Source organism: Scleropages formosus, chromosome 21 (assembly GCF_900964775.1).
Source record: "Scleropages formosus chromosome 21, fSclFor1.1, whole genome shotgun sequence".
Lineage (NCBI taxonomy): Eukaryota > Metazoa > Chordata > Actinopteri > Osteoglossiformes > Osteoglossidae > Scleropages > Scleropages formosus.
The window spans coordinates 18,496,876-18,568,964 of NC_041826.1; the positions used below are offsets into that span (position 1 = coordinate 18,496,876).

The 72,089-nt window shown below is 44.7% G+C and overlaps 1 protein-coding gene across 1 annotated transcript; it reads right to left on the reverse strand.

The window, feature by feature from the left end:
* Positions 1 to 20,013: 20,013 nt before the first annotated feature.
* mtpn (myotrophin) lies at positions 20,014 to 34,739 on the reverse strand. Its single transcript, XM_018730203.2, has 4 exons — positions 34,288 to 34,739; positions 28,143 to 28,256; positions 26,968 to 27,051; positions 20,014 to 21,331 (listed from the first exon to the last, which is right to left on the reverse strand). Exons 1-4 carry the CDS (start codon positions 34,357 to 34,359, stop codon positions 21,245 to 21,247), a joined length of 357 nt encoding a protein of 118 aa, XP_018585719.1. The 5' UTR covers positions 34,360 to 34,739; the 3' UTR covers positions 20,014 to 21,244.
* Between the last annotated feature and the right edge of the window lie 37,350 nt (positions 34,740 to 72,089).

The window sequence follows — 72,089 nt, forward strand, 5'->3', positions numbered from 1 at the left end:
AGAGAGAGGGAGCAACAGAATCCCATGTCCCACAGCAACATAATGAGGGTAAACACGGGTTACTTTGTGGTAAGAAAGCTGAGAGTACCGTACATGTGGAAATAGGTTATCCAGAAGGACACTGGCTGCTTTACCCTGAATTCTGCAAAAATACCAGCAGTACAAGGGCTTCAGCAGGAAACGGTGAACTTAGCTGAGCTGTACAAGTTACTTTTGTGTAAAAGGTCTCACTAGGGATCTAAACTCTTTAGCCAAGGGTTCTAGTTTGGGTATCAAACATATATAATGTAACGACCCATGTTACCTGGAGTTTGAGCGGGAAAATAGTTTTATTGTAAACAGCTGGATTGTGGGTAAAATGTGAATGAAGAGTTCAACCGTTGTGGGGATTTATGGGGAATATAAGGGGGTCACTGTGCTGGCCAGTGAGAAAGGGAGAAAAACCAAAGGAGCCTTAAGCAGGCTGGAAAAGCTGGCTTGAGTCGCAGGTCCTCGAACCGAGAGTGTTGTTTCCCCGTGTTCCAATAAACATATGTAATGAATGGTCTCCATGCACCCTTCTTTGCCCCATCTGACCCCAACGCGCTACCATATAAAAAATATTAATTAAATCTATTAACGGAGGGCACAGGTTCACCGGTGGTGGCTGAGGGGCTGCGCTGAAGAGCGGAGCCCCTGCAGGCTCGGAGACTGCGCGGAGCCCCCTCCGCCTCGGTGCGAGCGACGCGCCGGCGACGCACGGCGCACGCCTCCCATCTCCGCGTGCTGTGACCGCTTGGCCGTGTCACGCGTTGTAGAGAACACGGCAGGGCGACTCCAGCTGCGTTCTTTTCGTGATCGACCCTTTCAGCCAAACTAAATGTTTTTCAATCTAGGACAGCCCGCTGCTCGTAAAATAGGGACTTGGAGAACATTAATATTTCATTATGTTCTAAGTAAACAGTAGATGCTGTAACTGTTTTTATGTCTCCATTTTATTTCACTCTGAGTGTTTGCTTTCAAAAGCAGGAAAGGCAAGCTGTCAGCTCTCTTTGCACTCCTTTACTGCTCGCGTCTGGTATGTCTCGGGGACGTCTGTCGAAGCTGCCTTTACAATCCGGATCATTAGAATTACCGTTGTGATACAATCTCGAGATTCTTTAAATGAAGATGGAAATGCTTGAGGTCTCATTGAGAGCCTCTGTTTGATACAATGAAAGGGCCATCGTATCGTGAAAGACACCTCAACGGCTTCGTGCAAAAGGCCTTGAGATAAAGAGGAGCACGTGTGGGATGGGGGAGGGGTGCGTGCATTGGGCAGGGAGGTTAAAACCGAAAGGGCTCCAACTATAATTCTCAGGAAGCCCAACCACAGCAGCACACGGCTTTTGTCCCGCTGCCACGTGGAGAGCGCCCGTCAAAGCAGAGTGGCCAGGTGGCTAATAGCGGACGTGTCTCAGGGTTCGAGCTTCACGCGGAGGAACGGGGACGGGGAGCAGGGTGTCCATCACTTGTGTGGAGAGGAGGACAAAGAGCAGAGTGCAACGGAGAGCAGGGCTGCGGAAACGATCCGAGCACAGCGTCTATGCCAAGGACTCTGAACAGCCAGACAGGCCCCTCCTTCAGAAGTACTTAGTATAGCTTTGAGTTCAGTAACATATCGGTACAAAGCATGAGTGTTTTCATTACCCTTATGTCGCACGAAGGGTAATTCCACATGACTTCCAAAGAATGAGGTTTCGAGAAAGGGATGAAAAAATGTGAAAAAAAATACTGCACATCACGACCGCAATAAATCGGGTTCATTTCCCGGCTTGGCGTCCAACCGAGTACGAAATGTTGAGTTTGGCCATATGTCTAGTTGCATGCTGAACATGTCTCCCCTGTTAGGCAATGCTTTTTTGTGGAGATGAGGAGCTGGTTTTTCTCCCTTGAGCCCTATTTTGAAAGATCACAAATCGTCGGTCACCTTGTGAACCTGGCCTTGCCAGTCAGCCGGCAGAGGTTCTTGCCCTGGCAACTGTCAGCCTGTGTGCCACTGCTCCGTGCGGAATAGGATATTAATTATTTTCTCAGGTCTTGGGGACAGATGCTCGCTTTTTCTAGAACAGTCTGTTCAGCCCAGGATAAACCACTGATCTAAATATCTAATCCGCTGCATTCAGTGAAATGGGTGAAATTTTCAGAAGCGCTCAACAGCTGCTCAGGGCTCGGATTTTATTTTCAGCTTTTACGCGGACATCATTCCGAGTGACGATCCGGAGGGAGGGAAAAAAAAGTAAGAGAAAACCCGTTTTTGTTCCCGCATTTCTCCCCCGTCCTCAGTTGAGAAATCGGTAACACTCGATCTCCCTCTCATTCCCATTCACTCGTATCGCTTGCTCTCAATCCCCTCGGCGCTGTCTACCGCAAAGCGAAGAGGCTCATTTGATCTGAGTCGTTGCATGGTTTACTAAGCGGGATGAGACACTCTCCAGTAACAAAGGGGAGCTTTGGATTAGACGCGCACCCTAGGATCCACGTTGTTTACTTCGCAGAATAGCACCAAACAAGAGTCGCAGAGTTCTCAAAGACACACAGTACATCCAAGGTGCAGAGGGAATTTACGAGGAGAGGCACACGGTATAACGCGACTATGTGTACGGCACCTTGTGTAACGCCGGCATAAGGCTGTCCAGCAGCACAATGAATCTGAGCTCTTTCATTTATTACGGTCATTAAATAACTAATTACTCATCTCACATCCGAGGGCCTCTTATGGTGCAAATTCCCTTGGGCAACAGTGCCTTCTTCATTATATACGCATTGAATTGACAAAAAAAAAAAAACACTGTTGTTATGGGTGCAAATTAATGGAACCCTACAGCACAAAGACGACAGTCTGAGATTTATTCTAGTACCCACCTGCAAAGTCCCACCGCTGAGGGCATTTTCAGTCCTCTAAACTATACCATGATCACATGTTTTTGGGAACAGAGATTTTCTTCTTTTTTGGGAAATCTTTAAAATTACCTCCCCAGATGCCCTGTTGAAAATGGGATTGTCTCAGATTATACAGTGTGTTCAGGGTTAACGCTGGTGAGAAAGTCGAGCCGGCAAAAGAAAGTAGGTGTGTGTGTGTGTGTGTGTGTGTGGGGGGGGGGGGGGGGTTGGGGTGAGCTGTCCCTCTTTTTCTCATATCTCCTGGTGTTTGTTGACCATCCAACAACCAAGAAAGAGCAAAAGAATGGGAGCCGTCGCTGATTCAAAAGATATTTGTCTGCGATAAGGGATCAAATTACAGAATCCTGAGTATAAAACCTCGTGATTTAATTTAGTGGAAGCACAAGGAAAGCACATCACGAGCAAAGTCCCAAATAAAGCTCCTTGCGACATGGGGCTTTGTTAATTCCAGTGCCAGGCAGTGATTTTTTTTCTGCCCTCATGGTAAACAACCCAGGTGAGGGGGTCTGACCGTGCGAGCACCCTGCTTGTGGTGTCGGACCGGAGGGAGTGCACGGCTTTCTATCTGAGCAAGCCGTGTTTTGTGCAAGAAAAAAAGGAAGTGTCATCATCATGCTGCAAATGTGTGACTCGAATTCAATGATGTGAAACAGGAACACGAACAACCAGAAGCGCGAGGAGTACATGTCAAATTAGGGGTGCGTGTAAAGCAAATGACCCCCTCCTCCCTTCGTGGTTAGGGTTAATGCTTTGGAGGTTGCCGTTGCGTTTTACGGAGCTTTATTTAACCCTGCAGCTATTCTTAAAAGCCCAAAGAACACGTTTATCTTACACAGCACATAAGATAACCCTATATCTGGTGGTGCCGCCAGATTTTCTTTTCTTCAACTGAATCGGTTCGCACGCAGCGAAGAGATCGGGTCCTTAAACACGACCCCTGCTGCTGCTTTTGAAAGTACTTTTGAATGCAATAAGGGAAAATAAAGAACAGCAACAACGAGTACCACTAAACTAGGACTTGTAGCCCTGCTGGGAAAGGGGACTGTCGAACCTCCAACAGACATCACAGAGCTTTGTCTCACTGGTTTCCTACACCAGTGAATGTGTCATTGTTTTAACACTCCTTTTCACACTTTAAAAAGGCTCTTCTAACTCCTACTTAATTATAACGATTTAGTAAAGACTAAAATTAATCATAATTTGAGTTTAATAGTATTTTTTCTGATATTTTGTACCGCCTCAATTATTTTGTCACCACCACGTGTAATGTAGTATTTAACAAAAATCCATGAATATTAGTCAGACTGAGGCTTTGGAAAAGGCGAACAAAGAAGCTTGGAATTAACACTGAAAGGACGGGGGAGAGAGACTGGAGACGGAAGCTGAGAGAGCAGCGCGGGGTTTGGTTCCCGTCAGTCCTGAACGTGTCCACAGGACTGTGGAGACGGGAGTGTTTACCGGCATCGTAACTAACGGCAACAACATATGCCTGGGGCCCCGGGCTTCGTGTTGCAGGGAGCAGGCAGGTTTCTCTCTCCACCCCCCCATACGATCAACCTTGTTTATTTCACCCCTCCGCAGCAAGGTCAGCGGCTGACACAGTTTCGTGCGGTGGGCCGTGCCGGTCGTCTCCAGGGGGACTCGGCGGGGCCGCGCCGTGTGCCGCGCGGCGTATCTTTATACGCATGAGGCATGCCACTCCAGCTGTTGCGTTTCTGGCTATCCATCATTCGGCATTCAGTCCAGAAAGTGCCCAAAGATCTTGTACTTTCACTCAAGAGCCAAGTGGCTTTGTTTGCAGCTATCGTTCGGCACACTTCGTTCACCCGTTTCATGTTTTGTATATTTGCTCCGCGCAAGACTCTCTGTCAAAACTAAACTGAAACAAAGTAAGAACTCAAAAGTCCTCTATGGAAAGCAACATGATGTACGGTTGTGCCAGTTCTCCCCACCCGCCACCCCGGACCACTCGCAGTTATCGCTTTGTTCAGCCTCGGTTACAACACATCTACTCATTTTTTTTTTTACAACGCAAGATCAGGTCTGCGTTTAATCCGGTGTCCTTTGCTGTCAAATCTAATGCGGGCCTGCGGGACGCCGGTGCCCCCCGTACCCCGACGAGCCCTAACCGCACCGACACGCTGCGGCAGGTGCTCTGTCAGAACTCAGCCGCTGGCTGTTAGCAGATATGAGCAAAAAAGAAAAAAAACGGGAAACTAGCAGGCGGATTTCTCTGCTTGTCCTCAGCTTCCCGTGAGCGCTCGCCGGGGCTGGAGGCCAAAGAGGCAAAGGCTGTATTACTTCCCGTGGAGGGAAGCACGTCCCCGTCCCCTGCCGAGAGATGCCTTTGAAGAGCGAGCGTGGGGGTGGGCACCGTGGGTGGCCGGCAGACAAGAGACGACACGCCTCACCTCGCATCGGCCTCCGCCGGAGAGCATCGCGAGGGCCGTGTCATCCTTCAAATACGTCAAGTCATGCGCGAGACACCAATTATACAACGCACTGTAATCTGACGCAATGTAAATGTCACCCGATGTCAGCGCAGGGAAACAGGCAGGGCGCAACAACATCATGCTCGCGTGACCTTGGCAGCATTCAGTATTTACACGATGTCTGTACGGTTCCCTCTGGGATTGTTATGGGTTCGTAGCGGAAGAGGACCGTCGGTGGACTCGGTGAGGTGAGTCACTTCACTTCCCACATTGTGCTCAGATGTGCAACATTTTGCAAGAGGTTACAGCAGCGAGCTGTAGACCTCAGGACCGAATGGGGCTCAATAGAGAGATCCCTGCAGGGTTTCCTGCGTCTCTGGGAGCTGCTGCAGAAGAGCTGGGAACACACGTCGGCTCATGTCCTCCTCACACCCGTTAACCAAATGGCTCACGATAAACACCATTTCCCAGCAAGAGTACTCAAACTTCTGACCCATATGTACTTACTGGCTGAAAGCCGATACAAGACAGAACGCATCGGTTCAAAGGGAGATTTTTCAGCTGCTCTGCATCAAAGAGCTGCAATGCAAGATTCAGGTAGAACATGAACAAAAAAAAAAGAATTATTTATGTAGACAACAGTCTGAAAAGCAGCACTTAATTTGGGAGTCTATTATTTCAGTGTTCAACCAGTGATGGAAGCTGGCATGAGGTTTGCTTTCCCATTAAGCCAGCTTTAGGTTTACCTTCCAATTATGTTCAGATCCCGGAAAAATAATGATGTTCTTGTATGCTCAATTGGTTTTGCGTGTTTGTTTTCACGCTCACACAATTGTCAGCTCCTAATCAAGATGAATCTGCAGCCGAAAATGTTTGCGTCGTCCTGTCTCCTTCCCCTTTGTGGCTGACAATTTAATTGTCTGTCCAGAGCCCGTGCAATTAAAAGGCTGGCTGATGCTGACACTACGCAAAACATCTGGGGTGCGAGCGAGTAACCATGGCGACGATGCCCGTCGAGAGACTGGTGGCATTCTTCGCCATGCTGACAGGAGAGCTGGGAGACAGCAAGAGAGTGTTCACGGAATGGAGAAAAGTTCGAGAGAAATGCTCTAACCTACCTGCCTGAACATGAACCTCCAAGGGGCTGGAAGGGTCAAAAGTCACGCCAAATACTTCCCGGAAGCAAGCGCTACCAAAGTGCATGCATAACCTCCGCAGGATCCATCCTTACCTCACAACAGACTCTGCCAAACTACTTGTCCAGGTCCTGGTGACATCCAGTCTGGATACTGCAACTCTCTCCTGTGTGGCCATCCCGCTACTGCCATCAAACCTCTGCAGCTGATACAGAACGCTGCTGCACGAGTTGACTTGCTAAGCGTTCCCACGTATCTCCTCTACTTGTTTCTCTGCGTTGGCTTCCTATAGCTGCCCGGATCAAATTTAAGACCCTGGTTATAGCCTATAGACGCATCAGTAGAACTGCTCCCAGCTATTTACAACACTTGATCATTCGCTACACCCCAACCAGACTGCTATACTATCTACTTGCTTGGTGGTCCCACGCATGAAGCGTAAAGCACGGAGGTTCTCGGTTCTGGCTCTGTTGTGGTGGAACGACCTCCCCCTTCAGAACTGTTGGATCTTTGTCCGCATTTAAAAAGGGTCTTAAAACTCATTTCTTCCGGAAACACTTCGCCCGTCATCTCTTATGTTCATGTAAGGTATAAATGTTCACGATTGTGCTTGGATCAATCCGGTAATGTAACGTAAATGTTTATATGTATCTCAAAAAAAAAAAAAAAAAAACTAATAGGAAGGTGTTTAGGAATTGATGATATTCTGATGAAGTTTTATGCAGCTACTTGTGTTGACGAATGTCGCTGCAGATGGCGAAGGAAACTAACTGTACTTAAGAGTCACGCGTCTGCAATTATGTCTCTTTCTCCTAATGCAATGTACACAGTGTATTTTCTATGAGATGGACGTCGCTTTGGAGAAAAGCGTCTGCTAAATTAATAAATGTAAAGTTTTGAAAACTGCGGGCGACAGGAAGTCCGACTCTATGATGGGGCACCAGGACTCCAGGGTTTAAGGGTCAAAGCTCCTGGGGGAGCCCAAAACACAATCCTTTGACGGGTGGGTTAAAGACCGTGAGGGAAACAGATATTTTTTTTCTATTCTGATCTACCCAGTAATGATACATTATCCACTTTCCTAGGCTGCATAATTCTAGTTTGGTTTCATTTCAGTGTTTCTGAGAAAAATTATACTCCTTTTAAAAGCAAGTGACCTCCTGTGTCTTCTTTCGCAGGAACGGTCCAGCAGGGGAGCGTTGGACCACCAAAACAATCCATAAAACAAACAAAGCATGCAGAGTTTTTCGCTTCTTGTTTACATCCATGCTAAATATATTCCGCTTTCAATATTGTTATCCTGCATTACTTTTAATGTCACTTTAGGCACACGGTGACAAAGAAGTCTTGGCGAACTTGTGGGATTGTTCTCTTGCTCTTGCTGCTGCCAAGACAGCCGGCTGCTGGATACTAATTGAGAGTAATGCTGTGACGGGTAGGAAAGAGTCGAACCCCTGCATTCTCTGTCGCCGTCTATTGCTCCTCGCCAACGGCTCGCACTCGTTCGTCAACACCGAGTGTGGTGCTCTGTCGTCGTGCCGCCGCCCCCTTGTGTAAACCTCCACTTTTGCAACTTCTGGAATGGATATTTGTGATACGGGGGCGTGTGGCGACGCAGCGGGTTTGGCCGGGTCCTGCTTTCTGGTGGGTCTGGGGTTTGAGTCTCGCTTGGGGTGCCTTGTGACGGACTGGCATCCTGCCCTTGTGTGTCCCCTCCCCCCTCGCACCCTGTGTTGCCGGGTTAGGCTCCGGTTCGCCGCGATCCCACCTGGGACAAGCGGCTTCAGACAGCGTGTGTGTGTCTTTTGTGATAGGGGTCGCGACCCAAACCGAAGGGCCTTTTTCCGGTTGTCCATGAATCCGAAACAGAAAGTCTCTGGCAAAGACAGGGAAAGTCAAAAGAAATCCCACGCAGATACTGACACGTAAAAAGAGGGAGACGGTTTCACCTGCGAGTCACGGAGCTTTTTAATTCGGCGACAGATCTGCAGATCCGGCACATCGGTTTCACAGGAGCCCAGGCAGGTGACGTGCAAACAGACGGCGCGATAATCAGAGGGACGCTTTGCAGCCAGCTGCTTCGGGAGCGCCGCGACGCAGAGATCAGAAAACAGACACGGCTCACAGACTCATCGAGTCCAGGTGCTCTTCTCCTTCACCCGAAGTGCTATTTCACGGCCTGGGAGAGCTCGTCGTTTTCTTTCTCGTTGTCATTTCTCTCGGTTACGTACGGACTCATTTCGTTAGACTGACAAGGAGACGGGAGGTGTGGAAAGTAGGGTGTAAACAAGAAAACACATTAAAGGGAACATCTAAGGCAATAAACAGTGGCACGCTCCTTATAATTACTACAAAACAGACTAGAGAAGAATATTAAAACACAAACTAATCACAACTTTTGTGTTCGGAAGAAAGTTAGATTTTTAAACAACCTTCAAAAGAACAAAGCTGTCGGCACATAATAAATAATTGTTATTTCTCTATACATACATCCCAACAGCAACCCGACTTTGCACATAAGTAAACAATTGATGAGGCCAAAGTCATAAAAGCACTGTTTGTGGACTTTTTTTTTTTTTTTAAAAAAGAAAAAAAAAAAAAGACAGAAAAAGGAAATATCTCTGTGGATCAGTCTCACATGTTCATCAGAAAGCCTGAGATGGAGGTCCCAACCTGATGATGGGGTGGGTGGGGTGATTCCATCTTTGGTCCACCTGTTAAGTGTAGACAGAAATTCCCACATCCAGACCAGCTCTCACACACATTGCCCCAGAACGTGCTTCATCTTCCCGATGTGGCCTTCGGAGTGCCCCGCACGACTCTCGAGATGCATTAATGCACTGGCCTTTACTCTACAAAACTGATGATCAGCTCAACAATGACCCCTAATCTCTTCCCATCCTCTAGTTCTAGGGCAGCTTTAATGCAAGAAATATCTCTGTAGGTATCCTTGGTTTCTTGGTGCCCCTACCTTGAGCCCCCAGTTTGTAACAGCGGAATGTAACCAGATCACTGAAGTAGAAAAACTATTCTGCTGCAAAGGTTTTAAAAAAAAAAAAAAAAAAGAAAAGAAAAAACACAAAATGTGTTCTTGTGATTGAAAATAGTAGCAGCCCATCAAAAATGGTTTATAACAAATTTCAGCATATGTCATCGAGTTTCCAAGGTTATTAAAATCTCTAGCACATGGAAGTTCCCAAGCCTCAAACAATGTTTCAACAATCATATTATATTCCTCAGGTCTTGCAGATCCCCGTGAATGGAATTGTGTCCCAGAAACCAGTTTGCGAGAGCGTGGACCAGAGTCACACCACCACAGGTACAAACCATATGGCTGAAATTGCTTGTCAACATGCATCTTTCACAGGACCTTCAGCAGTAGTGATACAAGCGAAAAAGTATCTCCCCTTCACTGCCAAAGAGAAACTATCTATAACCAGCATGCTTGGGGGGGAGAAAAAAAAACACTTTAAAAATAACAAATGACCAAAGTTAATCCAACATAATGACTTATTGATTGGGAAATTAAAATGAATGGCTCTCATTTTAAGATAAAGATGCAGGGGTGAATGAAAAATGGATGCACTTTCACTCAAATCAGATATCTGTAATCATTTCCAAAGCCTTGAGCTTCTGCCTGCTTGTTTTCTGAAGCTCGTGGGAGCGACTACCTGAATGTTTGCCTTTCATCTCTGTCTATTTCTGTCCCGCCGTTCATTCCTCACTGTAACTTATTATCCCAGGGTGAAAGGAGGGGATCCACACACTATCTTGCTTATAACACTCGATGGCGGGGTTTATTTTTTCCCTCCCCCTACTCATCGCAACGCGGATAGCTCAGCCGCTATCGGCTTCTCCCGACGTCCTGCCATTTCCCTCATGTCCTTCTTAACCAAACTCTCTGTGTCACCTGCATGTTTGCCTCCTTTTCTGCAAGGTAATACCAGAGAAGATTGGTGATCTGTTCTCATATTGTCAGAGGGAATGGTGGAGATCTGTAGCTTTGACTTGTAATAAACCCACAATAACTCCCCTCTTGGAATCCCAGCAGGTTGGCTTTTGCTCTTCGGCCTTATCGTTGAAAAGTATGACAGAAGCACGTTCACTTTTTTCCCCCCTACATTGAGATATTGCCGCCAAAGGCAGAACAATGTGACGCCCAGCGGTAAGAACCATGGGAGAGATGAAAGGTCATTGTGATGCCCAGCACCCAACATGACCCAACAAGAAGCTACGCACTACTTTTCACGACGCCTGTAAAGCCGAGTTCCACAGGCACCTGCTTGTGCAATCAACGTACAGGTGGTCCCCGATTTACGATGGTTCGACTTCCGATTTTTTTGACTTTATGATGGTGAGCTGGCGATAGACTTTCAGTAGAAACCGTACTTGGAATTCAGAATTTCGATTTTTTTCCCAGGCAAGCAATATGCGGTGCGATACTGTCTCGCGATCCCGGGCAGTGGCAGCGATCTGCATCTCCAGCCTGTCACGTGGTCACTATACAGATACCCTCCTGTATCTACGTTGGGTTTTGCGCATCCATAATGTCACAGAAACACCCATCTGTGTCTCCTGCTACTGGTGGGAAGAAGAGGAGAAGGGCGATTACTGTTGAGGAGAAACTTGAGATAATTGCCTGGCATGAAGGTGGCAAGCCCGTAATGGCTATCGCACGTACGCAAGGATATGATGTTTGGTAAGGTAGGTGTATTAAATGCATTTTCGACTTCTGAAATTTTCCAATATTTTCTACTTATGATGGGTTTTGTGGAACGTAACCCCATCGTAAATCGGGGACCACTTATATATGGGATGTATGGACATACCGTATGTTGATGGATTATTAAATGACATCAAAGAGTCTGGGTGATCAAAAATAACTTTGGAGTCAATAATAGCAGATGCAGGGTTACTAAGATATAAGAGAGCTGAAATATTTAGTTGTTTTCTTCTTGTATCTGTCTTCTGTTTGATGAGGGACTCTTCTTCAAAGTACACGCTCTTCTGTGAAGCTCTCAAAGTACATGGTGAACAAGTTCAACTGGAAGAAAGTTTCATAGGTCAGATGGATAAGGGACAAATGTAGAGTGTTTTATAAATTATGCATTTATGGATCGTTATAAAACTAGTTTCAAAAGAAAAAAAGGACTGAGGAAGAATACTTATTCTACAGACACCTTTGTCCCTAAACGCGACTGCTAATTTTAAACTCACAGCTGCGACGCAATTATTCGTCTATCGACAATTCGGCAATTATTCGTTGCCAGGTGCAACTTATTTAAACAGGATGCTGCAAGTATTCAGCTGAACAGCCCAATCAGGAGATGCGATGTCCTCAGCTGAACTCTAAAATAAACTCTGACCTTTGGAAAAAAAAATAACTATATGAAATAAGCTTAAAAAAAAAGCTCAACTAAAAATGGTGCAAATCAAAGTGGAAAGTAGTGTACTGAGCTTTGGCAAGTACCTTATTTTCTTAAATTTCAAAGACGAAAGACGCCACGCAGCCCAGCTCCTCGAGAAACGGGTCGAATCGAGGAGTCTTCTCACGATGCCGGCAGACAAGGAATTGCAGTCAGACAAGACTGCAATATTTGATAAGATTTGTGAAGTTCGAGATCATTTACTTTTGGACTGACAGTGAACGCTTCAGAAGACGTGTTGAGATAAAGCTTTGGCATCCACATTGAGGGCACCTGCACTACATTTGTGCTTTGAAACCACACATTTTGAGAGTGCACTCCATCATGAATATTATATCATCAGTCTGGAAGAACCTCAATAATTACACTAATGGAGTTTTAAAGATATGCAATAATGTGAACATATTGTCCAGCATTCCTTTACACCTCACTGCTTTGTCACGTTAGATAGCAGACATATACCAGCAAACGTAAGTCCGAAAGGGCCTTTGTAAGTCACACCGGATGAAAGACATCAGCTATGCAACGCAATAACTGAAAACGAAGCCCCACTTTTTTCGTTGAGATCTCACACAGGGTGCTTCCACATATTGCCCCCCCCCCAATCTGTAAGGGAAAAAAAATGGCTGAATGCATAGCTTCCTCCCCAGACATATCCACATCATCAACTAGACTATCCCAGTGACCGTACCATAGGCCAGCATATCTAAGAGTTTTGGATGTAGTTAGCAGTCCTCAGCAAAGGCCCTGAATGCACGAGTGATGAAGCCCAAAATCTGGACAAGGGGTGACCGGCTTCGCACGTCCGTCCCTTCCGCCTTGAATAATTTGCTGAAGACTGTGCCATCATTTCTCCTGCAGGCTTGAGGTCTTTGCTATGATTTCTGCTGATGCTTCTATAGCAAGCTAAGTTTTCACGAGGTGAAAGCGACAGCCCTGCACTCAGGTCTCCTCCTTTTATATCGAGGCTTGCGTTTGGCATCGGTGTTGTTCCATTACCGAGGGTGAACACGACTTATTGGCCCAGCCGGAACAACTTCTCAAGAAAAAAATAAGAGCTAGGGATTATGTTTACAGTTAGCATTTTTTAATATAATCGTGGCTCAGGAGGGACTTAAAAGATAGACTTTACAAAGGCTTTTATTATTGAGCAAAGAGCCTAAGTTCAATAACTGTAAATATAGTGGAGGATAATGTGACAGCTGCTGCAGCTGTGGGTCCCAGCCATTAAAACACTGCCCTTTGTTAACAAGACACATGGATGCCAAGATGACCCCCCAATGACCACTTATTAGGATGATCAATGAGGAAAGTGATGCCCAGCTCTTCTTCGCCCTTCATCCTCACAGCAAACAAGCGCTGTCGCCTGCAGCCGCGATTCACCATCCCGCACAGCGCAGCATTGCCACCCTGCAAATCAATGGCCAAGAGGGCACAGAATGGCAGAGTGATATGCCGTCCCCACCAGCTTGGCAGCGCTTTAACGATCCATCACAATTTCCATAACGGCCTTGTTTTGTGTCCATGCGACTTGCCATCAGAAACGCTATTGACAGTCTGTCAGGACAAAAAGGAAACTTCAAGGACATCCAGCTTACTTAATTGACTCTCTGCTCAAAATGTGGACACAAGGCAATACGGTTGAGAGGTTTGCTTTCTCTTTCAGTGAGAGCAGGAGCCTCGAATCATTCTCCACAACGGTGTCAGTCCTGAGAAAGTCTGATTCCCTACAAGAGCAAAGTCTCACAAGGTTCCTGGTCCACCGGGAGTCCGAATCCCCACAAGATCCTGGGTCCCATGAGGTCCCTGGGTCTTCGTGCTGCTTCTACAGCTCGCTAGTTGTGCCTCACATACATGACTAGAATAGGGTCCTCCAGTGATCCATTAGTCCATAGGACGTGCAAGGATTTGCTGAAGCACTCTGGGGTAAATCTACTTGGCCACCACCCTTATCATTGTGACATCACCATACCTCATTCGGAAAGACGGCTCAGAGCCAATACCGGCCTACCGCCTGACAGTTGATAGCTGGAGGTCCTCCCATATGTCACACAGTCAGAAGCTGTGAGACATCAATACCATCAGAATGAAGTCCACCACGTTTGAGCAGAACCCATTCTGCTACTTACCTGCGGCCAGTTGTCTCGGGAACGAAAAAGAGAAAAAGTCAGAAAGAATAAGATAAAATCTCACCACCATCCTTGATTATCATTTCCGAACTGCAGAGGTACCTGTGAAGGAGAACTCGGTGGTTATTTACAGAACGCCTGCAGCAAAGCTCTTATAAAACTGAAATCTGCAATCAGTAGCAACCCTGGTACCCACTGAGTGACCCTAACCCTAAACCACAGCTGTCACCCACATCAGTTCTCCCTCCCACAATAGGCAGCAAGTAGGGTACTGTTTAGAGTTGCTATCTTCCCACTGAAGGACCTTTGTTTGAATTCCGCTCTCACTTTAGTACCCCGACCAAGGGACTTAACCTGAATTATTCAGGTAAAATGGTAAAAAGGGTTAAGGTTTAATTATTCGGGTAAAATGGTAAAAGGTAGGTACTCCTGTGAGGAACACTGGTTCCTATAGTGGAAAGAAACTAACTGTACTTAAGAATCACATGTCTGCAACTATGTCTCTTTCTCCGAATGTAATGAACACTCTGTATTTTCTATGAGATGTATGTCGCTTTGGAGAAAAGCATCTGCTAAATGAATAATGTAATGTAAAAATTACTCAGGTGTGTAGCTGTAAATCTAAGTAGCTTGTTATACATACCAAACACCGTGAGTCACTTCAGAAAAAAATTTCAGCTAAATTAAAAAATAATGTATGTAAAAGAGGCAGACATTTTTAAAGGATGTCCAATGACAAGTTTAGAGTGAGTCAGTGACGCTTGTTCCAGAACCAACGCAGAGCCAATTTCAGACGCTAGAGAAGTGAAACATGAGATTTAAATATGAGAAACAGCATCTCAAATCACAGTTGCATAATCAGATTTTTTAGACACATTTTACTGCTGTCTCATAGTGCCTGGGTGATCATGGGATAGGATGTGGGTTCAATCCCTGCTCAGTCTGTGTGGAGTTTGCATGTTCTTTCTGTGTCTGTGTAGGTTTACTTTGGGTGCTCTGGTTTCCTCCCACACTCCAAAGACATGCTATTCAGGTTCACCCATAGTGTGTGAGTGACAGAGGGAGTGTGTGTTTCACTGATGTATGGATGAGTGACCCAGTGTAAGTAGTGTATCTAGCAGTGAAAGTCACCTTGGTGAATAAAGTGTGTGGGCTGATAACACTACGTAGAGTTCGTTGGAAGTCGCTTTGGAGAAAAGAGTCTGTTAAATAAAAAATGTGAATGCACACAGACGGCAAACGACGACAGACAGATAATAAACCAAGAGGCCGCAGCTCCAGACGGCAACACGTTAAAGATCCTATTGACCTCCGCTGAGGGAGTAACTTTAATGGAACACGACACTGCATCGGGGCAAGAGGATCCTTAACGGAGCCCAAAAAAAACATCCAGGTGTGCTGCAGAATGAATAAAAGAGACCGCAAACCATTAATAGGTTCTCTCTGGTGGGTGTGGGTGTGAGATGTGAAAACACATCTTTTCTGCATCACAGTGCTTTTGATATCCCACATCTCATTCTCTATTCTGTTTGGTCTCACACGGAGACTGGTTTACCACGTGTCGTGAATTTCTGAGCCAAAACATTGACTCTACATCTGTAGTCCGCAAATACAAGCGCGAAATAAAATGCCAGCGGTTGGTTTAAATGCCAAAGAGACATGTGCAGAGAAGTAAGTGAAAGCTTCAGGGTTCGTATTTGGTTAAAACTACTCCTAAATATCTCCAGCAAACACAGATTCGTAGGCGTACCGAACCCAGATTCGTGTGTCTTCCCAGCTCTTTGCGGAGGAAAAAAAGTCGAAGACAGCCCCAGATACAACGACCCAGCCTGCCACTGTGCCCTGGTGTTTGATACTGTGCATTTTGAACATCTCAGAGTAGGGCGGCCTGCTGGAGCAGCATTAATAAATTCAGTTTAATATGCAATTGAGATGTTCCTAATGGCACTCCACCAGCCTCGATCCCTCTACAAATTAGCGCGCAGCTGAGAACGTTTGCACCGGGGCATTTGGCGACTCTGGCCGAGGCATTAGGCGCAAGAGGGAGTGCCAATGGACCGGACTCATAAATAAATATTCCAGAGCGGATCCATGAAGCCACTCCGCCTCGCCACCCGTTTCCCAGCATCCCCTGGGGTCCGGGTAGAAACGGAGTTTCTCGACACACATGGGAGGGGGGGGTGGGCACAGCACTGCTGCGAACTTTAATTAAAGTTTGCTATTGAAAACCCTCACCTTTTGCAAATAGGAGAGATATGACAGCATTGACTACTTTTTCCCTTTCTTTCACCTGACCTTTTTTTAAATAGATTTGACCAAAGAGGAGCTGTGAAAATTAAACATACTACCAGACCTGACGTATATTTGATGTCAGGTCAAGTGGTTTTTTTTTTTTTTTTTTTATTTTGGACCTCTGTAAAACCAACAGTTAAAATTCTAGGGGGGAAAGTTCAACTACAGCAAGGTTAAAGAAAAAAATGGGCTCAGGTGCAAAGTATGCGGTAAATATGAGCTATGTTCTCGACATACCGCAGGAAGTAATTTTGAAACCAAAATGAGTTTTAAAAAGAAGTGGCTTGAAAAGAGTTTGATTTAATAGATGATTTTATGGGTGACAGACTCATGGTCTTGGCAGTTAATTGCACTAGAACCGAAGTAATAGGCTATTGACTGCCTGCAAATCCTCCACAAAAATATTAAAGAAAAAAGGGGATATAAATTCCTCAAACCTAATCACATAGACAAATAATTATGATAATCATTTGCATTTGATACTTCATTAGCTACTATTTCCGCTTGGTTGATCACGCATTTTTGGCAATATTGGTGTTACCGTAGCAACGGTTCAAAACAGAAGAACAAGAGGGGGGAGGAAAGGTGGACTGAGTGTTGGTATTAATGACTGCGGTGTGCAATTATCTTGGTAATATTGCGCACTTAGCAATCAGTCTGCGGTGTTGTTCTTTTACCCTCACAGTGCATTTGAGAAATCACAGGTCTTGTACAATTACCATAATTTATAACAATTACGATATTACTGAATGCACTTTATTAATGACATTCATATCTGATGCCATGCTGCTGTAAACAGAATCATACTATGGGAAAACAAAACAATATTTACGCACAAAACCCTCCCACCAGGTGGAGCTACGAGCTGGAACCCGCACACCCTCCCTCCAACGAGCCTTTATCCGACATGACTCATAACTTTTCTTGCACATATTTTAAACCAATGTTCTTAAAAACATCATTTTGCAAACAAAATGACTTTAGAACTTTAAAATACCAGCAGGGGAATATCCAAACAATTTAAGAAGCCGATAAAAACGCAATAAGACGCTGAGATGATATCATCGAGCCGCATGCTTTGGAGTTCTGAAGGGAAGCAAAGGCTGTGAATGAATGGATGAAGACTCAGGAAGGGGCCCTGCTGTTGGACCTTATAGCCAGGCTGAGAAACTGAACGGCTTTAGCCAAACATCCAGCTGTGAACACAAGCAAATATATCTCTATTCTGCATGCAAGCTGCTTCAGATAAAAGGTAACCAAAGCATTGTAAAGATGTTTACAGAGTTGAACACCAAAACATGAAAGAGGGTGGAACTAATTTTTCCGGGACAATGACGAGGTATGTGGTTCACCCACACGATGAGTCTTTTGCGCATTAATCAGCAGCATTAATCACATGTATTTCCCTTCTCGCAGGCATCCCGGGGGCCCGTTTCATAAACGCAGATGAAAGAAAACCTGGATGATTTGCATTCAGAGGCGACGGCAGCCAATCAAGAGTGGACCCCCCGCCTTCTCAATACCGAGTTTTAATCGGATCCCTCCAATGCATGGATGAGGAACTAAAAACATAAGCCTTCCCAGTTTATCTCAGCGTTCCACAGGTCTTGAATAATTGATTTCCCTTTATTCTCAAGCACAACGGAAACAAGCTCGGGACCTTGGAGGCAATAAATGAGGGATGAGTCAGTGCAATTTATAAAAGCAGAGTACTGTTTTACAGAGAGAGGCACGGGAAATGCTCACCCACAGCTTCATTTAACACCAGCTCCTCCATGCGTTCTTTCGAATTTCTTAATATGTTAATTACGATCTCGCTTTTCGTTAACTGTGACAGCGCTACAAAAATGGTGTCGGAATTGTCGTCGGAAGGCGCGTATGTGTTGGAGGGCTCCTCATCTCAGTCAACAGTGTCAGAGTGGAGCCTTGGCTTTTCCTGAGGCCTAAGGCTGGGGACTTGGTCAGAGATCCAGGAAGATCTCGCCATGTAGGAAACACCCCTAGTAGGTCGAACTTGCATGAGGCTCTTAGAGCAGCAGCAGAATTAACTGAACATGGTGGGTATGGACAGACAGGCTGCAACACTGTGATTCTGGGGAGCATTTTGTGTTCATACCTCCACCTTTCAACGAGCCTTGAGGCAGCCCACAATGACAGGAATCAGGTCTGACAGATTGACAGAGCAGGAACAATCTGGCGCCATCCGCCCATCGGGAGACCAATTCAGAGGGGACAGGCGGTCGAATTCAGAATCTGAGGATCATGAGCAACAACAACACTGCATGCAAGTCCCCACCCTGAGAGCCAGGCTCCTCCTGTTGCTATCTATGAGAATAGCAGATTTATTACCTAGCATGTGGGACATGTAAATGGTTGTGTACAACTGAACGACTAGCAGTGGGAACATGCAATCACATCTGCTTAGGAGACACTACTCTCCAAAGCAATTTACATAACCTTGAAAATGAAATCAATTACATAGTCCCTCATTCATACAGCGAGACGTGTAATCACCTAAGCCATTCGGGTTAAGTGCCTTCCTCCTGGAATTTAAAATGGTCACAAGTTCAGATCGGTATTTAGTGCACCACCTGTTACCCTGCTTCACCACGCAGGAAGACATCATGAACAGAGTGTGTCACAGAGGAGCGTAGTTGAACGCTTTGGAAACCACTCTGGCACACAGCTACAAAAAATAAATTTGGTCCCAGTGCTGATGGGAGAAGGGTTACCTGCTTCCTTCCTCAGAGCAGTTTTTTTTTTTCTGTGATGCGCTGTTCTTAATTTGGCTTCACAGAGCAACTCAAACACTGATAGGGATGATCGCAATTTGACACACACCAACACTACCAAATTCTTCATGGAACACCTACTTCTAGCTTCACTTGTAATGTGTTACGTTGGGTTTTTTGTATAAACGTATAGCCCTTACAAATTATTACAATTCAATCATTTTCTTTTTTCTTTAACCACAGCTTTAGCTGAAATGTTAACCTTCTGTGACGTATAACTTGCAACTATTAATAAACATGCACCTTTGCTAAATATTTTTAAACAGGTCCACTAAGATTAATTCAGAGGCAGGTTACAATGACAACCCAGTGTTCACAAGATCTTGGAGAGCTCTGGGATTCACCATCTGCCATCAACTCACCTTTACTACCAGTTACCATAGTAGGCTTTAGGAATATACCACTCACTTGCAGGAGCACAGCACAAAAGGCACTGTTCAATATGGGTTCTTCACACCCAACACAGGCCACTTCAGGGTGCAGTGAAATCCCGAAAACACATCACCTACTGAGCCAGGAACTGAAGAGTTGAAACAAAGACTCGGGCTATAAGGTTTCAGGAACAATTGTGGGACTGAAGCAGCAATGAGATGTTTGAGGAGTCCTGGCAAAATCAATATGGGTGGCAAGTGCCTAGCCACCCTGTGAAGAAGAAAGCATAGGCAGGCAGGATTTCCACAGGTCAGCATTTCATATTACCATTGACAGAGAGCTGCAGTAACTACTTCAGGCTCAAAATTTATGCAGAATGTGTGTGATCTTCAGTGAAGATCATGTTCTAGCCAAGAGGCTCAACAGTAACAAAGTATTACTAAAACAACCTGTTCTGGAGAAGTGGAGGGAAATGTTCTAAAACAGCCAACAAGAAAATACCCACAGAAATGTTTCAGTTCTGTTTTTTATTAAGGTTTGTTTTTCACAAGGATGCAAGATATAAAGCATGATGCCATTTGCATCTTTGGATTTTATCGTTCCTTCTGTTTTTTTCTTTTTCGTTTTCTGTCTTGAAAGCGACTGAGAAGAGCAACCGTTTTAAACAGCCTAAAAGCAGAAGCAGCCCTGACATGCAGCAGGACCAGCAAGGTAAGCTAATCAAACCCTGGGTGAAGAACCTGACAGAGGAAGAGCTACTTTAAATCAACAGACACATCAAATGCAGCACAACCCTCCTAGTGAGTCCTTCCATGTCAACCCTTTCACCATCTCTTTGAAACATGGCAGAAAAACAAAGGTGTTGAAACAGAATGGCTCTTCTGATGACAAAAATGTTCCTACTACCAAAGAGAAACCCACAACTCAAACTTCATCAACACTGCTGATTTTTCATATTTATCGCAACATCAGAGAAATGTGTAATTAATTAATGCACTTCAAAACTGTAGAGAAAAACAGGAAACTAGGAGAGACTGTGGCCGGATTGCACTAGTAAGCTGTCGAATCTGTCAAACTGCAGCAAGAGTGTTTAAGTGGTGGGTGAAAGACTGTGGGGAATGGTGACAGAGGGGCTCAAACCACCCCGTCAAAAACCTCCAGAATCCCAGTTTGGCTCCAGAGTACAGGCACCAGAGCAGGGACAGCATGAGCCACATGTATCAGCTTGTCAAGCTTCTTTTCAACTATTAAACTATTTAGCCTAATTAATGTTGTTGACTTTATCATCATAACTATGACAAAACGGCTCTACAGTACTTAAAAAAAAAAAAAAACAACAAAAAATAATTGTCTGACCTTCCTTCTCTCAATATAGAAGGTTGATCACAGGATTAGAAAAGCCAGCAGATGCATAAGAGCTAACTTGCTTTACTAGAGTCTATGTATGAGTCCATGTATACCACGGTATTCAAGGTCCTGGCATAGGGTGTAGTCCCTCAACGATTGGTCCTTATAGGAGAGATAACGTATGGGTTTTGTCACATAGCTAAATTACTACAGTAAAGGAAGCAGGGACAGAAGGGGGGACTCAAAAGTTAAAATAAAATTGTGAATCAAAATCCAACAAACAAAACCCACAACCAGGCAAAGCAGGGGAAAGACAAAGGGTGGGAGGAGGGATTCTATCCATCTTGTCTGTCGGGGATCAGTGCGTCCGTCCGTTAGTTGGTTGGTTTGTTCCCCTCACTTGAGAAGGGCCTTGATATCATCGCTCTCTGCTGCTTCGAAGGCACACCGGCCATCTGGACCTTTCCGGGTCTTGTCTGCTCCCTGCAGCAGAAACAACAAAGAAAAGAAAATCTGATTGACATTTCCATTACCAATCACTAACAGAGAAATGAAAAGTGGCAGCAAACCCAGCCCTCAAATGCTCGGGGGAAACCTGGCAGACATGAAACAAACGTAAGGAGCTCACTTACCAAAAAAATAAACTCCAGAGAGAGAAGTCTTCCTGTCTCCTCTGGCAACACTGGCTTCTTAACTTATAATGATCACGGAGATTGGTCAGAAAGTTTGAGAGGTCTTTGGAGGGGGGTGGGGAAAACTGACTAGGGAGGGACTGACCCAGTTTTGGTGCCAGGACCCGCAGTTCAGAGGAGCGATTACAGGAACCACTGGTAGGGGTCTGAGATGGGCAATTCACCTAGCTTTAATTGTGACAGGGAAGAGAAATCTAATCAAGTCATTTATCCCCTTAGTCATTTCAGAGCATGACTCACTGAGAGCCCCAATTTTAAAACCAAGCCTTAAAATGCCTGAATACAATTACCTCTGAGAGAACATTTCAAGCAGCAACTGCACATTCGGCTTTAAATGCATAGGTAAGCGGATTAGAACCCGAGTTAGATTTTAGTCAGGACAGAAAAGCCAATGGCACTGTAACTGGGCTGGGACAAAAACCCATGAGCATTCAGAATCAGGAAGACAGAATGAAAAACGGCACTCTTTGTTGTCCAGGTACGTCTGCACAAAATGAGTCTAGCAAAGCCCAGGGGAGACCATTATTATTTCACCTCCGTGCTCGTCAGGGACGCCCTTCACGCTCGCTCTGAAGGCCCAATTTAGAGCGCTGCCCGTGGGGACAACATGCTCACTTGTCTGAGAGACAGCAGCTCTAAACCTGTGCAGATCTGGAACTTTGGCTAGCAGCTCTTAAACCCCTTGCCATGTTTACCCTGGAGGCCCAGCAGAGTATGCTCTGGCTTGCTTCTCTTGGCACACGTTCCACACACCACCCTTCTGCTATCATTTTTCTACATGTCCCATGGGTGACTTAAGACTAGACAAGAATGGGTCCCCCTGGCTTGAGAGAGCATGTTCTACATCCTTGTGTGATAAAAATCAAACTGGTAATTCACCCTGGACTCCCAGAGGAATATCCATTAAGGTGTCATTAGACCACTATTGATTGAAGTGCAAAGATGCAGATGCATAATCAGTATGGGAGAAGCACGGCGACTACGAAACTGTTTCCGAACCGGACGGCCACACAGCCCTATTGATCATGTGGATGGAGTCAGGCCCTGCGTACTGTACAGGGCTTTATTTTATTCAACATCACATCAAAAGGAATCGATATCTCTTTTGGAATAACTGATGCCTGTGACTCAAGAAGCTGGACACAAGGAACATACAAAAATACCCAGGGGAGCAAACATCTACCGGAGGCAGTGTCTCGCCAAAACAGCTGAAAATTACACTGTAGAAGAAACCAAAATATTTACTACTTTGAAGTTTTCAGTGATGCATTGAAATTTTGATTCCCTTTCGATTAATAAATTAGGAATGTATTGAATTTATTTCAAAATTTTAGAGGACCATGTGTACCCATTAGTTCTATTAATATAACGGACATTTTTTACTTAAATTTTTTAAAAGACCTGAAAATATTCTATAAGAAGGCTTTGAGTTCAATAAGTACTCATATATAAATAAGGATATAGAAAACAATTCACATGCATGAATGCTACATTATATAACAGGGCTCCTAACATAGAACAATGGTATAAAAATACAGTAAAATATTTTCATACTGCAATGCTGCTTTAACTTTCATTGCTAAATCTACCAGAACCATCAGGTTTTGACTTGCTAGCCATTTTAAAGAAAAATTCCCTTTATAGCAATCACAAACTGGTGCAAATGCATATACTGACAATTTAGCTAGCAAGAAAAAAAGATGCATTAGCACCTTTCATTTGGCTCACTGCAAGAGCACGTATGAAGGCCCACAAACAAATGAAAACAGAAACGCTGCAAAAATGTGATTATGACAAATGGGGGTTAAACATTTAGTTTCGATGTGTAGTTACCCTAAAAGACAGTACATACAATATTGAATATTCTCTATACAGACACATGGCAAATTCTAAAAGAAGGCTATTACTATTACCATGTCTGCTGTAGGGTCAGTGAACTCCCTCATAGTGGTGTCAAGAGATCAGGAAAATATGCCTGACTCAGCTCTCTGGGTCTGTAAGTTGAGCAGTCCTTCCCTAAACACTAATGCAAAAACAATACTTTTATTTATATTTAAAACTCCAGCCGTGGGAAATGTTAAAACGCAATACTGTTAGCAGGTCAAGGGTATCACACTACGATTCCCCAACTAAGTCAGCTGTTTAATATTAAGGAAATTTTAACAAATAACACCCATCCTGAGATTTTCACATACTCAGGCACAGACTAGGACACCTTGACCTTTGTTTGCCTTGTGGAAGTAACTTTATGATAGTAGTCACACAAGTCTGCTAGAAATTCCTCACAACTTAATATCTTTACAAAATTCCTGGATTATAAAAATATCCATAGTTCCTGTTTTTACATTTTCACTTTAATGCTAGGCTCTCTTCACTATTCTACTCTGTGTGTATGTAAATATGTGTATTCTATATATTTTGTTGTGTATTAATGTTTGGTCTACTTAAAACATTACCTGTAGCCCTGAATAAACTGTCTTACATAATAAAACTTTAGAAATGCCCATATTATCATGCACAAGAACAGCATGCCTTGGAGGGAGTAAAAAGTTAATTCTTCCATTTATTAAACTATGGCTCATTAACCAATATTAATAATTTGGCTACTTAACTGGAAAAGGAACTACCAACTAATCCAGGAGTTCACCTCCAGTGCACCCTCCCACCTTCTCCTCCGACAGCTGGGGTTAAATGAAGGTTAAATATTCCGTTAATAATTCAGGATAGTCTGTGAAGAGCACAGCTCCAAGGCGCAAAGGGCAGATGTAGCCGTCTACTCAAGTTACACAGCCCATCCTGGCAATCGAGGTCAAAGGGCACAACCCCCGAAGAGAGCCAAGGAGCAGCGTATTCTCCAGTATTTTTAAATTAATGCCAAAGCCTTCATTATAAGCATTATCGCTGTAATTATCATTATTGTTAAATGTCTGGAAAGCACTGACTATTGTAAACGGCATAAGTCACATTTAGCTCTAATGGTCTTTGAGAGCTAATGGTAAATTATTCTGGACTGAGATAAATGTTTAAAGTTAAAATTTAAAAAAATGTAAAATTAAAAGGACAAATAAAAAGTGGATGAGGACTAGTGAACATTTCAGAGGTGTCAAGTAGATTGCTAACTGCTCTAAAGAGAGAAGTACTCATTTATTGAGTATATAATGAGTGGAGCAGCAGTGCAGTCCAAACGTTGAGGGTGACCCCAGACAACCTCTGCCACAGTGGATGCTAATCATCCGAGTCCCACCCCAAGCCCAGGAACACCACTTCCCATTTTAACAATATTGAGGAGAATGGTATTTTAACAAATCTAAAAATAAATGTGGCGTTCCTAAATATTTAAAGGACATTTTGAATATTGTTCAAAACCACAATGTGCCAGTGAAAAACAATGGTAAATATCTGTGGGATACATATGTACTGGCAGCCGTGCAGCAACAATGCAGATGGGCATGAGGGGTGTACAAAACTTGACTCCTGACAGAATTATCCTGGCAACCATGGTATTTCAGTTAATGCCATTAACATTATTTAGGAAAGATGGGAAAGATCAACACTATCACTGCTACGCTGTCGATAGTCAGCTCTTCCTCTCCTTTTCCACAGGAGCTACAGACGATTCCTCGCACACTGCTGCCTGCCTCTCAGACATCTCTGGCTGAATGTCTGATCACCATCTACAACTCAACCACTCCAAAACAGAGATCCTTCACCACGCAGCTGGTCCGTAATCCTGCCGAGAACTCTGTCAAACTGGACAACTCAGTCATTTTCATAAGAGCCTAGAAGTAATGACTGGCTGAACTGTGTCCTATACTCAACATATAGAAGTCACAACCTGGTCGAGCAGATACATCCTGCATGACCTGCCCCCTATCTCACTATAGACTATGCAACTCCCGATCCAGGCCATGGCAATGTCCTACCTGGAACACTAATTTTCTCCTGTCTGGCCTTCGGGCCTCTACCATCAAACCTCTCCAGCTGATACAGAATGCTGCTGCATGAGCCGTGCTTGACCTTCCAAAGTGTTTCCATATATCTCCCCTCCTTGTCTCTCTGCATTGGCTTCCAACAGCTGTCTAGATAAAATTCAAGACTCTGGTTACAGCTAACAAAACCATCAACAGAACTGCTCCCCGATAGCTACAAGATCTGGTCACTTGCTACACCCAAACAGACTGCTACGCTCTTCCACCTCTGTCAGCACAAAGATTTTCAGTTCCGGCTCCAATGTGGTGGAATGAGCTTCCCCTCTCACTCAGAACTGTAGAATATCTCTCTGCATTTAAGATTGGTTTCAAAACTCACCTCTTTTGGACTCATTTCTCCCCAACTCTAAGTGCATGATTAATGTGTAAATTGTGTTTCATCATTTTTAATAATTTGTTTAATGATTGAAAAGCCTTTATTCAGCTACTTGTGCGATGTATACTAGTTCACATGGTGAAAGGTGACAAATTGACTGTACTCTAGAATCATGTCTGCATCGAAATCTTCTGTTGATGTAATACCCTTTTTATGTTGTTTTCAGATGTTTTTCTCCAAAGCGACGTACATCTGCTAAATAAATGTAAATGTTAAAAACGAGTCATTTACGACAAAAAAAAAAAAAAAAGTTGGCAGTACAGCTAGTCGTCATTTTGAGTCCACAGGTTACAACTCCCTGTCCATAGTCAAAACAATGCTTGTGGCTCATGCTACTTCTCTCCTTGCTGAAGTGAAATAAATGAATCATCTGAAAAATAAATGAAAGCTAGAACTCAGAATTTTATATTGTAGTGTTTGGGGAAACTACCCAGCAGATGTTAGTGTGTGCCACACTGTTCTTTAAACACATTCTCCTCAAAATACCATGCAGTGAACTTTTTGCTTTGAACAGGTTTGAAAAGGACAAGCTTTATGTCAGGTTTTTTTTTTTTTTTTTTTTTTTTAAAAGAAAGTGAAGGGTCATTTTGTCCTATCTGAGAAAACTGGTTTGATGGAACTTTAATTGAAGAAAATACCCATGTGATTCTGTTCCCCTGTTTATGTCATGATGCGAATTGAGCGCTCACTGAAGTATGAAATTCCAAGCGTGACCCCTCGAGATTAGGCTGCCCTGGATGGATTCCATGAATGACAGTCCATGAGACTGCAGTCAATCCCCGGCTGCGACCCAAAGGGGGTGGCGTTAACATAGTCACGTGATCCTCTGTTCTGCAGCCTGTACCAAGTGTGCAAGTATGACTCCACTAAATTGTCAGATTGCTGGTAATAAACAATAAAGGAGAAGTAGTGGCAAATCCTAGAACCCTGACAAAAATGGGCTGTACAAGCTTAAGCCGTAAGTGGAAACCAACCACATTTTTGGGAAGCTCGCACCGTAAAACAGTCAACTCTAGTAGAGCTGTCCGAGACCTGTACAATCCATAAGTTCAGCTGCTGTACCTTTTCTAGAAGGATCCGGACGCAGGCCAGGTGGCCCTCATAGGTTGCTGACAAGAGAGGCGTGATGCCGTGCTTATCATGAGCCTGGGGAAAGAAGCACTCTATGAATCTCATGCAATGGTGACATTACTCCCAACACAACTTCTTGCATTTACAAACTCTTCATCTTATCTAATCAATAAGCTACCACAAACAACACAGACACATCTTACGTATCCATCCATTCTATAAAGCAGTTCCTTATCTCCCTCTCAGAACAGCAGACTTAAAATAAGTACAACTTTTCCACTGTTTTGTGTTGCCTTTTCTTTCAGCAGAGGCCACCGTTAGCTTTTATTTAAAAGGGGGACAACGAGGAAGGGTCTTGTTGGGCACAGGGTTTAAGGTCTAGAACATGTCCATGACCAAATGAAATGAGATCATTCCCTCACCCTGTGGGCATATCTGTGTTTCACGTACAGAAGTACTCGTGTTCCTGGTGACTGCATTTCTGCAGCAGCCAGCAGGGTTGTACCACACTAATCGCCTTGCAGTACAGCATTTCAAGCCTGTGTGATATGTACCTGATTGGTTATTTCTCAAAGAAATGTTTTCTTCCTGAGTGAGATAGGAGCCAATTGATTACCTCCATCACTGCACCAAGGCATTTCCAAGGAGTGGATGTACATCAGTTTAAGCGACAGTTTGCCTGATGTGGAGGTACTGTTGTTTTGAAGTGATTTCATATAAACCAGAGCTAGTTATTTTTACTCCCTCCAGATGTGTTTATGGTTGAACAATGCACTGTCTGGATAACAAACAAGAAGTTCACTCTACACTGCCAGTTGAAAGCCCCACTTCCATGAGCCAAGTACCCTGGGGTGGGGGGGGCGGTCATCAGTGTGTGTGGTGTCTAGCAAATCAGACAAGCTTATGTGATAGGAAAGTGAGCAAACAGTTCTGGGAGCCCAGCAGCTAAGCAGACACACCAATGTGACAAATTATATGTTTCATTTTTATTATTTCACATGAGCCTGGCCCACTGTCCATGCACAGAAAAGCTGATCATTGATTCAAAGCCTGAACTTCAAACAGTTACAGGACTGCACCTAACTGGCAAATCTGTCTGCAAGATGAATGACACTTGCACCATTAATGAGAAGATCTTAACCCTCCCCAGCAGCCCCGGTGCTTACATTTACATCTGCACCCTTGGAGAGGAGAAACTCCAGCACATCTGCCTGGCCACAGTCAGCGGCGTAGTGCAGTGGTTTGCGGCCACCTTCCAGGGTCCTGTTCACATCCTCATCCTGGCAAAAACATTAAAAAGAGGTGAGACTGCCACATGGCTAGCGATAAGGACACTTCACTACTGTGAAGCTTACAATGCATGCATAAACACAGGCAAGAAAATCTGTCAAAACAACACAGATGTCACTGACAAATATTTTACCCGACACCTCTTACTAAGCTGAGAAATTACACAAGAAACGTTCACATAGAAAGCAGTTCTTTTAAGCACATCCTACAACTAGGTTGCTGGTTGTTATGAGGGAGAAACATTTGCCATTAGGAAATTACTCGTCCCATAATCACGATATCTTGAATGCTGGATTTCTGTAATTTGTCTATTCTTGCTTTGACTATCCTCATATTGTGCTAAGTGACTTCTAATGCATCCTTGGGTTTTTCTTCATTCCCTGTTTTTCCTGGGCCATTTTATCAGTATTTTATGTGATTCTAGACATACAGTAAGTCAATGGAAACCGTATGCTGATTGCCAGGAAAAAACCTGCAGCACTGGAGTACAACATGCATGCATGTTGAAACAAGGTATGTCGTACAGAAGTTGGGCTTATTTTGTTCCCACGTTTTTCAGGCTGAGAGAACCCTCGTGCATGTACACGCGCACAAGTTGAAAGAAAAACTAAATTTGGCATTAACTCCAGAAGACTAACTGATTCATTGCTTAAAGTAAGCTCTGTATGTGACCCCCCCCAGATAGTACTGTGTGAGCTGGATACAGTTTGTATTCCACACAAACAAAAACAATGGCTTTGCAATATCAGAATCAGGCACTAGTCTAACTTATTCATGCTATATTATTAATCCACAAATACCATAAAACCAGTGCCATCTAAACGTCAAAATTAACAATGTGTCTGTTAAAAGCAGCAGGGCACAATTTTGTTCCCAGTACTTGCAAGTCCATTTTGATGGGTGAAAGGAACACAGCTTCTGTCAGACAAAGCAAAGATGGCTCATTCCACATTTCAATAAAGGCATGCAACAACTCGGATGATGGCCTGCAATAAATCATGAATAAGCAAACTACTGCCATGCACTCGGTTCCATCTGTAGTCAGAGAAATTAACTCATCACATCCCACACCACACCTAACAATCCAAATCAAAGAGCTCACAACAGCAGCCACCTCACTCAAACCCCCAGCTCCCTGGCTCAAAGCTCTGCAAGACCAAGAAGTACAAACAGCGAGAAAACGCAATACAGATTGAGACCTGGGCTGCCACTCTTGACAGAAGATGAGTCAGTCACATTTTTAATGTTACCACCAAAACATGGTGAGACGGTCACTGTTGGTAAGAGATTATTAAAAAAAAAAAAAAAAAAAAATTGGTCAGCATTGGTGATCACCTGATTAAATATGATACAATCAGTAGCTTTGAAGGAGGAAATACTCAAGTAAAACCACACCCAAAATGGCTGGATAGGCAGAGGTTGAAAATAAAATTAACACCAAAAGCCTCAGACACAAAACCCAAAGTCCGCTTTACAGGAATGACCACAGTGTGAGTGAAGCTTGACAACTAGATCACCTAAATCCATGACTGCTAGCAACACAACTGGTCAGGTATGCAAAGCTTCGATGGAGGATCTTTAAAACATTAGGATACTGTGTTGCAGGGGTTTCTGAAGTGGCACTGCACATCTTTTTATAATGCATTCTTATGGTAAAATACAAAGGCAGAAAGAGGTTAATGAATAATACCTGCTGAAGAGGACAAAAGGACCTACATTTTATATCTGAATCGGTTTTTCATTTGTTCTGCATCAGAGGTGCTGCTCAAAGAGTAATTGGGACTACAGGAGTATTCTGCCTCTGCAGAAAGCAGAAGAGACCAGTGTCGGTAATTTGCTGGTCACCTCTCTAGTCAGGTAGCTGGTATTCATGCAGAGATGCTGTGGTGCAAATGCTGCAAACGCTCAGGTAGGAGCAACCCGACTTCTCACCATCATCACCACTGTGCCAAGCACTGGTACAGGAGTACAGTCCATGCTACTGTCACCTCTTTGTACAAATGGAACTGATATCTACTAAATCCAGCAACTGTCACATTGCATTTCATTTAATCTCTTTAAACGGCATCTCTCAGGATGCTATGATGCTTCCAAAATCAATATTTCAAGAGAAGCAAAAGTTATCCAGAAAGCATTTCTTCAAAAAGATTTCATACAAAACCATTTCTCATGAAAATTTTTTCTCCACAGGAAAAAAAATTGTAATTTGACTTAACTGCATGCAGAACATTTGTTTTCCTTGTAAGGCAGTCCCTCTTAACAAAACAACCACAGACTGGAAACAATGTCACAATAAAAAGAAAAAAACACTTTAGAGCAATTAAAAAAACCCATGTCCCTATTTACACATTACTAGAACAGTCTACACCTTTAGTCTTCCACTTCATAGATGTAACAGGTTCCTGAAAATTTTTAAACTAAATTCTCAGAACTGAAAGACACAATTGCCATTAGTTTAATTGGCAAACATTTTTATGCATTCTTCAGCCACAAAACTGATGCCCATTTATGGTCAAACATCTCCAAATGCCATGAAAGTGGATAGTTACTTCACTAGTTAACATTAGTAATGATAAGCTGATGCTTTTCTCCAAAGTGACTAACAACATTAAGGCACTTACAGCTGGGTAGTTTTTACTGGAGCATTTGAGGCTAACTACCTTGCTTAAGGGTAGTACAGCTGGAGTTGTGATTCAAACCTGCAACCTTTGGGACTAAAGGCAGCAGCTCTAACCACTGTGCTACCAGCTGCACAAGCTATATTAACTACTCTGTCACTTACAAATCATTTCTGTATAATACTATATAGCTGTCTACCTGTGCTTGTTCAGCTCTTTCGTAGCATACACTTAGTTAACGGTCACAAACCAAAATGTACATTATGTATTAATTCAACCTTTAATGTGGGTTAAAAAAACATTAAGACAAATGAAATCAATGAAAACAATACAGATGAATTCACAGACAAGTTGACGTGGCGCCTCACAGTGCCTGGACCGTGCGATTCGATGCGAGTTTGATCTCTGCTCAGTGGTGTGAAGAATGCATGTTCCGCCTTTGGGTTTCCTCCCACAGTCCAAAGATGTGTCACAGGTGAACTGGTGACCAAACTGACCGCAGCGTAGAGGGTACACTGTTCTGCTGTACAGATGGGCGAATGATCGCAGGGAGTTTAGTGTGGTGCACCTAGAATTCTAAGTCTTTTTGGATAAAGACGTCAGGTAAGTTAAATAATCACTGCAAGGTGCTTTGGAGAAAAGCATTTAGTAACTAAATAAATATAAAAAAGTCTAACTTATGCGAATGGGCATATCGTGAGGTCCAACTATACATACATGCATTTATATACTATTTTATGCATGTCCCTTACAAATGGCTCATTTAAAAGAAAAAACTGCCACAAACACAACCTTAGTGCTTGAGTTGCATATTGTGCAGAAAATGCTAATATGCAAGTGTCTGCAGAAATCTTGACATGCTTAAAAGTACCACAGAGATACAGTAATTAGCTTCTTACAAATTATAATTTGTGTGACGGGACAAAAGTTTGACAAAATGGGCAAAATTAGGGAAATGTTAGCTGGACAGGAAGGGGCTTGGTTTGTGCAACTTCCCCTTTTGAGGCGCTGCACTTTAACAGCAGCGCCGTTGCATAACCATGATAGTAAAAAGGCATCTTCCTGACATGCAACAGGCCTGATGCTACCTGGGCTGCAAGTTGATGCTTGATTCTACTATTACTACGTGTTAGAACTTGCAGACATATTCAAACTCATGGGAACACTCAGAGACTTGACCTTCCCCTTGTATACATTTTTACTGTAAAGTTTGTTCCAGCATAATAATGTGTTGAGGATTTCACATTCCAGAAAGGTCATACCAGCATGTTCAGACAAAATACCTCTTTCTCACAATTCAGTTTGCAAACAATGACTGACACTTTTCACACTGGTCAATGTCAGATGTGATGACTTAACAAAACACACACAAAGACCAACTACATAGAAACTCAAGACCAGCAGCAACCATATGTCTGGCTGTTTGTTTTTATCCTGTTTGTATAACAAAGGAAATGCGCTGCAACAAAAAATGACAACACTGCAGCAACAACTCTGAATTGTAGTGGAGTGAAAGGGATATTTTTACATTATTAATCCAATTAATCTATTTTTCTGTATAGTAACACAGGAGTTGTGAAGAACCTGGCATACATCTCAAAGAATTTTAAGTTAGTCTAATAATAGACTCTGACCTCTTGAACCACAAAACCAAATGCATCAACATAGCAGTTCTAAACACCAGCATCTCAAATGACAGACATCTAAAACCTGTAGCTTAAAGAAGTCGCCTTTTATGGACAAAATGTAAGAAAATACGTGTGTTAAATCAAAGGAATTTGACTTCTAAATTTTACTCATTTACTTACTGTTTATTTCAGGACTAAATATCTTCGTTAGGGCTACTATTTTACAGCCTAAAATTTGCTGGTTTAATGCGACTCCTACTGCAGTTCTGTGGACCAAGTACTTACCCTGAACTGATACAGTAAGATAACACTGCTATATAACTATGGGCGGCACAACGAGTAGCGCTGCTGTCTCACAGCATCTGGGTGATGCGAGAAAACATGGGTTTGATCCCTGCTCAGTCTGTGTGGAGTTTGCATGTTCTGCCCACGTCTGCATGGGTTTCCTCTGGGTGCTCCGATTTCCTCCCATAGCCCAAAGACATGCTGTTCAGGTTCACCCATAGTGTGGGAGTGATGGAGAGTGTGTGTTTCACTGATGTATGGATGAGTGACCCAGTGTAAGGAGTGTATCTAGCAGTGTAAGTCACCTTAGTGAATAACGTGTGTGGGCTGATAACACTATAGTGTTGCTTTTCTCCAAAGGGACTTCCATCTGCTACATTAATAAATGTAATTATAAAGGGTAAATCACTGTACAGCTGATTAACATGGCAAGCTGCCTTCAACAGAAGAGTCAAAGAAAGGTTAATAAACAAAAACCAACATTAACAGAATCAATATAAGATTGTGCTGGAAAAGGATTTCTGCCAGAATAATAAATGCAAAGCGTACACGTTTTGCAAAACTTCATTCAGTTGAAAACTTGTGCTGTCGCAGGGCTGGGCAGAGGATGGCCATGATAGAGATGGTGTCCCAGCTCAAGTGCGGCCACCACACACACACACACACACACACACACACACACACACACACTTGGGCGTTGTCACGTCTGATCAGAGCCGCGCTACAGTCACGTTAGTGACAATACAGTCACAGCTAATAGCTATTCTGCCTCTTCCGGGGTCTCATTGTTCTTGGTCCCGCGCGAGGCCCCGCCCACCGCAGGCGCGTGACGTCGTGCAGTTGACAAGCGCTCGGCTGCTGACACCGGGGACGTCGCAGTACGTCCTGAGCCCGTTCACCGACGCTCACTTGGAGCTTTTATTTAAAAATTTGCAAAGCGGCCTGCCGCCTTCACCCCCACCCCAACTTTAGAATCAGGCGTACAGACAGAGGTGTCTAGTGTGTGATACACAGGCCTCTCGTATCTCCTGAAAACAGCGCGTCGACTAATTTCTGCCACTAAATGTCGGCAAAGTTAATCACAGAAAATAACTACACAGCGTGGCTGCTGGGCGAGGGAGGACGGCGAACTGCTGCTGTGCACCCGCCAGCGCGGCATACCACCACCATTAGCATTCATTGTGTCACTGAGCTCCAGGGGGCAAAGAAGGGGGGCAAAAAACACACGCACAGTCAGCCCACACACATCACCTGGCCCTGCGCTCCTACTCGAGCGAGGAGGCCGTCTCCAAGACTCCTACATGCCCTACACACACTACTGCTACACTGGGCGCAGGCCTCGCCCTCGTACTCAAGTTGCCGAGCGGCCTGTGGCCGTTACACTGCACTCGGCCACAGCGCCGTTCGGGCCGCTATTTCCCGCCTCGACTAGCAGAGCTCCCGGCTCCTCCCTCAAAACCCTTCCCTCCCTCAGACACACTCTGCCTCACCTTCACAAGCAGGTTCTTCACCTCGTCCAGATCTCCGTTCTTCAGCGCCCACATCAGTTCCTTGTCGCCCATTTTCTCTGGCCCGCTCTCTCACCCACCGTCACCGTGGACTGCGCAGCGCCGCGTCTCTTCGGCCAAAACACTGAAATAACGGAACAGCCTGAACGACGAGCTCACCGGACTGTGAACTTCTGTCGCGTGCGCCTCCCGTCGCGCTCGCTAACGCGCTACCACCACCGGCGTCGCGAAGTAGCGCGCGACCCACACCGCTGCAATGCGCTGACAGAATTAAAATGACGTATATATTTCAAAATGAGCCGGCAGCAGCACGCTCGCAGTGGACAAACGCGCACACGCTGCTTTATTGTTTAAAAGAAAGTTTCAAAGACAGGCGTCAGACGAGGGATCCGCCTTTTTTTTCCAGAGAAAACTATTTCCGAGGCGGCACACCGGAAGGTAACGCAGAACGGCCCTGACCAATGAGTCCTCGCGCCGCGGCACACTGTAGCGGAGCACGTGACAAGCGGAAGCCACAGCCTCCTTCGTCAAGATGGCGGCAGGCGCTAATCGCTAACCGATATTGTTATTATTGGAGTTTTTTTTTTTTTTTTTTTTTTTTTAATAAAATAAATATTTCCACCTTTCAGCAATGAACTGTTTGTCTTTCTGCAACATTGCATTTATAGTTATGGCTGAAGTAAGGTCGATAACGCATCATCCTGTCAGCACAAGTAAAATTAAAAGTAGATCACAATGCCACAGCCTAATACCCGGTGCCACTGGGAAAACAGGACTAATACAACTGTGTGCAGGGAGTTGCTCAACTAATCTATGAAAAGCACAGGATAAGCAGCAACTGGGTGTGCTCCCCGCATCCCTGGTGTCTGCTAATGAGCTTAACAACTCGTGTCCTGGTGCAGAGAGCAATTAGTAGCTCTTTTGATGTGTTTTCCTCGCAAGACTGCGAGACCACACACATACACACACACACTACACATACATGCAAGTACCACCTGTTTTACTTGCTGCATTTTTAATGGTGCACACCGATTGTTGTACTACAATAATTAATGATACCTTTCAAATAAACAAACAGCATTCAAATTAAAAAAAAAAAATGCTTACATCAACAGGACTAAAGATGGCCACAAATAACCAAGATGGCTGACGCGGTCATTTCAAACCGAATAAAATGTTTTCAGGCTATAGCCTTCACTGGTGGCACATTGTCCCCTGTTCATAGAACTCAGTTAATAATATCATTCCTGCGAGCTTCATGTATTTAAACTGTTGAAATGCTTTTGCCTTATAAAAAATCATACTTTATACTTAAGTTACAGGAAAATATTTAAAAACAGCTCCTTTAATGCTCAGACTCATGCTTCCTGTATTTTGATGAAGTATAAGCGTTTAATTTAGGCTACAGCACTTGATAGTATTCAAAGGCAATGCAAAACTGCTCTTTATTTTCTGTCAAGCTCTTTGTTTATAACTGTACTTTGCTTGCATTGTAATAATGGTGACAGTAAACACACACAGGCTGAAGCCGCTTGTCCCAAGCAGGGTCTTGGCGAGCCAGAGTCTAACCCAGCAACACAGGGCGTAATGCTGAAGGGGCAAGGGACACACCCAGGACGGGACGCCAGTCCATCACAAGGCACCCCAAGCGGGACTCGCCAGAGAGCAGGACTCGGCCGAACCCGCTGCACCACCGCTCCCCCCCGACAGTAAACAGGGTATCATTACTGGAATACAACAGTGGATGTTGCGTAATTTAAAATTTTAAAATCATTCATATACACCGTACTTCAACGCCAGCGTCTAAACGTAACAGGGACAAAATAAACCTTGATATTTACAGACTCCTTCTTTGCAGAACTTTTTTCACGGAAATTTCCCCGCGTCCACGGACTGCCGGGGGTAGTAAGATCACAGCTCCGATGACAAATCATCGCAGGTGAACCAGATGGCAGCGAATGAAATAACTTTTGAGGTCAATCCACCCACTACAAAGGTGGTAACACAGTGGTATGAAATATATAAACATGCAGAGATTCATAGCAACAATTGGATGGGAGAGCTGCCTGAAGCCACATTTTGCTTTCCTCAGCAGTAGCGCAGTGAAAGAGAGACGTGAGGCTCCAGAATGAGGGGTGTGGAAAGCCTTCCAGCGTTGCTGCGCATTACAGGTCGTTTGTTTGCGAGGTGTAAGCAATAAAGGAATGGCAGGAAAGAGAGGGTTGGGGCACAGGTGTGGTGTGGAGGTGGAACGGAGAAACACACTCCCTATATTCTCCGTCTATTCTCTGTGGTCATTTCCATTTTAATATCCTGCCTTCTGTTTTTCAATAGGCATTGCAAATAAATCACATGGTGCGTAACATATCATACTGTTATTCAAACTGAAACAGGCCAAAAAGGCCCAGCGCTGCTGCTGATCGGCATACTAAAGCAAAGTCAGCAACGTGTTCCAAGTCAAGAGCGGAACTGACAAGTCCGGCTGCCCAATGCTTGGTCTTAGATCCATTCTTCTCCCCTTTATCCTGCTCTCTGTCTGCTGGAGAAAACAACTCTGTGTCTCGGCCTGTTTCCCTTGATGAACTAGGGATGGATGACAAAGCTCCTTGTCCCAGCCGCCATTGCGTGGAGTAAACACTCTTGAGGAGAAACATATTGGGCTCAAGGCAAAGCGGACCGTAGAAGTCACTGTTTGGAGGGAATTCAATCTTGCAAACAGAGAGAAAAAAAATAAGCTAATGAGATTCTCGCCTACTTTCTTGTTTTAAAACCGTAACCTTGAGCCTAGACTCCTTCTGTTTGGAGAAATAAAGCCTGCCTTGCTCCCAGCAGACGATTAAAAACAGCAATCTGAGCATCTTTTAATGCTGTTTGATGTGGCTTTATCAAGCCGACAAGGAGATGATCTGACGATAAAATTCCATCCGGTGGGAGGGGTGGAGGACACAGAGCATTGAGGGCAATCTGTGTTTGACAGGCCAATGTATCATGTTCTACTACCACATTTCTCTCCGGACAATCGCAAAAATGTACTTCACTAACGTAAACAACAGCATATGCCAATCTCTGTTCACACATTACTAAGAACTGTCACTGTAAGATATAAGGATATAAGGATATTTCAGCAATTTGCTGTAACCGTACGTCAGACAGCACCGTCTCCTGTTTACAGTCATGTTGCATTGCCTGTTTATCAGTATTTATTTTAAAAGACAGGTATTCCCAGGTATACACACTCTCGATTTACAGATTTTCTGTATAACAGGTTGTATCCATGTCTGGTATACAGACTGACTGCTCCCGGTATGATAGACTTTTTTTGGGTGCTTTCGGGTACTTTCTCCTGATAATATACCGTAGAAGTCATGAGCCAATGGGGCGCAGACTTTTCAACATCATATGATAACCTCTTTTTAATTTCGCATTGTTTTTCAAGTTGTTTTATTACATTTTTTTCTTTTTTATGTTTTTTTTTCTTTGTTCATGTATCTCAAAACTGACCTGTCTTGGACTCGGGCTTTGAGTTCTCTCCTGAACTGAATGCAAATTTAAACATAAATGTGCTGTATGTGTCTTTCATATGTTTATGTATACTTACTGTACAGTACTTCAGTAAAAAAAGAAAATTTCTGCCCTAATTGAGTCTTTCATTTCCTTCTCGAGTATGTCATGTTTTGATCACTGTTTGTTAATTGTTTAGAGGGTGTTTGTGCAGATATTTGGGCATGTCCGTAAAGTCCAGGAACATATATATTTTTTTCCTTTTTAAAATAACGGGAAAGGACCTCTCGGTTTACGGATTCTTAGTATACAAACTGTTTTCAGGAACGAATTAGGTCTGTATAACTTGGGATACCTACAGTATATTTTCATTTTTATTTAATAAAATCTGTACATAGATATAGCAAAAATTTTGTTTGATGTGTTTTTAGGGAAGTGGTGTTTACTAAACTTTTCTTGCGCCATCATCCAGCTGGATTGTGTGATCCATTTTCATTGCAGTCCTTCTTAATTAAGAATGAAGGGACTGGGTATTAAATCGAGGTATATTCCTTGTTCAGGCGAGTGTGTGGCAGGAACATGTCTTGTGTGCAACCAGGGGTGGAATGCCATAATCGAGTCAGCTTCTCTTTGTCGCTGCACACACTGTTCTCGATCACATACAGGAGATTAAATAATCCCAAATGTTGTATAGTCTTAAAACATTTCCAAGGGAGAAATAAGCCTGTCAGTCCCTCCGGGGGGCGCTGTCACATGTAACTGGCTCCTGATCCAAAAAGTGGCAGCTTTCGCTTGCAATGTTTTGTAACTCTGTCGTTACATTGTCGATAAATGTACCCGCTCAAAGAGTTTTTCTATAATTCCTCACTATAGCTCTATCTATCCGAGTGCGATGCAGATTGATTTGCCTCGAGTGCCTGTGCAGCGCACTCAATATTAAGGAAAGCATTTTGAATTAACATAATTAAGTTCACACTTCAGCAGGAGGTAGAAATATCACATCTGTACTTTGTAACATAAGAAAATGTATAAGGAAAAAAATGCATTTTGCAGTTACACAACTTCTTAATCAAGAGGAAATGTAATCTTGCAAAAGAGAGAGGGAATCAGCTAACTTTTCAAAGCCAACTTTTAGAAATGAATCCAGCTAATTGTCAAAACCAGATTATAAGCAACCTTTTTAAAAAAAGGAAGCTCTATCTTTTTTTTTTTTTGCTGCTGTCTCTACTTTGTTTTCTGTGCATTGTGTCATGTTTTTCATTCAAAGTCCCAGGTCGTCTGTGTCACGGAGCAACGCCCGACGCCTATGATGCAAACCAGTGTTGCCGATAATTTGTGTAATTTATTCCAGTGGAGTCAAGCATGCGGCATTGCCTTATCGTAATTGACGGGCCTCTGTGGACTGCAATAGGAGAGGAAGCTGTAGCTGGAGGTGCCATGATCCAGCTTTGCAGCTGAAATGCCCTCTGAAGCTGCTGATCATCCAATCATGTCTCTCTCGCAAACCTCTTTGTGTCTGTGTCACCGTTCCTCAATTTGCGTCCTCCAGGATGTACATGTAACACATTTCAATGTCGGTCCTGAGCTGCAGGCAAATTAAAATGTGTAAACCTCTTTATATTCTTTATATCTAATAATAGGGTGATATTGCGTAAAAACAAATATGTGAAATATTGCCCCTTTTATATGAAAAAGTGTAAACTTGGATTGAATCATATTTAAATTAATACTACACAATGTAGATAGGAAATTATGCCTACATTTAGCAGTAACTGGGCTGTGTGTAACATGGGGCAGCTGGTGAAGCACTGGGTGACTGTGTGAAGTGACACTCGGTTCTCAGGGACTAAGAGGCCATATAGGATTGCAGGTGACCGTGAGAAGGAACACAGGATTGCGTGCAGCTACGTGAACGGAAAGAGGATTGTAGGTGACTGACAGGACACAGGATTATGGGAGATGAGTGAGGGGACACAGGACTGTCAGTTTCTGCCAGGGCCCAGACACTCAAGCATCTTGGAGTCAGTGTTGGGGCACTAGGCTAATACACTGCAATTGCTGTGCTGGAACTGTGGCCTGCAGGCTCGATGGGATGTAAGTATGGGCTGGCATTTGATCCCCAGTCACATTGTTGGACGTTTCATTACGATTTTGAGGACAGGCCCTTTTCTAAGAAAAACGGATGGCAGACTGGCTAAAGAACACCTCGCATCAGCAACATCTCTTCTGCTTGTGTTGGGACTGTGAAGCTGCGTAATGTATGAAGCTGGATAATAGTTCTGGACAGATAGTGCAACTTGATGGCCGAAGAAGACAAGTCAAGTTAAGTTTTTTGTCATGTGTACACAGTGCAGGTGTATATTGCGCAATGAAAGGTTAGTCGAAGTAATGCTTACGGTGGTACAGATAACATTAAAGCATTGTCCTCCCTGCGTTGTACCATACGTTCCCTGCGTCCACCAGCACCGGTCACTGTCAAACAAGCAATTTCCTCGTACAGAACGCACTGGCCCTTCCCACCACCTACTGCCCAAGCCCAGCACAGACTGTCCCCGTCTTCCACTTACTCATCATCAACCACAGCTTGCCCCTGAGAATGGGATTCTGCTCTTCGTTGTGGATGTAGCTACTGATTGGATGTGACAAGTTATTAGGCTTGAATCACTGCACTCATTCTCCATCTTCAGCACTGACTCTTACTGTTCCGCTCACGGCGAGAGACATCAATCTATAATCTGTTACTCTCTCTTTCCTCCATGTTTAACCTCAGTCTTCACCTACTGCCATCGCCTCTTTTAGAAGTCTGCATGTGATGGAACCGAATGTACCATTTTCTTGCCCTCTGAAGCTTATCCTTTAATATTACAATATTTTCTTTAATAATACAATAAAGTGATGTGTCTATAATGTATTGTGTATACAGACAGAAGCTCTTGATGCATGGACAGTATATTCAAATAATAAAGAATATGAGATGGAGTGTGTACTTCAGTATGTCATACAAATAAGGAGAAAAATGTCTGGAAACATTAACGGCGCTCTTATAGGGGCTTTTACTTTAATGGGAATAAAAATCTTCCATCTTCATGGAAGTTCATGCTAACCGAAAGGGAGACGGTGGGGTCAGATACGATTAAATCAGTTCAAACTTTTTCTCACTTCCGCATAGTTATTCCATCCGTACAAGATTGGCTTGGCAAAGGGGATACTTTCACTCAGCAATGAAAAACTCACTTTCAATACCCAACCAGTCCAATTTAAGTTATACAAAGACCCTTTTTTGAATCATTTAAATCTTGCTGCAAGCAGTTATGCACTGATATACCTGGGCAGAAGATTACTTTGTTTGCTTGCTGAAGGCCCCTCGCTTTGTAGGAGTCAGCGCCTTGAATACCAACCGCCGAGATCTGGGGAGTTCATCTGGATTTCAGGAAATCTGTCTTGGCGATGGAGTCGCCACACCAGTTTCTAGAGACTTCGCAGACTGGTGCGCTGGTCTCTGGGGCAGCACAACAATCTCAGATTTTCAATTATGAGTAAACAGTATCTAATTGGTGTATGCAGTCCTCCTGGAATACACTGGGTAATGAAAACAACGAAAATGATCTCGGACAAAGCGAGGGTGCTGTCCACTTGCGGGACCTCCGTTAGTTATGAAGACATGAGAACATTCTGGAATCCCTGTTATACAATCAGTCTGTGAGAAGGACTTGAGGTTTGATATAATTTGATTGCTGATTTTGTCATTATTTGCTTGGAAGCCTTTTCATCCCATACAGTATGCACTGTATTTTTATGTAGGCTATTATAACGGGCCATTTATAATTATCCATGGCTCACTACCATCGGGGTGAAGAAACTCCAAATAAATTTCACGCTGCAGCATGTGCTCTGTGCCCATGGTGCGAGTTGTCCGAAAAGCTGGAGAGCAGACTGTTTTTTATACCACTGCATAGAGTGAAATAAGAGGCAGAATTTCCCTACAGCCACCTGAATCAATCGCACACACCTGCCGAGCGCTTGAAAGGGAAGATGAACAAGAGCCCCGACTCACACAGGAAAATATGGCCTCTTCTTGGGGTGCCGGGGCAAAACCTGTAGACTTTATTTCTTTCTATAACAGAGCATATTTATTTCACTCCTCGGTGTAAGGGGATGACTGTTCGAACACTGGTATTACTCAAGTGTTTGAGCGCAATTAGCTATTTATTTATATTTATTCATTTAGCTGACACTTTTCTCCAAAGCACCTTACAATGATGTATCCATTTGCACAGCCAGGTAATTTTACTGGAACAATTTAAGTATCTTGGTCATGGGCACAACAGCTGGATCTGGGACTCAAACCTGTGACCTTTGGGCACGAAGGCAACTGATGTAAGCGCTCCACTTCGAGCTATCCCGTTAATATAACCATCACATTCTTTCATTTAGCTGACACTTTTCTCTAAAGCAGCTCAGAGTGTTAAGCTTCTTACAATCATGTACCCATTAATACAGCTAGGCAATCATTACTAGAGTATTCATAAAGTAAGTACCTTGTTCATGGATGGAAATCAAACCTGTGACCATTGGGTCTAAAGGCAGCACCTCAAACCAATATGCTACCAGCTGTCACTGGTTTTATTATTATTATTATTATTATTATTATCATCATCTTAATTCTTTCTTAATAATATTAAGATCCCTTTATACTATTATATTAATGTATTATTATTAATACTATCAATATTATCTATTGGAGTGTGTTAAGCCCCCTGCTTAAAGGTATGACAGCAGCATCACTCATGTTTGTGGTACACAAACCCACAACCTTCAGGCTGCAGCTACTGTATTACCTGGTTCCACAATCCTAAGGAGTCGATGAGCATTCACATTTTCAGAAGTTTGCATGACAAATACTGTCGAAGCAACTCTTTTAACAGATTTTCCACTTTTCCAAGGTGACAGCTTTTTGTTTCAGAAGAACAAGTGTTCACCGTGCTGACTCCACAAATTAACAATCCATTGAAACAGAAATAATGAGCCTGAAGCAGGCGGACAAGCAGCAGTCGTCATTTCCCACAGATAAAGAGAGTCCATGTGGGAAGGAAACGGAGATCAATCAAAGTGTTCACCGACAGCTCTTTCATACAGCAAAGAATCACTTTCACAATCACACGGTGCGGTTTTGAAAAAGGCAGACAGAGCGCTGGAAATATCCTGTAATGGTTGTGGCAAACAAAACCCTTGTTTGTTTTCGTTTATTGTAATGTTGCAGCCTTGTAGACCGAGCGGCGGGATCCAAGACGCCCTGAAGGGTCTGTCTGTCCATTTTAATGAGAATAATGAAAAGCGGCGAAGGCGCTCGAATCGGGAACTCCGGCGGCAGACAAGAGTTGAAGAATGCCCTACGACCGTGTGCTTCCTGGATCCCCTCCCTCGTGTTTTCAGGTCGTCGATTTAGGGACCTCTCACATTTCAAGGAAGCACGCTTCCCAAGCCAGCGTAATTTCCTGCAGATCTGTGACGTCAGATGGTTCAGCTGTGCTGCTTTGCACCTCTGGGTTACATTTATCTGGGAGGCTTCTTCATGATGTCCAACATAACACCATTGTGGGACTGCTCTCTTGCTTCTGATTTGTTTGGTATTCATTCTTTGGCTGTTCCTTTTTCTGGACCAGATGACTTCAGATCAACTAGTCCACGAGTTCATTAGATGGAGTCCAGACTGATCAGAAGCCCATTTCCTTCCCTCTCCATTGCATCTCAAGAACAAGATGTTTTCTCCTATTTGATTCCAGGCCATTTGTTCAAAAAGAAAAAAAAGATTACATATACTTTCAGTATTTTTCCATGTGACTGATCATAATTTCTCTACTTATATCCCTTTGTGCACCGAATGACACACCATTCTCTCTTTTGCTAATGCTTCACTTGCTCTTCCTTCAGATTTTTTTTAAAGGTACCGGCGCAGTCCCCTTAAGAGAGCGCAGCGGTGCGGGGGTGCACACACGCCTCAGCATATGTGTGTGCGTGTGTGTCTGCGGTGCATAATGGGGCTCATTTGCATGATTATAATTACCTGTTTGGAATGGACCAGTGCTCCAGCCCCAGGTGCACCTGTGATGAGGCTGTTATTCACCTCGCCTCTGTGCTGCCCAGGCTCAGGCTCCTCACTGAATGTCTCAAATTGCCCCCCTGCCATAAAAGGCAGGCAGAACCTGGGGAGCATCCCTATTTAAAGCATTTCTTTTTTAATGAAGCATTTTGCTGAATGCCACTTTACCTGCTGGAAGGAGGGAGGAAGGGAGATGGGAAAATCTGAATCTGTTTTACGTTCTCTGCTCTGGCTCTGATCCAAACACATCCGGTAATGACGTGTTGCTCAAAACCCTGAATAGTTTGAACGGAATTTGGTAACAACCACAATTCATGGTAGAAGCTTAGAAGGACTGAACAAAGAATAAAAGTGTCTGTCGATATTGCTCTTAATGTGCGTATCATGGTGGGGGGTGTGGTGGCGCAGTGGGTTGGACCGGGTCCTGCTCTCCAGTGGGTCTGGGGTTCGCGTCCCGCTTGGGGTGCCTTGCGATGGACTGGTGTTCCATCCTGGGTGTGTCCCCTCCCCCTCCGGCCTTACGCCTTGTGTTGCCGGGTAGGCTCCGGTTCCCCGCGACCCCCTATGGGACAAGCAGTTCAGAAAGTGTGTGTGTCATGTTTACTCTTTCCATCAGTCTGAGGTGAACCATTGTCCATTGGGTAAGGAGGCTGTCAAACCTGAAAAAGACAAAATAATTCACCATCCCCTCTTGTCTACTGATTGAACTCAAGCAAATTCAAGAATAAAAATCTTTCAATCTGAAATATGTCAACTGGCTTACTAACGGACAGACTGCACTCATTCCCAACGTTTGCCAAAATCTGAACGACAACCTATTTTTTTTAATGCCGAAAGTCATTCGGATGATGTAGCCCCGCTGCTCCGGGGCTCAGATACGTCCAGGTGCCAGCACATGGGATTTGTTAAAGGGTTGAATCACCGCTCCTCTGCTCCAGAATGCAGAATGAGAACATTCCTCTGAGCACCAGCTCACCAGGTACAAAGCTTCAGCAAAGAAAATCTCAACAAATAATATTTTCTTTATTTTCCGCTGACTGCTTTAATAGGGCCATCACAGCTGTAATAAGTGTCTGAATAAGGGCATACACAACATGATCAGTGGAGAAATAATAATAACAATAATAACAATAAAATGGTTAAAATGAAGAACCTTGCTTAAGGGCACTGCACCACAGTCCTTTCAGGTTAGAAATTCATGTCCTTGAAGTTGCTATGATTCTACTGCCCAGTATAGTCAGAGGAAAGTAATGTGTAGAAATGTTTTTGCTTTCACGAGCCTCTTATTATTATCCTGTCACATACTGATGAGAACTTAAAAGGTCAAAGCACATGTTCGCTTGTTGTTGGCATTCCAGAAACACATGCGATCGAACACTGACATGCGATGAATCCTTTGGCTTTGACCGGATGTGGTGCGGCGTGTTCATTTGCATCATTCATAGCAGAGCCTTCCTCGTCCTTATCGCGGCATGGGGAAGCTCGTTTAGGAACGACGCCTGCGCTTCGCCATTTCGGAAGTTCCACTGTGAGCGAGGAGCCAACTGTGGAATCGTGGAGGTGGGGTCGAGATGTTGCCTTGCTATATTTATCCATGAGAGCGAGCTCCTTTTCCAGGCTGCGTATGTATAGCTGAAGGGAAGAGGAAGAAGTCATCCTCTGCCTGCTGATCAATGCTTATATAAAGAGCCAGTGTTGAAGATTTACAGCTGAACATGAGCAATTTAGAATGTGAACAAATTATAAGGCTCAACAGATGAAGAATTAGGTCAGAAGCAGGGGAAAAGAAATAAAATAATTTTCACATGTCTGCACCTTCATCTTGCTACAGACAGATTTTAGGAAGAGTAGGTTACACATATTTATTAATTTAGCTGATGCTTCTCTCCAAAGCAACTTAGAATGTTAAGGTTACAAATTAATACAAGCTTACAATTACTTACCCATTTACACAGCAATTAGGGTAAGTACCTTGCTCAAGGGTACTACAGCTGGAGGTGAGATTTAAACCTGTAACGTTGGAGTCCAACGTCAGCATCTTTGACCTCTCCACTACTAGCCACCCTCACATCACTGAGTTTAAATTGTTTCTTTTGAGCGAAGAGTTAATAATTTAGACATATGCATGATAACAGGTCTAGAGAGGATGGCAGCACCATTCTGCTGAACAGGTAAACACACTCACAGGCAGTACCGGTGAAGAAGCGGGCATCCAGAGATGCACACCTTGTGTTCCATTTCAATTTTCCTGCAATAATCCACAACTTTCAAATCCATGTTTCTGTTCTCGCAATGTGATCATCACCTGTTGCTCAACATTAGGTCACTGTGCGACAGAAGCCTAGAGGAGTCCGAACGATGAGAAATCACCTAACTGAGCTGAGGACAGAAAATAAGGAAGCGCAACAACAGGCCAGTCAACCACAGCCTTCGTTAAATAGATGTATGCTTCCAAAGGCCTGAAAATTACTGTAATCATCAGGCGATAAGCACAATATCTGAACCGGATGTTTTTTTTTTTCCATACAAAATGGACTGATTCAGAAGAAACATTAGCAGACCTAGACGGATACCCACACCTATTTGCAAACACATTGCAGCATTTTATATATATATATATATATATATATATATATCTACAGTAGATACAGTATATAATGTATCAATATATAATAATCAATGCACAGGCATTTTGGTAAAAAGCCAGATTTTCTTATAATTTATCTTTACCTCATGCTTTTCTCCAAAGAGACTTACAGCATCACGCTACTTACAACAATTTACCCATTTATACATTTACATTTATTCATTTAGCAGACGCTTTTGTCCAAAGCGACGTACATCTCAGCAAAAGTACTATGTGTGCATTATATTAAGAGAAAGAGACATGGTTGCAGACATGTGACTCTCAAGTATACCTAGTTTGTTACCTTCCACTTGATGCAGCGATGTTCATCGTTCAAGTAGGCGCATAAAACGCAGGATAGATGAATCCTGATAACATCCTACCAGTTTTTTTTTTTTTTTTTAATTATTTTTATAATAAGATACACAAACAAATACATACAATGCTGGAGTAGCGGCTGTATAAAGGTTTACGTGGAGGTGCTCATGAAGTTACGGTACATGAACATTTACACCATACATGAGCTGGAGAGATCTCGGGCAAAGCGAGTCTGGAAAAGGTGAGTTTTCCGACCTTCTTGAAAGTTGACAGAGTTTCTGCAGTTCTGAGTGAGAGGGGAAGGTCATTTCACCACAACGGAGTCAAAACCGAGAATCTCCGTGCTTTACCTTTTGTGTGCAGGAGCACAAAATACAGCTGGGCAATTTTAGTGGAGCAATTTAGGGTAAGCATCTTGCTCGAGGGTACTACAACAGGTGGTGGGATTCAAAGCTGCAGCTTTGGACCAAAACCAGCAGCTCTAACCAATACCAGCTGCCCCATATCAGCACAACGTTATTTCAGAGTTGAAGGATAAACAAAATATATTGACGACTCCAGAAGACTAGTTGACAAAACTGCCCATTTTGAGTTAATTTTCTTGAGAGGTAAAGCAAGGGTAAATTAGATAACAGACTTAAGTGCTGGTTCATAAATGCCGTCTATACTTCGTGAAGCCATATTTTCTAAGGAGCCCCACTACTGAAAAGTGTAATTTATTTATATCGTTCTGAAATTGGGATGAAGTTGTTTCTCAAAGGCTTGCTCTGTGTCTGCAACCTTCGGCAAGAGGCAGAAATAACCGATGCGATGAATTATGAATGGGTGAGTACATGGGAGGATGAATGGGACGCTTAAAGTGGAGGGATTTGTTTTTCTGGGGAGGCAGTTCTCTTGTCATCATTCATGTTTATTCATTCATTTATTATTCTTTTATTACAGTTCATGCTTTCAAAATTATTAATATTATTATTACTCTAAAATTATCTCATTGCTGCAAGATTTAAGAAATACAATTCTCACACACGAGAAATGTAACTGCAGGGGGTGACAAAAATAAAATTTCTAACCTTACCTAAAAAAACTTGAACGAAAGTAACCGCCGGGGAGCAGGGACTCTCCCCCCCACCCAGGTGAAAAGAACAGTGGCAGTTGCGATGAGAGAGGAGCTGAGAAGTGGACCAAGACTCAACGACCGTAGACCAAATTAGCCATTTAACCTCCAGATTTAAGCCCTTTGCTCCTATGTGCTCTGAGCTCCTGTGCGCATTGATTTATTCATATGTACCATGGTCAATGCACGCCCTTGCAGACCAGATGTATTTAAAGGCATAGAATCTAATTTGTGGTTGTCTTCCCCCTATTTTATAGCTTAACGCTGGTAACAACGGGATAGTTCACTACTTTAGAAAATATTGCTAAGAACATAGAATGCGAACAAATTTAAGTTGAGAAAGCGATGCTGATATTACACAGCTTTTTTTTTTTTTTGAAGCAGTTGTGTTTTCCGTATCACTTGTCATAATTTTAGCAAACACACACACACGATTCAGAAAGTTTATTGCACCCTGCAGCTGAAGGCTGATTGTATGTGCACTCTGAGAAGGATTCTGAGAAAACCTGGCTGTCACATGAAGTATTTTGGCTATCCCAGAAACAGCTGCAGCCGGAGAGCTGGGGGGCGATGGCATGAAGCCCAAAGATCGGGGGCACAGCTGCCCACACCCTGCTCCGGGCACATCTGTCTCTGGCAATGACTGCAGGAGCAGGCAGGCAGCCAGAGGTGATGTCCCCCTTATCCCTGACAGCAGCCCAGTGAATATTACTAGCAGCAGAGAGGAATAAAAAAAAAAAAAAAACCCCACACACACACAAACAGAATGCATACACAAACAAACAGCCGGTTTCAAAAAAAAAAAAAAACAACACAAATTCTGGCCTCAGGCTTCTTCATTTTAAAGCCAGTTTGGCTAAGTAGTGCTGACTTCCTTCTGGAGGGCTGTGTTGGGGGTGTAAAGGGGAGGATTCTACAGAATAAACTCACAAGCAGAATATACTACCATGTCAGAGAACAAAGGGCTGACAAGGGTTCTGTTTTATTTCCATAGCCGTTTCCATTTATTTATTTAGCAGACGCTTTTGTCCAAAGCGACTTCCAATGAACTCTATGTAGTGTTATCAGCCCACACACCTTATTCACCACGGTGACTTACACTGCTAGATACACTACTTACACTGTGTCACTCATCCATACATCAGTGGAACACACTGTCATTCACACACATGCTATGGGTGAACCTGAACAGCTAGTCTTTGGACTGTGGGAGGAAACCAGAGCACCCAGAGGAATCCCATGCAGACACGGAGAGAACATGCAAACTCCACACAGACTGAGCAAGGATCAAACCCACGTCCTCTTGCACCACTTAGACGCTGTGAGACAGCAGCTCTAGCGCCGTATCCTGATTTACCTTATTTCCTGCTGGCCAAAGAATATTACCATTTTCAGAATACATATGTATGACTTTTGGGAAAATGGAAAAAAAAAAATAAGTGGGAAAATTCTACCAACTTAAATTCTTATCTTTCTCAGAACCCCAGGCTGTTCTATCATGCACTCCTGTTTTTAATAACTCGCAACTGCTGAGCTCCCACGTAACTCTAATTTTCCAGCAGTTTGGGAATATAATCTTGAAATTATGCAGTATGGATTTCTCTTTCTGATTTAACCTGTACTGATGGGGGGACTTTTCAGTACCTACAATCAAGCTTTCTGCTATTGGAAGAGAGTCCTGGCTCGCAGATTTAAACGGCCTTTCTTCAAACCAGCACACTAACTTTATGCTGTCAAATTTATGGGCCTCTGGGATCCTAAAGTAAAATTCGTAAATGTAGTCCCCTGTGAGATCTTAGCAAGTTCCAAATGCTCCCAATGATGACTGACAGGTGAGACTCAAGGTCATGAAAACTAGTCTATGAATTCACTTTGGTGAAAATATGACCGCAGCAAATGGTTGCCGAGGTAAGCGACGCCCGTAGATTTGCCCGTCTAGAGGGAAAACCTGCAAAGAGGATTCCCATGGTGACCCGGTGGTGTGGCAATTAGCCAAGTTTGGGCTGGCAACCAAAACAGTCGCAGATTTCATTTCCAGGAGGGGATAATGTGCTATGACTGCACAAGGTATTGAATTTGAGTTAACTAGTATTTTTTAGCAATTTCAATGAAATGATGCATTTTGAATGGATGCCAGTTGTCATGTTCACACCCATAACCCAATTGACAGCACCTGACTCCAGTTCCTGACTAACTGATCACCCTTTAAAAGACCCTCCTCAGCGCCCATACCTTTGCGGAATCTCCTCAGAGACAACCGCCCTCCTTCGTGACGTCCAGTCCACACGCGACCCTTGTTCTCGGCTCTCGTCCCCCGATTTTCCTCCCTTCGCTTTGTTTCCTGACCACATCCACGGATCTTCGTTTCATCAGCGACCGCCGATCGATCGACTCTTCGCTTCGTCTCTTGATCTCGTCCATGGATCCCTGCTCTAACTCCGATTGACTGACCATTTGCCCGTCCCCGACACCGAGGACTTGCCTGATTCCCTGAATCCAGAAGAACCACTCCGCACTTGGGTCCAGCCGTCCCGGTTCCCTCAGTTCTGTATGACACCAGTGGTCATACGATCCTTGTGATTGTGACTTTATTGATCATCTTTGTATCTATGTAGGAAAGAACCCCTGAAATGCTCTTAGAAGGAAACTGAAGTACCGCAAGCTTTGTTGATCACAGGATTCCATCACGGGACGTGAAGTCACACCCCATAAAAGAGGCAATCTTTCTTACTTTTACAAGTGCATGCATACCTTAGTCTCCTGCAGCCCTGGACATCAGAGCAGTGACATTCAGGTCTTTGGAGACATTCTTTCCCTGCAGGATCACATTACAGTCGGGATCAACAGCTCGTTCGCATTGATTTTTTTTTATATTAGATAAACTGAACTGTATTTCTGTAATTCTTACTTTGGGAACACTGCTGATTCCCTAGATTGTGTGTCAGAGCGTCTAGTGCCAGAGAGGCCATAGGCATTTTTCTTCCCTTTTGTGGGGGATATAAGGGAAGGATAATGGACTATAAATTGGGTGCTTTAGTTTGCCCTAACAGCAGTATAACAACAGCAACCAAGCTTGGGAGATGACAGGTAGCGCAGGGCAAACAAGAACTTTTTATGTCAATGTTTAGACTGTGATAGCCTTCTGTTTACCGCACCAGCTGGCCTGTTTAAAAACCCTCCACCACCGCAACTGCAGCAGATGAACTCTGGCCCTCAGAGTCACTCTGTTACATTTGAGGAAGCCGTAAAACCGATCAATCGTACCCACATTTACAGTTTTAGGCAAGATTTTTCACCTTTGGACAACTATGGCATTTCCCTGAAAATTTTCTAACAGAAAAACAATTGGCCATTTAGTCTGGAAGGACTGCAGCGACACCTGATATTTGCTTTTGCAGACTGTGATAGTGCAAGAGCGTGAAAGAAATTTGCCATCACTTTGTTCTCATACAAACAGGCAAATTTCAGCCTCGGATGCCTTTACAACCAAAGCCAGCGGAACTCATGATATATAACTGGTTACAGCTGCGATTGGACTGAATAGACGTATTTAACTTCAGACCAATGGCAGTTGACATTTAAGAGACCGTAAGTGTTCTTCAAGCACCGTGGTTGTGTTAAAGATTCGTAGAGGACCGGAACATGATTTCAGATGGCACCTCATTCACCATAGATTTCTCCCCAGACACAGACATAAGCTAACAGTGCCACAATACATGGGAGTGTTAAGCTCTCAGTCCCTCAGACACTGGCATTGATTTAGATCCAAATGACTGTGCAAAAGCATGTCAAGTGTGAAAGTTGGAGCCTGTGATGTACTTTTTCCAGAAAGTTAATATTCACTTAAATAAATTGCAGGCTCTTGCCATCTTTTCAAAGCCCTGCGTGACTGAGAAGCAAATGCACGTAATCATCAGCAGATGAATTGAAGCATATTAATATTAATGAACGTAATCTTGCCCTGGCACGCATGCGAGAAAAAAAAAAAAAAAAAGAAAATAGCAGGAAGCTAGCCCAGAAGAAAAGTGTTAAAGCCCAAAATAAAAAAAAATCAAGATGAGCCGTGAAGAAATCAGTTTTATATCAATGCTGTCGCACACCTGAGAGCACACTGTGAAGCTGCGGCGCGCCGCACAATTGTTTTGTCTCCTCGATACGATCTACATGTCCTATACGTTCGGTTGATTCATTTTTAAATTAACTTTCTGCGTGTGTGCATAAATCACCGAGCCCTGGGACTCGCGGTGTGAACGAGGCCGTCTGGCATCACGGCCACGGGACGGGAGGCAAAAGCGGCAGTTATCTGGGGAGACGGCGGCATCACATAGGGCTGCAATCAGGCAGCGGTAATACTCAAAAAAACGGCTTTGGATAAAACAAATTGCTTTGCCACTTGAGGAGATAAGGGGGCATGCTGTACATTTAAAAAAAAAAGAAAAAAAAAAACAGCCAAAGTGGGAGGAAGAAAAAAAGAAAACCTAGTAGATCTAAAACCACGTAAGGTTGCCGGATAAGCTACGGACTTGGGCCTCTCGTCGCTAACGGCTGCTAGCAAGGCAGACGTTTGGCGCCTCCGCAACGTGGCGCGCGCGCACGCATTGAACAAACGAAGCAGGTTTTTCCGAAGCAGGACTGCGCAGGGACGACAAATCCGAACGCTCGCGTTTGCACCTTTGCTAAACACCCGACACAAGACTAGGTTCGCTCTGGCAAAATATCAGTTTATCTACAATCATTAAGCGCCAGTCTTTCCCGCAGGTAGGGCGATTTGTTGACAGCAGGTAGCTTGCCTCCCGTTGTTACGTGGAAGATCCGTAGCACGACCCACTCAAATGAATCATCTTATGCCTCCCACCCCACCCGGATTATAGGCCGCCAGCAAGGATTCTCCAGGTGTCCCTAAGAACTGAGGTGTCACGAAGTTTCCTTGTTGGCGTTTGCGTAGCCGGCAAGGTTTTTTGCGGTTCGGGGTAGCTAGCCCCGCGCCCAACCCTTCTCCTTTCTCAGCCGGGCTTGGGAGCGTCAATGGCGGAGCTGCTCAAATTAAGTCAGTGAAATATATCCCAAAACCCGCTCCGTGTTTCGAGATAAAAATTACCAGACAAACAATCCGCATTGTGAGCAGGCTGAACTACGGCTTTAAAAAAGTTGGGAAGAAAAATGGGTGTGTTCGTGCTGCGGTCTCAAAGACAATAGGGAGCCGCGAAGATACCATTACGTTAGAACGATAATGTCACGTTTTACCGACAAAACGAAACGATGCAGCGGAAAAGGCAATGCAGCGTCAGCGATGCTGCCGATTTCCTCGAGGCCCTGAAACGGAACACAGGCTACGAGCGCTGAGTGCGTACGAGATCTGAATTATGCTGCACGTTTTTCTTTCCCTAAAGCATCGCTTGTCTCTTGATTGTGGCAGCAGTTTAGAGGATCATGTCCCCATGGGAATTCTGCACCTGAGCATTTGCATTTATTTATTTAGCAGACTCTTTCGTCCAAAGCGACTTCCAATGAACTCTATGCAGTGTTATCAGCCCACACACCTTATTCACCGCAGTGACTTACACTGCTAGATACGCTACTTACACTGTGTCACTCATCCATAGTCTTTGGACTGTGGGAGGAAACCAGAGCACCGGGAGGAAACCCACAGAACAGAACATGCAAACTCTGCACAGACTGAGCAGGGATCAAACCCACGTCCTCTCGCACCTGAACACATACTGAAGATCAGAACCAAATGGCCCAAACAAATGGGGAAAAGAGCACAATCCAGCTGTCATTCCACAGTAGTTATAAACCAACATAATTAAGAAATGACCATCAAAAAAAGGCAGGGTCTTCATGTCAGTGCTCTTCCTGTCCTCTTCTCTCCGTCTTGCCATGGAACACCTAAACCCTTTACTTCTGCCCTAAAAAGAGAATGTTCCACATGGCAAACTCTGCAAAGGAGCTGCCAGCAACTGTTTACTGCTTGATAAATTGCAATGAAACCGCAAGACATATTTCAACATGAATAATGACTAATCAAATAAATAACAGGGGCTGCACTGTTGCAAATGCACATTTACATGTGCCTTAAACGTGCTTGAAATACCAACAGCTCGGAGATAAAAAATTGTACAAATTAAAAGGACATCATTCACTGGAAGCAAAATTATTCCACAGTAAAGCCATTACGCATCGCAGGAAAATGGTCTTTTTAACAACAAAAGGGACATAATAAATCAAGGGTAAGCCACTGAAACAGCGCCATAGCTGGTTATGCTCCTTTACGCATCTCCCAAGGGAAATGAACGAGACATGATGCATGGGAAGAACCGACTTGCTTAAACGAACGGCCGTAGCACCGTAAACATGTCGATATAGCGGTCAATAGCACGGAGAGACTGGGCTACTCCGGGTTGCTTGATGCCAGACACACGCGAGCATGTACCGTTGGCGCACTGTTAACGGGCATCCCTCGGAAGGCCGCAGCCTGCAAGCCCATCTCAATTGGGTTTTAAGAGGACGTCTTTAAAAACCCTCCGGTAGGAATCCGGTGTCGGAGACAGACCAGCGGAGCTTCAAGTGTGACACCTTTCAGTGCCCCATCGCAGAAGCAATTCCACTAAGTACGAATTTACTGGGCTAATGAAAAGGAGGAATGCGCGATTCAGACCCCATGCTAATGAGATTACCTAATTGCGATGTTAATTGCTTCGCTGACGGCTGACACAAAAGGGCGACGTGCCGCGTTTCCGTCCTACGGCGACATAACGAAAAGAAAAGGCAGCCGCTAGACGAGCGAAAGACGAAGAAAGGAGAAAGGCGCGGCGGCCTCCCCTCTCGTATCAATCTCCTCCACGTAGAACTGCGAAACGGATGATAAAATGCAGCTCCGTCCCTCTGTTGGAGCTCCTGAGCTCTCTGCAGAACTAATCACAGAGGGAATGTCCACTTGCGAAAGCAATTACGCATTCAATTTCCTTCTGAAATTAAGAAACGCGTACACTATGTGCCAGAGGTTACGCTGCAAGCTCCCTTTTCCTCTGGACTAGGCAATTGCCTGCTCCCAATCTGTACCTCTCGAGCACGCATGGCCCCGGTGCCACAAAGATCACTATGCTCTTACATTCATTCATTGAGGTGATACTTTTCTCCAAAGCAACTTACAGGGTTAAGGTTACAAATTATAACAAGCTTATAATTACTTACCCATTTATACAGTAACTTAGGGTAAGTACCCTGCTCAAGGGTACTACAGCCAGAGGTAGGGATCAAACCTCTGGATCCAGGGGCAGTAGCGCCAACCACTATGCTACCGGCAGTCCCTCTTAAACATAGGGGACATTGCTTCTATTTCCAGTGGTCTTGTAATAGCTCTAATGCAACATAAATGATATGTAATAAAAACTGGTACCATTAGGGCTCAAAACCAGACTTGTCAGTGTAACAACATATAGTGGTTTGGAAAAGTGTCTGCCAGTTTTTACATTTTTTTTTAAAAACCTTTTTCTCTAGAAATACTGTATATTGCCGGGTGCTGAGAGAGGAGTGACATCAGGATTGTTTTCATGCCTTTTCCTTGGCGAAGTAGATCATGAGAGGTGCGGGGAGGGGGAAGTAATAGTTCCTTTCAGCAGGGCATCATGCGCCTCTGTTTTGCCAAATGGACTTCTGTGGGTTAGGGTTTAAGTTGCTGAAAATGATATTGGACAGAGAGCTCAGCCAAATCAGGTCTCACAACATTCCAGCAGCTGGCTCTAATTACCCCCTTAATTGGGCTTGTTAAAGTCAGGGGCAATTACTTTTTTTTTTACAGTTTTTTATGCTTTTTTTTTTTTTTTTTTTTTTACTTTTTTGAGCGTAAAAACAATACTGGTATTTTCTTGTCTCTTTCTCTCTGGCTTTATTTTTGTACTGGGAAAAAAAAGATCTTATTTTATTATTGATAATTCAAAAGCTGCAAAAAAATAATGAAAAATTGGAATGGGGCTAAATACTTCTTTTCTCAGCACTATGTTTCAATGAATAAATTAATAACTTGTTAATAAGTCTTCAAAGCTGAAAAAAAAAATGCTGCAGTTTGGATTTGAATATTCACTCTGTAGGCAAACTGTGGGAAAGTTGTTAAATGGACAATATTCAGGTAGTCTAATTGAAAGTTCATAAATTGCTTATTACAGAGTGGTCATTTTTGGAGATTTTGGAATAGAGCAAATGCTGCTGGGGGTGGCACACTGGAGCAATGGTAGTGCCGATGTCTCTCGACACTTGTTTGGGTCTAGATTTAAACATGGTTTAGTTTGCATACTCTTTCCATATCAGAAGGAATTCCTTGGGGTGCTCTTGTTTCTTCCCACAATCCAAAGGCATATGTTTCAGGTCCATTGATGACTCTAAACGATCTTGTGTCTATGGGGCTACACTGTGAAGGACTGGCATCCTATCCAGTGTGTACCCTGACCAGCCTCATCTCCTTTGCTTATGGGACAGACTCCAGATCACCACCAACCTAACCTGGACAAGTGGTTGCTGACTTAAGTAATGCTGCACTTCTGTAAACCGGTAAATGTAGGTATAACTAGCATAGCTGTTTGTTTATATAAAAGCCAAAAATGTCCATCATGTCGATTATGAAAGAAAACTGCAAAGCAGCCACTTTGATTGAAAGGAACTTGTCGGTGTTTCTTTAAGGAAAAGTCAACCTTACTATTTTGGCTATATAATATTATATGTCCACTAAGTCAAAATTCTCATTTTTAGAAGTTTTTTATTTTTACTATGATTCCTACCACATACACACCATCTGAAACGCTTGTCCCATACAGGATCGTGGGGAACCGGAGCCTAACCCGGCAACTCAGGGCGTAAGGCCGGGGACACACCCAGGACAGAACACCAATCCGTCGCAAGGCACCCCAAGTGGGGACTTGAACCCCAGACCCACTGGAGAACAGGACTCGGTCCAACCCACCGCGCCACCACACCTGAATCCTACCATTTGATCTTATATGTTGCTTATCCTGCATTAAAATCAATGCATTAGAAAATCTGAAGTACATTTTTATCTCTGAGAGCATTGACCTAAGGTTTGAAAAATTTGCCACTTCCAGCCTGAGGTCCAAGAAGGAGCGTTTTCCTGGACACAGACAGTTCATCCTTCAAACACATAACATTTTACAGCGGTAGGGTGTAACAGGTAGCTTTAACCCACACTTGTCAAACCCTGCAACACCCAACCTGGCTCCCCATCCCCGCCCTCTGCCCCGCTGCCCAAGCCACCGACCCCACGCCACAGCTCATTTTGCCTCCCCAGCCCCATGTCTGTGTAACCCACATTGCTGTGGAGCGGGGAGCCCTGTTTCTAAGTACAGACATGATTGCATTTTTAATTGAATTGCAGAATTGCACTTAATTAAGTGATAAAGGTTGAGAACACATTAGCTAGCAGGGAACAGAAAGGCCCACAGTGGTGCCAGGTAGACACTGTGACCCCCCATGGGAAAGCTCTGTGTGTGTGTGTGTGTGTGTGTGTGTGTGTGTGTGTGTGTGTGTGTGTGTGTGTGTGTGTGTGTGTGTGTGTGTACTCCCAGAGCAGTAATGGTACTGTCAGTCACGGTAGCGTGTGTTCAGAGCACCAATCTGCACTGGCTTTCAGTCCATCATTTGGGGCTTTTCGCATTTAAGTGCCGTGGGCTGGTGATTAATAGCCGCGCGTACCGTTAAATACATTTAATACATTATGGAAAAAAGAAGCAGCTGTCAGTTTGAAGTCTCTTTCCTGATATAGCTGGGCGAATGGAAAGACGGGGCGTAGAGTCTCAGATGCAAGCTTCTTACTCGGAGTTAACGGACGGAGGAAGCAGGACGCGAAAACCACGCGCGAGCGACGTAACGCGGTCGAGTGTTTCATCCTACGAGAGGAAATCGGTTATTGAAGAGAGAGAGATGGACAAGGGGCATATTAAAAACAATTTGTTGTACTTCTGAAGGGTGCCGGATTCTGTGGGGCTCGGAAAGCAATAAAAAGTGGGTTAATGGGCGCTGCAAGTTTTGAAAAGCAATTTAACCTCCGCAAACACAAAATATAAAATTTAATATGGGCAGAAACATCAGGGGCAAGTGCCCATACTCATGTCAAGAGGACCACGGGGGCCCGCTTACCGTTCTCTGCACGATTCTGCCGTCCCCGACCTCCAGCGGGAGAGGAGATTCTAGTAGATCGGCCTGTCTGTTGTGAGACCCCCCCCCCCACCCCACCCCACCCCACCCCACCCCCCAGCCACTGGGCTGTTGCTTTTCATCCCTGCTTCAGTAGGGGGATGGGGTAAGCGGGTACAGGAGTGGTGGAGTAGTGGGAGTGCGTGTGCACGTGTGTTTGGAGATCATAGACTGCATCTCCGAGCTTCGTATTTCTCCAGTTCCCACTCAGACATCTCACCAGTTCACGGTGTGGGAGGAGAGAAGGACAGAGGCACCATTGTTTGTTTATACCACAGTGGGCTTCAGACGCGCTCTGAAATATCATCCGTAGCGCTATATGTGGCAGTATCCGCGCCGAAGTGGCCGAGTTATAAAGGAACGACGGTAACCCATGAAGCTCACGCACTTTGACTTGCTTGTTCTTACATCTCGTGGTGGTATGTACCTGAACCTCACTTTAAAGAGAGGAGCAGTGGGAGGTGAGCGCACTCACTGACCTTAACAAACGTTTACTCCTTTGACTGATGCTTTTTTCCAAAGCAACTTACAGCGTTAAGGTACTAACAGTTCTTTACCCACTTCCACTGTTGCGTAATTTTACTGGAGCGATTGAGAGCGAGTACCTTTCTCAAGGACGCTGAAGGTAGAGGTGGGATTCAACCCTACAACCTGTGGGTCCAAAGGCAGTAACTCCAACCACTACACTAGCTGTCCTCTACATTGGCTCCCGGTAGCACATAGCACTTAATGAGCTACAGCAATGAAGTATGATCTTATAAATTATTCTCATCTGGTGAGGAGGTCATAAAACTGACGAGTTAATAAATTAAAAACGATCTGATTTAAATAAATGTCAGCTTTTCTTGGAAGTAGATTAAAGTATGTGGTCAATTACTGTATATCACAGTCACTGTCGAAGAGCTCTTATCCTATGGCAGGGTCGCGGGGCTCCGGACCCTATTCCTGAAGCACAGGACACCAAGCTTGGCAGTCTCCACCTTAGATGGGATGTCAGTCTGTCTCACGTTAGTCAAACACATTCACTTGTTACTAAATATAGTTTTCATAAAGAATGTATGAAGCAGTAAATCAGGTTTTATGAATATACATCTCTTGCATACTCTATTTTTGAATAGTTACATATCCATCCTTGCATATGTATAAGTTTTTTCAGTAATACATTAAAAAAAAAAAAAAAAAACAATTATTCTCAAATTAAATGATCCTACGGCGGGACCCTGCGAGTGAGCCGAGACGGTTGTGCCGCACGCGGATTGCAGGCGGGATTTTGGGCGGCAGTCCGGCGAGGAAACAAAGCAGCCGCAGTGACCCACTGGGCATCACCGTGTCACTTTCGTGTCACTTAACAGCAATTTCTGTTTATAATCACAGCCGCAACACACATAATTAATCAGCACTAACCCCCTGGCCCCGTTCTGTGGGTAATCAATTAGAAGACCTGTCTCCGTTGCTGGTCAGGGGAATTAAGGGGTTCACAGCAAATCCTTGCAGGCCAGTACAAATTAAATTGTAATGGACAGGGCCTCTTACTTTTGCATGTTAAAGGTCTTACGACTGCTCCCATTCTGAATAGGTCACGCAGTGATACAGTGCTTAAGTGTCTCCTTTTAAATTGCATGACGCATTCCCTTTCAGTTGTCATAATTGCCATGGTATTTAGAAGCAGCGGAAAGAGAAAACAGGCCAAGTCATTTTCTTTTAAAGCCCAAAAGCGTCCTGGATGAAGCACACAGTTGTCACTTCGGAAAATGAGGGCGGTACAGTGACACAGCGGATGGCACAGCGAGTACATGCTGTCTCACGGCACCTGGGTGGTGCGAGAGGACGTGGGTTTGATCCCTGCTCAGTCTGTGTGGAATTTGTGTGTTCTCCCTGTGTGGGTTTCCTGGGGGTGCTCTGGTTTCCTCCCACACTCCAAAGTCATGCTGTTCAGGTTCCCTCAGAGTGTGTGTGTTCCACTGATGTATGGATGAGTTACCCAGTGTAAGTAGTGTATCTAGCAGTGTAAGTCACTGTGGTGAATAAGGTGTGTGGGCTGATAACACTACATAGAGTTCATTGGTAATCACTTTGGAGAAAAGCAGCTGCTAAATAAATGTAACAAAATAATGGGTCTTCAGAGCCCAAGCGGAGATGCTTTCGTTACCGCCTGCTGACATCAGTCAACTGCAGCCTCGATCCTGGAACCTCCTTCCATGTCATGATCAGATCATTTGTGCCTGTCTGCTGAATTAAAAAGCAAAGCCCTTCACCACCAAATTTTTCCTTCACAGTGGTGGGCAGGTAGATGACGGAGTACGAGGTGGTGGCAACAATCGCTGTGACTGAGCACATGGGAGATGACTCGTGGGGGGGGCAAGTAAACCCTTCCCCTGTGACAAGCAGAGGGAGATAGCTCCAGTTAACTAGCAGTCCCCATGACTACAGTGTTTGCACAGCGCATCTTCTTTACCGAATCAGTATCACCGAACTGTCTGTGTCAAACACTGTGTATAACTCTGACATTTCGGCCCTTTTGCTGTTGTGTTGCTTTGTTGATTTGTTGACTCTTATAAAGTAAGGCCGTTGAGGGAGCAGCAGGTACTTCTTCATCGATTAGGCTGTCACTGCCTAGGATGGTAACAATGACTTCCCACTGCGGATCAGACACAGGTTGCTTTGCGGCAGTCAGACACAGCTGCTTGAGCCAAAAATTCTGCCTGACGATCACACCCATGTAGACAAAGTACGGGCAGCGGGGGGGACACACTGCAACACGCACTGCATCCCGGCGAGATTCACTGAAAAAGCGTTTGTCCTCCTGAATGGGCTGCGATACGTTGAAGCTGGAACGCAAATTTACTCGTTTCTCTCTGTTTGTTCGGTGTTAATTGTTCCTGCAGAAATAATTGAGCAAACGAGAGTCAAAGCGCCTTTGTGAAAAAAACATTTACATGTAATACATGTAATTTACACGTCAGGGTGGCACAGTGGCATAGTGAGTAGCGCTGCTGTCTCACAGCGCCTGGGTGGTGCGAGAGGATGTGGGTTCGATTCCTGCTCAGTCTGTGCGGAGTCTGTGTGGGTTTTCTTGGGGTGCTCTGGTTTCCTCCCACACTCTGAAGACATGCTGTTCAGGTTCACCCATAGTGTGTGTGTTCCACTGATGTATGGATGAGTGACCCAGTGTAAGTAGTGTATCTAGCAGTGTAAGTCACCGCGGTGAATAAGGTGTGTGGGCTCATAACGCTACATAGAGTTTGTTGGAAGTCTCCTTGGAGAAAAGCATCTGCTAAATAAATAAATGTAAATAGCTGTTTAGGTTTATTAAGCCCGTTACATCTTAAGGGTATTACTTGCTTTCAGAACTGCGAAATTCAGCAAAGTGCGATCTATACCAAGCACACGAGAGCATTTCCTAAGTTCTGGTCATTTTCAGCAATGTAACCGTAAATTCGATTGCTTAATGACGCGTGAGCACCATGATCAATAGATGTATAAAATCACTGATTTCAGGCGGTGCTTTGAAATGAGGTCTGTAATCCGTGGAAGACGCATTAGAAGTTACAGAAATTATTTGAGGAAGTGGAGAAATAAGACAAGTCAGTCCCTTACGCTCTTCGGGGACACCGCAAAACATGCCCGTTCTCCAATTAAAAAATAAATTGCATATGTGTACGTATTACAGTATTATAAGTATTATAAGTATTATTACAGTATATATTACATAATAACATGCTGGAATGGGTAATGTGGAGCTCTTTAAAACAATACACATAGAGGTGCTGGAGTAACGCTGGCTCGTCTTCTTGTGTTTTACTTCTTTCCACGAACCCCATAAAGTTAGAGAGACGGGTATGAATCACTGACAGTTATACCTTATCATTGGATCGGAACAGTGTAATTAAAATGTAAAACACACGGCCTGCACCAACTCTTTCGATGCTTACTTATTTGAATTTTTATGACTTCTATGCCTTTGCGAACGCTCGGCCACTTGTTTATTCCGTCCTTCCTCTTGCCCTCTCTCACGATAAAGAATGCGGCCTCTTTCTCTTCCTCCCCACGAAGAAAAACGGTCTCAGAAGATCAGAAAGAGCACGCCTCTATAAGAGATATAATTATTTGTGGGTTTTATCGCTTTATTCTGGACGCCTTGGAAAAACACCATATTTTTCTCCGTGATCTCCATCAGAACGAGCAGAAGAAGAAGGCAGACGATGATTAAAGAACATGTAGGTATTTAAATGGAAATACGGACCCCGAGTCTCACGGCTTTAATTCTCCCATTAAACAGGAACAGGACGCTGCGGAAACACTCGGCGTTAAGCAGCGACCCGCGTTGCCTTTTTAACCCAAATTAACATAATGTCTCAGATGTGCCTCTCACCTGATTAATGCGAATGGACGCCAACGCCTTTCATGTCCTCTGTCGAGACTCAGATTTGCCGCCGGGGGAGAGGGGATGGAGTGGCTGTGTACTTAACCGTCTTATTCATGCGGCTTTTGGGACTGTAGCTGCCGGCGTAGGGACCGAAATGGGAAGGGACAGCGCCGAGAGCGGTGTACTCAGCGGGAGGCGCAGAGGCAAATGCTGACCATTGTTTTAGCGAGAACCCGGAGCGCCCGTTGTGGCACCTAGCTGTCACGGTGAATGGCACCGAGGTGTCGGCCTCGTTCTTCTGTCACCTCGGCCTGCTGATACAGGTGCTGCTCGGACAGCTGCGTTTCGCCGCTCGCAACGTGCCAAACCGCTATGTTGGCTACGGGCAAGAGTTCAGGCCCTTTGCTGTGGGCCTCAGCTATCATTTAGACAATTCAGAACTTATTAAGTGGCATGATGGCTTGTTCGGACGCAGGCGTGCAGAGCTTGCATGTTCTCAACCCAAAGACATGCACTGAAGAAGGCCATCCATCAATGGTACCCACTCCCGTACTCACCCCATACGATGAAAACGTCGTGAGGGCTCAATAGCGAATCAACTCCCCTAACCCTACCCACTCCGTGAACCGCACCGCCCTCCACGAGAGTCGGCGCTGTCGTACATCGGATGGCTCCTCGTGCTTTATTCTGACAGGCGTATAGCAGATAGTACTGTTGTCTTACACTTCCTAGGTGGTAGGAGAATGTAGGTTCAAGCCACGCTCAGTTTGCATTTTCCCCCGTGTCTGTTTCCTCCCGCAGTCCAAAGACATGAAGTTCGGGTGGGTTGCTCATTCTAAATGTGGTCCGCGAACTTCTAGAAAGTGTTTGTTGGAAGTCCATCCATCCGTCCGTCCATTCGTCCTTCCATCGTCAAGAACCACTTGTCTCAAGCCGGAGCCTTAGATGGCAACGCAGGGTGTAAGGCCAAAGTGGGAGGGGACATACCCAGGACAAGACACCAGTCCTTCGTAAGGCTCGAACCTCAGACCCACTACACAGCAGGTACCGACTGAACCTGCCGCTCCACGCCACCGCACCCCCCTCTTGTTGGAAGTTGCTTTGGAGAAAAGCAGCTGCTAAATGAGTAACTATAAAAAAGGTCTACAATGTCTACAACCGCTTGTCCCGAGCAGGGTCACGGTGAGCCGGAGCCTAACCCAGCAACACAGGGCGTGGGGCTGAGGGGACACATCCCGGGCAGGACGGCAGTCCGTCGCAAGGCACAACAAGCAGGACTCGAACCCCAGACCCACCAGAGAGCAGGCGCAGGTCAAACCCGCTGCACCACCATGCCCCCCCAATGTAAGAAAGATGTTCATTTAAAATGAGGCAACAACGGGAATTCTCAAAGTTTTTATTTCACGCTGTTGTTTTCACCGTGTGCCAGTAGATGTGCTACTGCATCTTTTACATCGATGTTCTGCAGGTGACACTTGAACCCAGAGGAAGGATGGAAACGACAAGGACGGATAGAGATGGCGAACATGGAGTCTTGTTGGACAGACACCAAAGCATGAGGGGGCGAGGCAGAGCGGCGCGCGAACACAGCCTATACACGTCCGCACGGATCTCCTTCAGCGTTGACGACACGGAAGGAGGAATGTGAAAAATCAGCACAAAAACCAGCGGAGGACATGAAAGACAAGGCCTGGACCTCAGGCGGAAGGGGTGGGCGAGAACCTCCTTCAGGAAGGAATGAAACTTATATTTCATGCCTATTTGCAGTCTTGTCACAGATCGGCTTGGCGATTTATGTACCTGGCAAGTAAATGAGCGCTCGAGAATGAGAAGAGCTGCATTGGGACACCACAGGGACTCCTTTCCTAAAAAGACCATCATCCAGATTTCTTGCATTTCGCTTTTTATGCCCCCCTTTTAAAAACATTTGCAGAACATTTGATAAAAACAAATAAAAACTGGAAATGGCGCTTGCCCGATTCTCCTCAATTTAAAAACACCGAAGTTTTGGCACAATAATACCAGGGTGAAGGATGACGGGCAGAACCCGCAGCAGTGTTCGCTTGCTTGCAGTACAAATGGAAATATGAATTTCAATCATGTTTTTCTGGAAAAGGAAAGGATTGAAATAAGTACGTCATTATGGTAATCAGTCGCCGAAACCGCCACACGTTCCCGAGGGAATTCTTCCCGTCCTTCTTCCCGTTAAAGCGTCCCACGGAGCAGCTGTGGAGCGAATCGGACTCTGATGTTCGGCGGGAAAGACGGCAATCTTAGCACATCGCTCAAAGGCTGCAACTCCTCTCCAAATCGGCTCTGATCACTGCATCAGATGCTCCCCCCCCACTTTCTTCAGATACAAATGACTGCGTGTTTACTGCACCGATAACCAAGAAAGGGTTATCTGCTCTGGACGTGTAAGCCATTAGGCGGGGCAGTTATGGGCTCTCAGGGAATTCAAGGCATACACAGTAAACACCTACAAGTGCAACATGTCATCCCGGTGCCAAACACATCACGCACGGCATCCGAAACCCCTTGTCCCATAGGGGGTCGAGGGGAGTCGGAGCCTAACCCGGCAACACAGGGCGTAAGGCTGGAGGGGACACACCCAGGACGGGACGCCAGTCCATCACAAGGCACCCCAAGCGGGACTCGAACCCCAGACCCACCGGTAAGCAGGACCCCATCAAACCCCCTCAGTGCCAAACAGCTTCACGCGAAAGCACAAAGGAAGAAGGAAGGAGTGGATCCTGCTGCGGACGAGGTTCTGAAAGGGTTCGAAAACAGATAGGTTCCACAAGCTGTCAGGAGTGGATCTGGACCGCCGAAGAGTTCCGAAGGCAGCCGAGTATAGAGGTGTGAGACAAATGGACCAGAAGCGAACAGCTGCGTGACGGACAGCTGCTCTAACCGGACTTAATCAGCTGTGGACTGCACAGTATTATGGTTCACATCAACTGCATAATGTCCAGGAGAAACCTGACAGCTGTAACTGAACGGTTTGTTTGTGTACTGACACATCCTCCTGCGAGTGTTGAAGGTCTTGTTTGGTTCAGGGCAGCATCGGCAGGAGAACGCGCCGAAAAGAAATTATTCTATTTCTATCAGACTTCAGCAGCCATACCTCCATTAAAGCACATTATTTAGAACCAGATGATATGTCTGAAGCATTTTAGGTGACACAAAAGTGTTAAAAGCAAAACTCGGAGCTATAAATACCGCAATTTCACCATAAAGCCCCATTAGCACTGTTGTCTGGGTTCCTCATCAGCCATGTCTGATTCACGTTTTCGAGCAGGAACGTGCAACAATGGGATTTTTCACGGGGCAGGAAGGGCGCCAGGCCTGGGGGAGCGAGGGAGCTGGGGGGGCGGGGGGGGGGGGGTGGTTGCGGAGAGGAGATGATTTAAATAGAACTCCTCATCCATGGCAGATTGCGAACTCCCACTGCTATCAGAGTCCTGCACAGACAACCGTGCTGGAGAGCTTCTTCTTACCCTCTCAGGGTGAGAAGTGATAACAGCTGTGGAAACTGATGCCCACCTCCAAGCACAAAGGTCTCTCTAAATTTAGCCTCCTCTTCTATGGACTTTTTTTTTTTTTTTTTTTTTGCCTGCTTTCTACGCAACGCCCCAAGCGGGTGTATCAGGAAAGGAGAGCGGGGACAAGTTCGGTGACAGTGTGTGTTACAGACAATAAGAAGGAAGAGGGGTTGGACGCCGACGACACGTTCGAGACCCTCCCCCCCGGTCAGGTGCGTTGCTACCTGCGCAAAACCAGCTTTTGGCAACAGGGGGCCAAAGTCAGAGGGCTAAAGTGACAGGATGCAATTTCGAGCCAATTTTAATCCAGCTCCCCACCTACTCTAGTCCCCAAACTGTCTCGGCTCACCTGATACTCGCATCTCATTGACAAGGTTATAAAAAGGATAAGCTGTTAACAGCTGCTCTCTGACAGAGGGCCACAGAATAGCCTCGTATGACACACAGCGTCAAATACTATAACACAACCCTATACATCACCATGCCCGGACAGTTCATATCTATACCGAGAGCAGAAGCAAACGCTGATTACCCAACGCTGTTTCTATATTGGAGAATCTAATTCTCATAATCCACGGCGCTCAGAATAACCACAGCAGACAATGCGGAGGGTAAGGTCATGACATTGCAACCGAAAAGTCGCTGCCACGGTTCACTGGGGGAGGTTTCTGCTGTTGTAGCCTTAAGAAAAGTAATTCACCTGAATTCCTAGTGGAAAAAGTGTCCAGGTTTATAACGGCCAATTTGGATGAAAGTGTCAGCTAATCAGTCAGTTTGGTTTTTCCCACAGTCGCACACCCTTTCACGTTGCGCTCTTGTGACCGACTCTAATATACGTATGCGTGTTATTCTTACTCGTGCGCAACTCAGAGTCGCCGAATGCGTGACAGCTTGACTGACAGCAGCTTAACAGAGAGAAACAGCACGGCTGCACTCGACCGGTGTTTTCACGGGTCTCTCCGTCAGGCGGGGAAACGATAGCGCGAGAACGAATGAATCCCAGGGCCTTCGGGTTTTTAATGAAGACAAAACCACGGTCTGGACTGTCACACTCACCTTCTGGGTGTTAAAGTCTGATGGAGCCAGTAGCATCAAAACAAACAAAGCGTTGAATGTTTTTGCTCAGTTTCGACATTTTGATCTTGTTGTGCTTCCTCCGGGGGGCGTGGTGGCGCTGTGGGTTGGACCGGGTCCTGCTCTCAGGTGGCTCTGAGTTTGAGTCCCGTTCGGGGTACCCTGTGATGGACTGGCGTCCCGTCCTGGGTGTGTCCCCTCCCACCTCGCCTTGCGCCCTGTGTTGCCGGGTTAGGCTCCGGCTCCCCCCGCCCCCGTATGGGACAAGCGGTTTCAGACAACGTGTCAGACGGACAATGTGTTTCCTCCATAGCTGCTCCAGCTTTGCAAAAGAGGTCTTTGCGGGTTTTGTTACTAAATCTAAATTCGAACGCGAAGATCCGGTTTGAAATTAAACACGTTTAAAACACAAGGAAGGGCTATCACGAGCCATGTTACCAAATTAAAATCCTGCCATGTCTCTTATTTCCCAGGTCTTGGTCTGATCAGGGTACAGATACAGTGACAGATACTTAGGGACATAATAAACACCTAGCACTTAAATAGTTTTAATAGTTTGGCCCAGCATACAGTGTCAATTACAGGGTCGATGTCATTCCCCTGCTTTATTAGCACATAAATGAACCAGTTCCAAAGCCACTATGCAAACAGACGCAAGCAGCATGAAAAGTAGTCTTTCCGACACACCGAAGGATGGAGGTCGGGGGCTAAATACCCCAGACAGCCTTATATTAAAGCAGACGCGTCTGAACGGGAGCGATAGCCGTGATCCTGTCCAGCTGGGCGGGGCCGCTCGTGAGCCGCTCGGCTCGGCCCGGTCCGGCCCCCGCTTTGAGAGCCTCTCCAGCCGCCGCTGCTGGCACCTGGAGTTCCCGAGTGATAAATGGAGCTAGTAAATGTAAAATGACATGCACTGTATCCTTTGCCCTCGTTGCTGTGTTTACTGCGAGAACAAACAGCACGCAGGAGAGAGGAAAGAAAAAACAGAAATAAGTGCAATGAGCTAGACAATAACAGGTGCCTGAGGTGTATTACACAGCCAGGCTGCTGATCCTCAGCCAGCGGTTCGGTCCGTAGTACGAACGGGCGCACGCGGTCATAGTTGTTCCGGTTATGCTAGGACTTGTGTGCTTACAGGTAAATCCCGATTAACACCAAAGGCCAAGAAGAAATCCTGGCAGAGGTTCAAGAGTAGAGGAGGAGTGCTTTTACTCGGTGTTAAATAGGCATCTGAGCAGCGGCGACACTTATTGCTATCTTGTTGCCAGATGAGCTGAAGCCATGCTGGAATCATATTGTCATTTTCAAGTTAAAATCGTTCCAACCACCAGATTTGTGAGAACACAACGGTCTTGCTGTAATATACTTGATGTCATGACCTCGTTGGCAGAAATTAAATATCTAATGAGTGAAATGGTTTGATTTAATCAAAGCAGAGTGCAGTATTGCTTTAGGGTTACTCTAATTAATATGCATTACACCTAGTTGTTTTGCCCAACAATAACCTGCTCTACCGCAACCACAGAGTTATACACCTGGCCTCTGTTCTCTGTCCATTAGCTCCGTTCACCACTAACAGAGATGCTTCAGCAAGGCATCTGGGAGCTAAACTAGAGCCAGGGCTCACATCAAGTGTCCATATGGAGAAGCATTTGGTGCTCATTTTTCTTCCTCTGTCCTGGGGCCCGGCGCCCTCTCTAAGTACCAACTAAATGCCATTGGCGCAAACACTGGCACTTTGTCCAAGCCAGAACCGCTGCCCACAGACGCCTGGGAATGGCAGCCATATGGAGAAAGAGGACGGCAGAGGAAAGGCAGGAGGAAGGAGGAGTTAGCCAGGGGACACGGGGCGCTGTCTAGCATAGCCTTGGGTAGTCGGGTTGTGCGAAGAGGCCTGGAAACAAGCTCCAGACAGCAGCTGGAGAACGTCACCCTGAAACCCCCCACCCACTCAACCTGTCCCAGGGGAGACCGAGCATCTGGAGCAGCTAGAACCTGTTCCACCAGGCTCTCTATGTGTGTGTATGAGAGAGAGAGAGAGAGAGAGAGAGAGAGAGAGAGAGAGAGAGAGAGAAACAGAAAGTGAGATCAATGACACAGGAGTGTGAACTTAGGAGCACGAGCACGTATTAGTATGTCGTTCTTTGCGGAACTCATCTTCAGTTGGTTTTCATGGTGGTAAAAGCATGAGCCATAAAACACATGGATCTATACGTAAACCGTGTTCCATTCACAAACTTTTTAAAATCACCCCAATTATTAGAAGAAAGTTTAGTGGCGGTCAACAGCACCGAACAATATTTCATCATTTGAAAAGGTAAGTCGCGCTAACAAAGAGCACAATTACTTGAGAGGAGAACGTTGCATTGGCAGCACATTACGAAGTGAAACTTTACCAGGCTGGCTATGTCTGACCGTAGTAAATGTGAAAAAAAGCTGACAGACTGGAACTTGATTTGCTGGCTATATTTCCTAGAGATCTCTGCTCCCTCAGTCATGTGGCTAGGTGCTCTGGGCATGGGCGAGGATGCTCATGGTTATTGCCAGACTCTCAGCTAAATGGCTCTGGGCTGGATCATTGGCTGCAGCTACTTGGCATTGAAAAAGGTACCAGCTGAGGCCTGAGCAGAACCACACATTGCCTCCCCGCTTCTTAGAGGGTAAGGTCAGAGAGTACCTACGTATGAGCCACTGCCTGTCACACATTTGTCTCCAGTTTTCATATGCTTTTGTTCGGGTGGCACGGTAGCACAGTGAGTAGCGCTGCTGTCTTGCAGTGCCTCAGTGGTGTGAGAAGGTGTGAGTTTGATCCTTACTCAGTCTGTGTGGAGTTTGCATGTTCTTGCTGTGTGTGTGGGTTTCCTCTGGGTGCTCTGGTTTCCTCCCACACTCCAAAGACATGCTGTTCAGTGAGTGACACAGAGAGTGTGTGTTCCACTGATGAATGGATGAGTGACCTGTTGTAAGTAGTGTATCTAGCAGTGTAAGTCACCGTGGTGAATAAGGTGTGTGGCTTGATAACACTAGATAGAGTTCAGTGGAAGGTGCCTTGGAGAAAGTGTCTGCTAAATAAATAACTGTAAATGTTTGCTTCTCACATATTTTTACCCTCCAAAACCATCTATTTTTGCTGACAGCCAATTCATGAAGAGTTGCTTTGTGTAACTCCATATGGTTTACATCAGCATCAAGATGCAGGACAGCTTTTCTGACACCGTGCGCCATTGTTGGCTTGCAGAGGTTGGATTTGATTTTTAGGTGAGTGAGTGAGTGAGTGACACTTTTCACTTGGGTGAAGCCAGTCTGCCACTGTCACATCTCCTTCCTGTCCGTCCCTTCATTTATTCTCCATTCTGTGGAGATCCAGTTTCCAAGCCGGCATTTCAGTGCAGATTGTTGCCACGATCCACCGTCTCTCGAAGCTTTACAGGTACAGCAGTCTAATTCTAATAGCGCGTCCCATAACAGTTCTATCGTAACGTTGTCTTTCAACGATTTATATAAGGTCACAGTTATTTGAATGAAATCCAACATATGACAAATATTAGCTCATTATCATCAATTTATCCTGCGCTGTATATCTGGATTTTCCGGAGGCAAAAAATGCATTTCTTCTCTTCCGGTATTGCTTAAGCATTTTCCTGACACCAAGCGATTCTTTTATCTCCAGCCAATAACACATGACACATGGGCAAAGCAACAGTTAGACATACACGGCACGTTGTAGCATTTTCACTGCTGATCTTATCCCAGTTTAGCACATTTACAGTGGACATGTACTGCAAACAATACCCACACAGTGACATAAAAGCGTTGTGAATCTTCATGTTTAGCAGTCTAAGATGATATTCCATCTCATGTATCGCTTTAAAGAATAATGTCTGGCATTTACCCCTTATGCAATTGATTCAACGATGAATGCAAACCAGGAAAGGGGAAATAAAACAGAAGCTGAAGCTGTTTAAAGGTGTAAACATGCTCCATTCATGCGGCTTTCGCTATAAAGCTCAGTGACAGAATGCAGAAGGAACACAATCAATGCCTCGTCACTCTCTCGGGGGGAGTTCTCCTGGCTCAGTGCCTGTAATAAATAGGTGCTGTATTCATTATCATCTGTGAGGAGAGCTAGTTGTGTTCTATTGTACAGTGGAAGGGGATGCTGAACCTATACCTTAATTGCTATTTTCAGAGAAGATCTTTTTTGTTTAGAATTTTCCAAGTGCATATTTCAGAAATACACTGCGTGCTGCATGAGTACAAAACCGAAGCGAGTGTCAGGCTGAGCTGTGGCTGAAGAAACTACAAAGGAACCATTTGCTGAGCGGAGGCAGACAATGAGGGGGCTGTTATTAATAAAAGCCTTGCAGTGGTGGTGGTGGAGATGTGTAGCATGATGCCAGTGAGGAGCTTCTGGGACTAGAATGAGTCCCACGGGGAGATCCTGCCAGGCTCAGAATGTTATATGGGTATCTAGGGAAATCATATGCGGAGACAAGTTCACAAGGAGCTTCTAATGGCCTTCAAATCTCTATGCACCTGAAGGTAAGGTTAGCAGGGTTGGAGTACGGGGTATGTAATGGACATGTCTGTTTAAGGGGAGTCGTTTAGATTCACGAATGTGTCCAGCGTAAGACCTGGGAGCCTTGGTCCGAATCCACTCAAGCCTAAGAATCTCACGCAAAGTACGTACACAAATCACAGATGTCCACAAAAATGGGGATGGGTGAATAGAGTTCAGGACAGAGGCTCAGAGGATTTGTGACCTGCTCGCTAACATGGAATTTACTCAGCACATGCAAAATTCTCGCACAGCCACGCAGTGATGCTAACATCGGATCTGCATGGGCTCTCAGCTGCAACCATGCATCGGCCCACTGTCTTCATGGTGGCACCTTTAGAATGAGACGAGCAATGGATTCCTTTAAAAACCGAGCAAT

Coding starts and splice junctions, on each gene's coding strand:
- mtpn (XM_018730203.2), bottom strand. CDS start 34,359: ATGGGCGACAAGGAACTGATGTGGGCGCTGAAGAACGGAGATCTGGAC. Junction 28,257..34,287: donor TGAAGAACCTGCTTGTGAAG/GTGAGGCAGAGT, acceptor TGTTTTTGCCAG/GATGAGGATGTGAACAGGAC. Junction 21,332..26,967: donor TCCGGATCCTTCTAGAAAAG/GTACAGCAGCTG, acceptor TTTCTGCTGCAG/GGAGCAGACAAGACCCGGAA.